This window comes from Neofelis nebulosa, chromosome 8 (genome assembly GCF_028018385.1).
Source record: "Neofelis nebulosa isolate mNeoNeb1 chromosome 8, mNeoNeb1.pri, whole genome shotgun sequence".
Classification (NCBI taxonomy): domain Eukaryota; kingdom Metazoa; phylum Chordata; class Mammalia; order Carnivora; family Felidae; genus Neofelis; species Neofelis nebulosa.
In genome coordinates this window covers 48,207,276-48,279,364 of record NC_080789.1, presented here as the reverse complement: position 1 = coordinate 48,279,364, position 72,089 = coordinate 48,207,276, and the positions used below count along the sequence as shown (strand labels likewise).

Sequence of the window (72,089 nt, the reverse complement as noted above, 5' to 3'; positions counted from 1 at the left end):
CCATCACAGCTTTGTTTGTATTAGCCAAAGTGGAAACACCTCAGTGCCAGTCAACAGAAGAATAGATAAGTAAGTTGTGGTATGTGCTTGAAATAAAATACTACATAGCAATTAAAAAAAGAGAGCAGACTTCTGTACATGCAACAACATGATGCATCTTGTAAATATTAAACTGACTGAAAGAAGCCAAATTTGAGAGAATACATACTATAGGCTTCCGCTAATACAAAGTTTAAGAACAGTCAACACTAGTCAATAATAATAGAAATGAGAATAGTGATTACCTCCCTGTGGTTCGGGGGTGCAAACTGGGAAGAAGGAAGAAGGAAAGTGATGGGAATTTTCTACATCTTGATCTGTGTAGGGGTGACATAAGTGTATGCGTGTACAATAATTCATCGAGCTGTGAACGTAGGATTGGTGCTTTCGGTGTATGTGTGTTACCCTCTATAAAAGTCCAAGAAAAAAAACCCACTGGGGGTTCTATTCCCAAGAAACTGTTGGGTAAGCAATGAACGTGTCCACTAGGGGCAGTCTGAGAACACAGGTTCCTGGTCTTCCTACACTATCTCATGGGCATTCCCCACTGAGCCTCCAAAAAGGCAGGGTTTCAGGAGCCCTCTCTCAGGACATCCACCTGGGAGGCTGGCTCGTGGAGTTGGAGCTCTGGGAGCTCAGAATTCTAGTGAATATTCCTCTGATTGTTACTTGGGTTGGTGCAGTGGTGTACAGAAGGACCGCAGAAGGATCGGACTGGATTTTTTCAAATTTAAACCAGTGCCTGAAATTCAATTTCATGAACATTGTGGGAGGCCTGAGTTTTTGCTGTCAGACCAATAAAGAGGCTAGATCTGGAGACATAACTATTTATGGTCAGCACAAACATGCACAAATCTCAGTTGATAACTGGGAGGCCTCCCTTTCTTCCCGCTGGTATCATCCTAAGACTACACTGAAATTTACAGTTCCTAAGGTTAGTACCCAGGAACATCTCCTCATGTTTTCCATTTGGCTAGAAGGCTTAATTTAAATAAAGCAGCAGGTAAAGACTCTGTGCTATCAAAATTATGCAAAGCCTGTTCAAAATTACTTCCTCCAAAATACAAAGCCATCTGTTTGTTAAACATTCCATTTAAACTTTATGCCTATTTCTTCCCTAAAATATGTCAGACTGAGGTTTTCTGGATTTATATTTTACACAAGATTCAAAACAGTTGAAAACACAAATACTCTACTATTACACCTAATGGAAAAAATGATCAAAAATAATATAATAGGTGAAGGGGATTAAGAGGACACTCATTGTGATGAGGACCAAGTAACGTATAGAATTGTTGAGTCATTATATTGCACACCTGAAACTAGTATAAGTTAATTATACTTCAATAAAAATATATATGTAATAGACTGTTGGAGACTTCAGGTTCTTGAAATTAAATGGGCATGACTTTAAAACTTAAATAAATGAATTATAGAGTTGATTTTCTTCCCCCGTTTGTCTTTAGCTTACCTCTCCTCTAGCTTTATTCCTTTACTCTAGGGAAAGATTCCTGAACACGTTACTAATTCCTCGTTACTGGTTCTTATACAAAAGCTGCATTTTAACATCTTAGCAAGAGTCAGTATTTGTCTTCTGACAGATCTATCTCCTGACGAACCAGATAACTATATTGAAGGGCCTAAAGCAAGCCTATATTCTTCCCCGTTCCCACACTTTCCTTTTATCTGCTCTTTGAATGATAGAAAACCATTGGGCGATCTGGCTGCATTCCCTCCCTGCTAGAGACATGAACTAGGAATGGCTTTCATGTTCAGCTTGCCATGAGAGCCTTATGCAGTTTTTTCTATGTCTGTGATGAGTGATTGGTAAAAGCTTCTTTGAAAATCTTCCATGCTAAGTCACTTTATCCACATTCTATGATTTAAAAAAAAAACAACTCAGACTTAAAATTTATTCACTTATTAAAGGCTCAGAAAGGGGTCCTTAAGAACATTCTTGTCTTGGTTAAAGGTACCCCCTTGGTGGACTTTGAAATGAAGAGGGTGTGGCAGATTACATTTTACAAAAATGGCTGCAACAATATTTTTGGTCCCACATGCTCTTCCAAACTCTGCCACTCCCCTAGCAATGTCTCCTGGGGTCTAAATCCCCTCCTCTTGAAACTGAGCAGACCTTTGTGCATGCCTCAATGAACAGAATGTAGTAGAAATGACAATACATGACCTACAAGGCTAGGTCAAAAAAGGTAATATGACTTCTATCTCGTTTTCTCTCTCTCTCTCTCCCTCTTCCTCCCTCTCTCTTTCCATCTCTGTCTTTATGAGCCACTGTGTAAGAAGTCCAGCTATCCTGGACCCATGCTGCTGGAGAAAACATGTGCAGAAACTAGACAGAGTTGCCCAAGGAGCCTAGCTGTTCAAGCCCCCAGCTAATCAAGTCTTCTCAAGCTGGTACCAGACATGTGAGTGAGCCTTCAGATGATTCCCAGCCCAAGTCACTGTCTGTAACTGCACAAGAAAAGCTGAACAAGAACTGCCTAGTTGAGCCCAGTCAACCCCCCATAACCATGAAAGATAATAGCAATGGCCATTGTTGTTTCAAAACACTAAGTTTTAAGATCATTTGCTAAGTAGCCATAGACATGGGCAGAGGGTAGCTAGTCATCAGTCTGAAAGTTTTGGTTAGATGCCTCAGTTTTTTGTTGTTGTTTGTTTTGTTTTGAGAGAGAGCACACACATGCATGTGGGCATGTGCGTGCACGGGTGGTGACTGTGGGGGGAGCGGTGTAGAGGGAGAGGGAGAGAGAATCTTAGAGAATCTTAAGCAGGCTCCACACCCAGTGCAGAGGCCAACATGGGGCTCCATCTCATGATCTTGAGATCATGGCCTAAGTCGAAATCAAGAGTCAGCCACAGGCGCCCCTAGATACCTCAGTTTTCATAAAAGCTTGTAAAAAATCTCATCTGATAACTATAGTATATGCTGCTAGTCTCAATGAACAACATAGAACAAGGAACTTTTAGGCCTTAAGAGAAGATGCAAACTTTAAGGATCTGCTCCCAACCCCTATGAAAGTTCTCGTTCAGAGAGGTGATTTTATCAACATTTATTTATTTTTGGGACAGAGAGAGACAGAGCATGAACGGGGGAGGGGCAGAGAGAGAGGGAGACACAGAATTGGAAACAGGCTCCAGGCTCTGAGCCATCAGCCCAGAGCCTGACGCGGGGCTCGAACTCACGGACCACGAGATCGTGACCTGGCTGAAGTCGGACGCCCAACCGACTGCGCCACCCAGGCGCCCCCAGAGAGGTGATTTTAATGGAGAATTGTTTGAAGGACTTGAAATCCTCTGGGTTTCCTAAACATAAATATTTTTTAAATTTAGCTAAAATTTTAGAAAGTTTCAGTCTTAACCCATATTTCCTTGGCCTACTACAGAATTACTTCCGTGAGATGTACTATAGGAGAAGCCTCAGGTTTCGTGCTATAAGACACAACTTTAGAAGAGCCCTATAGGGGCACCTGGGTGGCTCAGTTGGTTAAGCATCTGACTTCGGCTCAGATCATGATCTCAAGGTTTGTGGGTTTGAGCCCCGCATCAGGCTCTGTGCTGACAGCTGCTTTGGATTCTGTGTCGCCCTCTCTCTCTGCCCCCTCTCTACTCAATCTCTGTCTCTCAAAAATAAACATTGAAAAAAAATTAAAAAAGAAAAGTCCTATAGAATTTTCTGTAAGAATATCATTGAGGATACCCACTTATATCACTCAATGTCCCAGATATAAAGCTCCATACCAGAAATTTATTTTAGAGCTAAGTTCCAAGAAAACCTTGAGAAGCTAGAATTTTTTGCCTTTGTAGTCAAGAGAGTCATTTTTGGCCTTCATTTTTTAGTGGAAAACTCAAATCTGAATCTGTGGCTCAGATAATTATAAGGAGCTCTATTGCCTGCATAACTCATTCTACTCCACTGACTTGTATTTGCTTAATGCATGTTTCTAATGATGCTGGCTTTATTTATTATTTATACTTTCTATTTGATCATATGTATTTTTATAAGCTTTTCCAAACCCCTTGTGAAAGAAGACATAATAGAAATAAAGTAGAAGTAAATGAATATATAAGTAAATTACCCCTCAGAGACATCACCGGATTATAAACCTCCCACAGGCCTGGCTTAATGATTCATCCATTTACTTCACAAATATGGATTAAGCATCCACTAGGAGCCAGGCATTGTATTAGGGAGGGTCAGAGCTGAAAAGATTTTTTAAAAACCAGTCTTGGCCCTCAGGGAAATAGAATGCCTAAGGGATCCAGAAATTTGGGGCCCCAGTAGCAGCAGGCAGCAATTTCAAATAGTGACCTCTCTGGGGTTCATCATGAAGCCAGAGCTCCTAAGCTTTTTCACAAATGAGTCCAGGGGCTGGAGAAAGGGAGGGAGTGTTTTGGAAAAATAGATAATAAATGAACACTCACCTTGGGTTCCTGGCCAGGAACTTTGAGAGACTACCATCTCAAAAACTCCTTCCAGTTCTGGAGAAATGGTTGCAAACTTTTCTCCTCAGACCTGGATTGCCATTTCTACGCTGATTCGTTCATCCCAATGAGACCAACACTTGTAACTCCTGTTTATGACTCAGCAGCTGGTTGTACTTCTTTCCTAATTCTCTTCACTCCTACTCAGGTCATCAATCTTTGTACCAGGTGGGTAAACCTTTACACCTGTCTCTCAGGACAGACCAAGGGCCTCCAACTCTGCAAATTCCAGATTCTCCTGCCAAGGATGGCAATAAATGTGATCTGCCTCATCAACCTTAAATCTTCAGTTCGACCCCCCTCATCATTTCTGACAGCCTTTAGGTGAATGCCTCTATTTTGGTCTCTGTCCTTTCTTGCCAGCAGGGGGCTCTCTACTCTCATCTGCGGGAGTCCTACCACTTGGGATAGTTTGCTGTCTTTTTTTCTTTTTAATTTTTTTTAATGCTTATTTATTTTTTGAGAGAGAGAGAGAGAGACAGAGACAGAGAGAGAGACAGAGCACGAGCAGGGGAGGGTCAGAGAGAGAGAGAGGGAGACACAGAATCTGAAGCAGGCTCCAGACTCTGAGCTGTTGGCACAGAGCCTGGTGGGCTCCAACTTGTGAACCACCAGACCATGACCTGAGCTGAAGTTGGAAGCATAATGGACTGAACCACCAGGCGACCCTTTGCTGGCTTTTTCTAAGAGAGCTGTCTCTCCCCATCCCAACATTGGCAAACATTGGTTACTAATCCTATTACCATGGAATCTAGACTCCAAAGAAGATGCTTGATTTGCTAACACAAATATTTATAAATTCTTTATGGTTAAATAATAAATCCCTTCTGGCTTCTTGAAACTCCAGTTCTGGGTACTTCAAAATGAAAATAAGCCTGTATTTCTATAGGTCCTTATCTATGAAGTTTAAACAAACTATGGTACTCTGAGCTAAATTTAAAAGGTAAAATTTGCTTTTTTGAAATATTCATGTGCTGTCTTCCATTTACCTAATGAAAGATATATGACCTCAGCTAATTTCCCAAGCAAATTGCTTGTCAAAAAGTGTGAGTACTCTTTTTGGCAAATAGTCTTCATGGCTGCCATTTTTTTTTTTTCCTCAGTGGAAAGTAAAAAGGAAAAAAGATTCCCCCTTCTACATATAAAAAAATCATTTAGGGATGCCTTTAGTAATCGTCTGCATCATCGGCCACTGAGCACTCTTCGCTTAATGGTAACTTGAAGAGTCAGCTCCAGAATGAAACCACATTTAGGTGATGATGGCCCCATGACTTCAACACAAAACCTTGAAGGTTGAAGTCATCCCTCATCAATACGGAATATTTCATCCTGCTCTAACCTTCCCATTAACACCATCTACCCTCCTTTCCCTCCAAAATTATGGCAAAGAAATATCTACCTGTAAGAACCATTCATACCAGTTTGGCTGCTGTTCTGAAGAATACGGTTTGAAAAGACATTATTTTACATCCTCCTGTCCACCTGGTCGTATGTATTAAGTAAGTCTTAAAGCAATACCTCTCTGCTGTGCTTCTGCAGAGAATAACTAGGTCTGTCTCATAACCAAGGCACATTTTTTTTTAATTTTTTTTTAGCGTTTATTTATTTTTGAGACAGAGAGAGACAAAGCATGAACGGGGGAGGGGCAGAGAGAGAGGGAGACATAGAATTCAAAGCAGGCTCCAGGCTCCGAGCCATCAGCACAGAGCCCGACGCGGGGCTTGAACTCACAAACCGCGAGATCATGACCTGAGCCGAAGTCGGCCGCCCAACCGACTGAGCCACCCAGGCGCCCCAAGGCACATTTTTTTTCACATTTATTTATTTATTTATTTATTTATTTATTTATTTATTTATTTATTTATTTTTTGAGAGACAGAGGGAGACAGAGCACAAGTGGGGGAGAGGCAGAGAGGGAAGGAGACACAGAATCCGAAGCAGGCTCCAGGCTCTGAGCTGCCAGCACAGAGCCTGACGCGGGGCTCAAACCCACAAACCACGAGATCATGACCTGAGCCAAAGTCAGACACTCAGCCGACTGAGCCACCCAGGCGCCCCCTCAAGGCACATTTTATATACAACTCACTGCATTTCTCTACCCAGAACACATTCTTTCACAGAAGCTGGTTCCACATCTGCTATTAACTCCTACCTTTAAGCACCACTATTACCACTGTCCCCTGCCCACCCCCAGCCAACTGGTGGGTACCTGTAGAAGCCATTAAGAGAAGCTTGAAGGAAATTTACCTATCTGCCAAAAAGCAATATTTGTTTACTGCTAATGAACACCGAAGAAATGTGTTCAGGGGAGGACAGCATCTAGTTCGTTTTCTTATGCAAATATATCACCTGCTCAGCTAAAACTGAGATGACCAGCATCAGGGTTCCTCCAGGTCTTGAGAAACATTGACCTCCTGGCCTGCTCTTATCAGTAAGAATGCTTTGTATTGCAAGTAATGGAAAATGATTGAAATGATTTAAGATGATTTAAACATTTAAAATGATTTAAATGATTTAAGCAACGTGGGCAAATTGTTAAGCTCCTAACTCACGTAACTCAGAGGTCCAGAGTGATGGCTTTAAAAGAGGGTTGGCCCTGCAGTCCAAACCTTGTCACTAAGGACTAGGTTTCTCTCCATGTCTTCACTCAGTGTTGCCTTCTTTGTCCGTCTCTACACCGAGTCTCTACAGTAATTCTAGAATCCTCTCATGATAACAAAATGACTGCAGCAGTTCCAGCACATTCCATCACACTACACCGTCCAGGCAGATGCCAGTTGTTCCTGAAAAACTGAGAGGCTTTCCTAGAAATTGCAACAATCAGTAACCTATAAACTTTCCTTGGGTCTCCTCAGCTGTGACTAAAATACATGACCAACCCTGCACAAATAACATCTAGGAAATAAGATTAGAGCTGATGAAAGAAATCAAGATGAGGAATGGATCTGGGGGTAATGGAAACAGTGTCCATAAAAGCTTCCTGTACATGTGCATTTACTCCGTCTTCCATAACTCCCTATACTACAAGACACCAGTGAAAGAAACCTTTGCTCATCTGAACTGATGTAATTTTTCTGTTTTCAGCTCAGGTGACCACTCTCTCTGGGTTATCTCAGCCACTGCCAAGGCCTTAAATATCTTCCACGTGAGAGATGCCTCTCAGAGCAGTACCTTCAGGCCAGGAGCTATCTCCTGAATGTTAAAGAGGTACGTTCAATATGTTTTTACTCAAAAAACACTTGAAACTCTTTAAAAAAAAAAAAGAATCCTTATCTTTTAGAGATCCATGCTAAAATAGTTACGGAAGAAGTGATACGACATTTGGGATTTGTGTCAACGTCCTCCCGTGGAGAGAGGAGGAAATGTGGGTTGGGCTGAAACAAGATAGATGAAATGGTAGTTGTTGAAGCTAAAGGTGAGCATGCGTGAAATTATTATACTATTCTTTCTACTTTCAAGTATGTTTGATACTTTTTATAAGAACCTTCCCAGTGGTACCTCAAACTCAACATGCTTGTCAAAGTTAAGATATAGTTTCAGCCACACAAATAGAGACTGAAAATAATACTGGCCTACAGGAGAAAGGATTTTTCTCTTTCATGTAAAAGTCTGGTATATCACTCCATAGTGTCAGGGACCCAAGTTCCTTCTACTTCATTGCTCTATTATCTGTATGGTGTTCTTTTGGTCTCCATGATCTCAGGTGGCTCAATATCATCACCTTTTGAGCAGCAAGAAGGAAAAGAGGAAGGGAGTATGCCACTCCCTTTAGGAGCGAGACCCAGGGGGTGCCTGGGTGGCTCAGTTGGTTAAGCAGCCCACTCTTGATTTTGGCTCAGGTCATGATCTCACAGTTTCTGAGATTGAGCCCCAAGTTGGGCTCTGTGCTGACAGCATGGAGCCTACTTAGGATTCTCTTTCTCCCTCTCTCTCTGCCCCTCCTCCCACTTTCTCTCTCTCTCTCAAAATAAAATAAATAAACTTAAAAAAAAAGTGCAACCCAGAAGTCACAAACATCACTCCCCCTCAGATCCTATTGCCCAGGACTTAATCATATGAATAATTGTGCTGCAAGCAAGGCTGGGAAATATATTGTCTTTCTGGGTGGCCATGTGCCAAGCTAAAGACTTCTAATATGAAGAAGGAAGAGAAGACATATTGGGAAGCAACTAGCAGTCTCTGGCCCATTTTCCCCCCTGAGTCATCCAAATATCCATGTACACCCTTATTCCCACACATTTTTTTCCTCTCTGGGGAGAGAAACCACCAAAGTTCCATTCAGTTTCTGCTTCCAGCTCAAAGTTCACAATCTCTGGCTAATTCTCAGTCCTATTGGTAACATCCACATATAATTTCTCATGATCTGGTAACCTATAAACTAAAAAGACAAATCTGTCTTCCAACCTTCCTGTTATAAATTGCAGAGCAGGAAGGGGGTAACCAATATACACACAAACTTCCACAATCTATTTGAAAAAAGGGAAAATGGGAAGAAAACAGCAGCTTCTCATTCACAGCAGAGGGGCAATTGCAAAGACTCCCTGACCTGGTAGAGAAATAAGTGCCTAGGTTATCCCATCTGGCAGTTGGTATTCTTGATGTCTGGGGGTCGGGGGGTGAGGGCAGTGGAGACCTCTCTCCTGAACCCTTGTCCCTTCCTCTCTGTGATCCCAGATTTTGTCCTATGCGGGGTGGGGTGGTTCTTCTTGTCCATTTGTCTCCATGGCCACATCTGAACTAGACTTTGCAGAATGTGCCCTACATAGGGCTGCTTAGTTTTCTTTTTCTTTTCTTTTTTTTTTTTTAATAAATAAACTTATTTTTTTTAATTTTTTTTTTTTAACGTTTATTTCTTTTTGAGACAGAGAGCGACAGAGCATGAATGGGGGAAGGGCAGAGAGAGAGGGAGACATAGAATCGGAAGCAGGCTCCAGGCTCTGAGTCATCAGCCCAGAGCCCGACGCGGGGCTCAAACTCACGGACCGCGAGATCGTGACCTGAGCTGAATTCAGACGCTTAACCGACTGAGCCACCCAGGCGCCCCAGGGCTGCTTAGTTTTCAAAAGGAACTTCTGTGTACAGGCTTGGGGGCCTTTGTGCAGTAATTGAACAAAGGTTTCCTGTAGACATGTGTTTAAGTCTGAAGACTGACCTTTTATGGACAAGGCATGGAAATAGACTCTTCCCTAAAGCCTCAGAAGAAACCCTTGTTCTGCCAACACCCTGATTTTAGGCTAGTGAGACCCATTTTAGACTTCTGATCTCCAGAATGCTAAGATAACAAATTCGTGTTGTTTTAAGCCACTGGGTTTGTAGTAATTTGTTACAGCAGCCACAGGAACTACTACATGCACCTTCATGAAGCTGGGACACTACTTAACCTAAAGAAGACTATAAGCTCAAGAGGCAGGGCCGGGCATGTTGGTGACACCTCTCCTGACCCTGGGAACACACCCTCTTGTGCCATAGGGAGGTAAATGCAATAAAACCAGCGGGAACAGCCTCCAACCAGGTACGTGGACAGGACCAGACTGCACACTCTTCACCAGACCTTTCTTCTCCACTCTTCTATGTCTGGCTTTTCAATTCCTGGCACAATTCTGACTTCTAATACCTGTCTCTGCCCCTCGCCCTCAGTCCAAAGATCCAGAATGCTCTTCTGCAGCTCACTCAGCTCAGCTGTGTGCTTAGCCTGCTCCCTCAATGCCAGTGACATTTACAGTTTCAGGCAACAGATCTCCCCACCAGCCCAGCTGGTCCTTGTGACTTGGGGAGGCAGAGATTCAGGGAGAAACAATGTTGTAATGGGACAATCATGTTACCAAAGACTTTGCGTCAAATCACAAATTAGACCCATCAAATACCAAAAAGACACATAAGACACTGGAAAAGTCTGTGGCATCTTGTAATAAGCTGCTCAGGTCTTATAAAAGAGAAATAAATGTCCTATCTGCATAGAGTTCTTAAGAAGACTGACACTATGGAGAATATAATCAGCGCATTAAATTCATTGTTCATTATTAATTCATGTATTTGACTTACCCAGGGCAAATATGCTAATTATATACATATTAATAGTTAATTAGACATTCAATTAATGTCTTGCTGGTGACTTCCTTGTATTTATAATAACTTTGAGGGAAAATCTAGGGGATCCAAGTGTCATTAAAAATTCTTCTGGAGGGGCGCCTGGGTGGCGCAGTCGGTTAAGCGTCCGACATCAGCCAGGTCACGATCTCGCGGTCCGTGAGTTCGAGCCCCGCGTCAGGCTCTGGGCTGATGGCTCGGAGCCTGGAGCCTGTTTCCGATTCTGTGTCTCCCTCTCTCTCTGCCCCTCCCCCGTTCATGCTCTGTCTCTCTCTGTCCCAAAAATAAATAAAAAACGTTGAAAAAAAAATTTAAAAAAAAAAAAAAAAAAAAAAATTCTTCTGGAGAGGGGCGCCTGGGTGGCTCAGTCGGTTAATCGGCTGACTTCCGCTCAGGTCACGATCTCGCGGTCCGTGGGTTCGAGCCCCGCGTCGGGCTCTGTGCTGACAGCTCAGAGCCTGGAGCCTATTTCAGATTCTGTGTCTCCCTCTCTCTGACCCTCCCCCGTTCATGCTCTGTCTCTCTCTGTCTCAAAAATAAATAAACGTTAAAAAAAAATTAAAAAAAAAAATTCTTCTGGAGAGGCGTGGAATTGGTGGCTGCCACCTTTGGGTTGGGATGCACCACACTCTCGGTGGAGACCGGAGCCACGGCCAGTACGATGGTAGCAGTTGGACTGACCACTGTTGCTGCAGGAGCTGCAAGCCATTTTCTCTTACCAGCCGTGAAACTCCAAATGGAGCCTCAAAAAAAAAAAAAAGTTTTTCAAAGTCTACCAAAATCTGTCTTCAGTGGTGGCTATCACAGAGGTGGGTTTGAACCCAAAATGATAAAACGAGAAGCAGCATTAATACTAGATGTAAACCCTACCGCCAATAAAGGGAAAATAAGAGATGCTTATCAATGAATGAAGCTTTTAAATCACCCAGGCAAGGGAGGATCTCCTTATATGGCAGCCAAAATCAATGAAGCTAAAGATTTACTAGGTCAAGCTAAGAAATGAAGTACTTGTGTGATAAACTATAAGTTCTTGTTAGTTTACATATGTGAGTGCCAGCTTTTTATAATACAATGCCTCAAAGCTACAAATTTAAAAAAATTATTCTGAAAAATAAGTACTGTTGCAATATCTGTAAGTGAAACTTATAGTGTTGTGAGCAACTTATATATTCAACAAGAGAGCAATAGCTAATTTAGTTACCCACAGCTATAAAATATCATTTGATCATTCAAATTTATCTTTAGAAAGAAATCTTAGTAACATGCAAAGTTGCTTAATTTATAGAAGTGAGAAAAGCAAGATGGAAAATGATACATAGTATTGCTTCAACTTTATGAAAATATGCACTGAGAAATAGGGTAAAGTCACACAAGGATAATATATATGCATGAAAGTGATACACAAGAATATTTGATATAAAAAGACATTTACATTATATCATCGGGCAAAAATGGGGGCACACATCATGACACCATTTTTTAAATGTATTTATTACTTTTATTTGTATTTTATTTAAAAACTTATTTATTTATTTATTTATTTGGAGAGAGAGAGAGAGAGAGAGAGCACAAGGGGGGGTGAGGGGCAGAGAGAAGGAGAGACAGAATCCCAGGCAGGCCCCACGCCATCAACGCAGAGCCTGATGTGGGGCTCAAACTCATAAACGGTGAGATCGTGACCTGAGCCAAGACCAAGAGTCAGATGCTTAACGGACTGCACCACCCAAGTGCCCCTATGTTTATTTTTAAGAGACAGAGAGAGAGAGAGAGAGAAAGCGCACGCACACACCAATGGGGGAGGGGCAGAGAGAGAGGAAAAGAGAGAATCCCAAGAAGGCTTTGCACTGTCTGCACAGAGCCCAATGTGAGGCTCAAACCCCTGAACCATGAGATTGTGACCTGACCTGAAATCGAGAGTCAGGTGCTTAACCGACTGAGCCTCCCAGGAACCCCATCATGACACCATTCTTTAAAACAAAAATGTATATTTCTGCATGTGCATCAAAATCTCTGGAAAGATACACATGAAATGGTAATAGGATTATCTCTAGTTATAATGCTAATTTTTATTTTCCCCTTTTTACTTTTAAGCATTGTCTAAATTTTTCTATAATTATCATATATCAATTTCCTATGGCATATAAAAAAATACACAGTCACTTCCAGTCAGGGAGAGAAGCAAAGGAAAATATTCAAAGAAAATACCCAATATGCAAATAGCAGTTGCCTCTACACAGTTATTTTTTCTTTTACCTGTTATTATTATTATTATTATTATTATTATTATTATTATTATTTTTACCCTTTACTTTTTTACTCATTTCAACATTACTTTAAAGAAGATACATTGTTAGGTACAAACTTCCGGTTATGAGTAAGTACTGAAGATGTAATGTACAACATGATGACTATACTTAACACTGCCGTATGGTATATTTGCAAGTTGTTAAGAGAGTAGATCCTAAGAGTTCTTGTCACAAGAAACAAATACTTCTTCTCTTTTATTAGTATCTATATGAGATGATGAATGTTAACTAAATTTATTGTGGTAATTCTTTCACGATATATAGAAGTCAAGGTATTATGCTGTCCACCTTAAACTTATACAATGCTGCATGTCAATTGTATCTCAATAAAACTGGTAAAAAAAAAAGACATTGCTACCATTATTTTTATTAATGGCTAAATTCTCTTAAATTCTTTGATCTGATATTAATATAACTATGCCAACTTTTTTCTGCTATGTGCTTGTCACACTTTTTGGTATCCCTTTATTTTTAATCTCTCTGTGAGTCTTTGTTTAGGTGTATCTCCTATGCGTTCTCAAAATCATATTGACTCTGATAATCTAGGTCTTTTAACTGATGAGTGTAGTTTGATATACAATGGTTGTGTCCTGATGTAAACTGTCCCAATATAAACTACTATCTTAATTTGTGTTTTCTTTTTATACTTCTGTTTTTCTTTCTTTCCTCCTTTCCTGGCTCCTGTTAGATTAGCAAAAGCTTTCCATCTCCCCACTACCTTCTTCTCCCTGGTGTGAAGGCTATACATTGTTTTTCTGATTTTGGAGGCTACCTTTAATTTTTTTTAATAACATATTTAACATATATAACAATTTACTTTTTTTCTCTGATAGAGTCTGAAGTTATTCAATAGTTCTATCATACTCCAGAACAGAACCTTAGCATGGGCTATTTCTATTTTTGCGTCTTTATCATGCAGGCTTTTCCCCACATGGCTATTTCCTCATGGTTGCAATATGATTGCCATAACTCCATTAGGTATCAAGTTTACATTCAAGGCAGAAAAAAAGGAGAGGAAGAGAAAGGTCTTATCTATCCTATATGTTAAGAGAGCAAAAATTTTCCCATATTCTACCAGCTAAATTTCAACTAAGTTGTATTGCTATCCAACTCATGATGCTATCTTAGCTGCAAAGGAAGCTGGGAAAACTAGGGCAACAAAGTGTTTGCCCATAGATCAGGATTCTATTCTTACTTTAGGCAAAAGTTGAAAATGGCTCTTAAAGAGGGAAGGAGATGCATCCATTACACCATGATCTAGAGCAAGTCACTTTCCTACACTGTAAAATTAGCACATTGGATTAGATTATCTCTGTTGATTATTTGTAGGGGTGACGGTCTGGATCAGGATAGTAATAGCAGCATAGAAAGTATTTAAGAAATATTTAAAGGAAAATTCAACAAGTCTGAGATTGAATGAACCTAGGCTTTTCAACAATTCGCACTGTTTCATTTTCTGTCCACACCATCTAGTAAACCCCTATATCTCAGTTCCAACTGCTTTTACTTGTTTATTCAAAGATTTGTGGGGTGGCACTGTTTTACCACCAACCTGTTTAGGATTAGGTTTCCTCTTTTGTAAAAAAAAAAAAAAGGGGGGGGGACTTGGATTCTGTATCCCTTGACCTCAAGGAATTCACAGTAAAAGTGTGATATAAGGATTTATCATCATTATCATCACTACTACCGTCATGACCACCTATGTTCTCTTTCTTCAGGCCTGCTTCTTCCAAGGTCGATCTTAACACTGTTGGAGCCTAGTGGAGAGACAGTTTGTAACTCAACCCTAGGTATTTCTGTTCCTGGATCCATGTAATTGGGGTTGTTGTGGATTTTTTTTAATGTTTATTTATTTTTGAGAGAGTGTACATGCGTGCATTCAAGCAGGGGAGGGAGGAAACAGAAGATCCCCAAGCGGGCTATGTACTGACAGCAGAGAGCCCAATGTGGGGCTCAAACTCGTGAACTGTGAGATCATGACCTGAGCAGTTGGGTTTGTTTCTTGCTGAAGGAAGACAGCCTACAGAATAAGGAGTGAGTGGCAGAATTAATTTCATTTTGGGAGGGTCTAGGAAAATGAGATGGAGTTGGGGATACAATAGCTTGATAGTCAGAACCCATGCTCCATAATAGCTTACCTAGTTATTAGAGGTAAATGAGATGAAACATTTCTTCTTGACTCTGAGTGAAGAAGAGGCATTTTAAGAAACTGGGGCGCCTGGGTGGCGCAGTCGGTTAAGCGTCCGACTTCAGCCAGGTCACGATCTCGCGGTCCGTGAGTTCGAGCCCCGCGTCAGGCTCTGGGCTGATGGCTCGGAGCCTGGAGCCTGTTTCCGATTCTGTGTCTCCCTCTCTCTCTGCCCCTCCCCCGTTCATGCTCTCTCTCTGTCCCAAAAAAATAAATAAATAAAAAATGTTGAAAAAAAAAAATTTAAAAAAAAAAAAAAAAGAAACTGGTTATGCTCACCACTGAACAATTTAATCACTGAATTGGCCATGTGGAAAGCTTACCCAGAGTTGACTAATACAGTTAAATCTCATCACTTTTGACCCAGAATTTACAACAAGGCTGGTTCTGAAGTAAGACTGGCCTGAAGTTCCTGCTCTTCAATAAGGTGGATTACAGCTTTTTGATACCATAAGTGAACATACGTGGGAAGCAACATTTGCTTATTTCTATACTTTCTTTTTTAATGTTTTATTTTTGAGAGAGTGCGCAAGTGGGATAGGGGCAGAGAGAGAGGGAGACAGAGGATCTGAAGCAGGCTCTGCACTGATAGCAGCAAGCCCAATATGGGGCTCAAACCCACGAACCACGAGATCATGACCTGAGCAGAAGTTCGACACTTAACTGACTGAGCCACCCAGCCGCCCCTCATTTCTATACTTTGTGTGCTAGATACCCTCCTTTGCTTCTCCAGATCTACTTTCCACCCTTTCTACCCTGCTGTCTGCTCCAGTGGGTGACCTTTTTTGACCATACCAATGGTACCTCTTACTCTCTGACTTCCAGTTGGGTTCAACCAGTGGGAGGCCCTACCAAATCTAAGGTCAAGGGAGATGTAATGTCAGGACTTATTTTCCAGACTCTCCCCTGTATGCCTGAAGGCTACAGCTGATTCAGGCAGCCTTCACCAACAGCTACAGATCTCCCTGTCTGAGTTTGAGTAACTGATTGTTCCCTTTATCCCTTCGGGCTTACCCTACAGTGCTTCATCATCTTCCATTAGTTTCTCTCAACCTTGTCCAAACTGTCATAAATGGTTATTCCATCACATCCTACTCCATTTCCCCATTGTGTGTGCCATCTCTTTCCTGCCAGGTTCTGACTGACACATATTCCCAGAGATTCCAACGTGATATCTGTACTCTAAGGATTACCAGCTCACCCATCTCTCACACTGTACTTATACTTTCTAATTTGAGTTGATGTATATAAAGTATATATCTCAGGGACTGGCACATAATACTATGTGCACAGTAATTGCTGGATTCTTTCCATTCTTCTATTTTAGGTGGATATTATTATCTCTATTTTTTGCAACAGGTCCCATTGAAGTTCAATAACTCTTGCCCAAAATGACACAATTGAGTCTCAACTGAAAGAAATGGGTCTCAAACCAAGATCTGTCACGTTACACCTTACCATGCCACTTCTCACTACTCACTTCTCACTTCTCACTTTTCACGATAGTGAAATCTTATTTACATTTGTATCATTCATTCCTACCTATTACAGTGGCCGCCTTGCAGCAGTTGCATTAAAAATACTTGTTGGTGGGGCGCCTGGGTGGCTCAGTCGGTTAAGCGTCCGACTTTGGTTCAGGTCACGATCTCGCGGTATGTGAGTTCGAGCCCCGCGTCGGGCTCTGTGCTGACTGCTCAGAGCCTGGAGCCTGTTTCAGATTCTGTGTCTCCCTCTCTCTCTGACCCTCCCCCATTCATGCTCTGTCTCTCTCTGTCTCAAAAATAAATAAACGTTAAAAAAAAAATAAAAAAAAATACTTGTTGGATAGTAGAATGAATAAATTTTGTCATCACTTATACATTTATTTAGCTATTGTAGAAGTTGTAGGAAAAAAACCTGTATGATTACTAATTTTAAGTCCCATTAGCTCCATAAAAAGTGGTTTTTGATGTTGAAAAATACTTTCACTCATATTAATGTTATTGTATTTTGCTCAAGTCCAGCTCTTAATATGGATTTTACATTCATTTCACTTTCAGTAATTTCCGGAAATAAATCATTCAAAACACAAAGACTAATGCATTTTACAAAGCACAAAAGAAAGACCACTTGTATCAAACAATACACTTTAAAACCATGGTGAGAAATGTCTGTTTTTAAAACACATTTTCACACAAGTGCTAAAAAAAGTAGTTCATGGCAAACTACAACGTAGCCTTCATATGTTTTTATTTTTTTTAAGTTTATTTATTTTTGAGAAACAGAGAAAGAGAGGAGAGAGAGAGAGAGAGAGAGAGAGAATGCACCAGCAGGGGAGGGGAAGAGAGAGAAGGACAGAGAGAATTCCAAGCAGGTTCGTCTCTGTCAGTGCAGAGCCCGATCCGGGGCTCGAACTCACGAACTGTGAGCTCATGACCTGAGCTGAAACCAAGAGTCAGATGCTTAACCAATTGAGCCACCCAGGTGCCCCAATGTGTTTCTTTTTCTTTTTTTTTTTTAACGTTTTATTTATTTTTGAGACAGGGAGAGACAGAGCATGAACAGGGGAGGGTCAGAGAGAGGGAGACACAGAATCTGAAACAGGCTCCAGCTGTCAGCTGTGCTGACAGCTCAGAGCCCGACGCGGGGCTCGAACTCACGGACCGAGAGATCATGACCTGAGCTGAAGTCAGATGCTTAACCAACTGAGCCACCCAGGCGCCCCTGTTTCTATTTTTCAATCAGGTATGTGACTCGTTATTATTACAAGTTTCTAAATGTTGGGGCACCTGGGTGGCTTAGTCAGTTAAATGTCTGATTCTTGGTTCAGCTCAGGTCATGATCACACAGTTCATGAGATTGAGTCCTGTGTCAGGCTGCACTGACAGAGCAGAGCCTGCTTGGGATTCTCTCTCTCTCTCTCTCTCTCTCTCGCTCTCTCGCTCTCTCTCCCTCTGCCTCTCCCTTGCTCTCATGTGTGTGCTCTCTTTCTCTCAAAAGAAATAAACATTTAATAAAATTTGTAAAAAATGTCACGCTCCTTCCTGAGTGCAAGGTATGGCTATACTGCATAAAAAAATCTTAATTCTATGCTTTTCTATGTTTTAACATTTTATTTTTTTTAAGTAAGTGCTCTGCCCAACGTGGGGTTTGAACTCATGACCCTAAGATCAAGAGTCCCTTCTCTACCAACTGAGCCAGCCAGGTGCCCCTATGCTTTTCTATTTAAAAATGAAGTTGAAATTTCTTCTTGATTATAAGGTGAATAAATACAGGTGGTAGCAATATTAAAAACACACAAAAAATGTATGAATTAGAAACTAAAAATATTCATAATCCCACTGCCCAAAAATATTAACATTAGAACATGTTTCTACGCAATAGAATATAGACAAAAGTCTATATATAGCTGAGGTGAACTTTTTTTAGGTCAGTAGCTGATCACCCTGGCAGGGTGCACCTGACCATGTGCTGTAAGTTTTATTTTGCAGTTCTGGACTTTGAACCTTGAGGGAATGCACAAAAGAACACTTAGATTTGGTTATGAGGCGACTGCAGGTGATCCAAAGGTGTGGCAGTCTAGCAATGAGCTAAGCAACCATCAATGGTGGGGTTCAGCAGAGTGACAGCAACTGTCTAGTGGCAAAAATGCCAGCAGTAGCTTCCGAGGCAGTTGATCTCTGTAGCGTGATCCTGACTTGATTTTGCCATCTTTGGTTTCTGCCTGTTTTCCAAACGTGGTTCTCAGGCCTTCAGTCAATTGTATGAGTTCACGGATATCCTCAGAATACATTTCCTTATTGTTTAGGTCAATTTGAGTTTTGTTTCTCTTACTTGAAGCCAAATGCGTTCTAAATGATATGTTAGTGTGACTCTATGAATTTGCCAATGTTAGACCATTTATGAACTATAAAACCTACACCTTGATATGGTTCAGTCTAACAAAATTTGGTAATAGGAAATGCAGTGCTTGAAGTGTGGAACTGGGGGCGCTTGGCTGGCTCAGTTATAGAGCACGCGACTCTTGACCTCAGGGTTATGAGAGCAAGCCTCACGTCAAGCATGGAGCCTTCTTAATTAACAAAAAAATGTGGAACTCCCTGATTCAAGGAGGGACAAGCAGAGAGTGTGATGCCTCACTTCTCTGGGGTTGAAATAAGTCTTTCTTATTCAGCATCGCAATTGGTTTAACCAATTGTTTCTAGAGTGTGCAAATATATGTATAGGCATATGGAAAGATAGAGCATAGTATTCTATTTTTTTGTTTAAAAAGTTGAAAAATTAAGGTTAACTAATACTTATTACATGAATTGACCCTAGTGTCCTCACTCAGTTCATATGTCAAATGATTTCAAGTTACTAAGGTATGTGGCAGGCATAAATCTAGGCTTTCTGGGGATTGATATACCCATATTTTGAAAGCTTTCTTAAAGAAAAATAACAAAAAATTATGAATACAAAATAAGGTATGAAAGCAAATTGTTATCGAGGACAAAAGACACAGGGATTTCAATTTCATGTGATTTTCTCATTAAGAGAATATATGGTGAGTTGATAATTCTAAATGCCTCATTATTTAGTGTATTCCTGTCAGGAGAGACTTCCATTTTGACTAGGCATTAATGAGAACCAAATCTTTCACATGTAATTTTGCATGTCTCTTTAGACTAATTTTCTAAAGAATAATACCTGACTTCATACATTTCAAACTTTGTTTCTCTTCCACTACCCACATACTTCTAGTGCCTAGCACAACTGGACACACTCAGATCACAATATGACCTCTGGCTTTGCATTTTCACGTCACAGAAGCTGGATGAGTTGGCATAGTGGCAGTAAAAATGTTTCTGGAAAGCATTCCTATGTCAGGATGGTTACCAATAACTTATACATAAATATTTTCCATTAAATCCAAATTAAATGTAATCCCCCTCATTCAGCTTCTCATTAGATCCAAAAAGATGGCTGCTGCCACACCACACACACCTATCCAACACAAAGTGGGGGATGTATGACAGAGAGGAGAGAGGAGTGGAAAGGAATGATGGCCTTAAACAAGTTATGGAAAGAGCCCATGAATGAGAGGGACTTTGAACCATTAACTTTTTTTGCTTCTCACATAATTGCCCCTATTGGGGGCAGTCCTGAGGAAAGAGGGGGACAATGCAGAGGATTCTTTTTATTATTATTACTTTTAATGTTTATTCATTTTTGAGAGAGATAAAGAGAGAGACTGAGCACAAGTGGGGGAGGGGCAGAGAGAGAGAGGGAGACGAAGAATTTGAAGCACGCTCCAGGCTCTGAGCTGTCAGCACAGAGCCTGATGCAGGGCGCGAACCCATGAACTGTGAGATCATGACCTGAGCTGAAGTTAGATGCTTAACCAACTGAGTCACCCAGGCGCCCCTGATACAGAAGATTCTAAAGGGATTCCTTCACACAGGCACTTACTACACTTCATGTGTAGTGTATTACGATACTGTTTATGAGAGCCCAGCTATATTGACTTACAGATTACACTTTCTCACTTTAAATTAACCATCACAGGGGCGCTTGGGTGGCGCAGTCGGTTAAGCGTCCGACTTCAGCCAGGTCACGATCTCGCGGTCCGTGAGTTCGAGCCCCGCGTCAGGCTCTGGGCTGATGGCTCAGAGCCTGGAGCCTGCTTCCGATTCTGTGTCTCCCTCTCTCTCTGCCCCTCCCCCATTCATGCTATGTCTCTCTCTGTCCCAAAAATAAATAAAAAACGTTGAAAAAAAATAAATTAATTAACCATCACAAAATGCCCGAGTCTTTTTTTTTAGAAGTATGTCAGATTGATTGATTGATTGATTGATTGATTGATTTAGTGCAAGTGAGCAAGGGGCAGAGAAAAAGAATCCCAGGAGGAGCAGAGGGAGAAAGAGAGAGAAAGAAAGAGAGGGGGAGAGAGAAGCAGGACTCATGCTCGCTCAATGTGGGACTCGAACTCACAAACCATGAGATCATGACCTGAGCTGAAGCCAGATGTTTAACAACTGAGCCACCCAGGCACCCAAAGTGCCTGAGTCTTAAAAAGGAGATTCTAAGAAACTATGGCTCATAGTTAATACTAATAATGAAAGTGATAGACAAGAAAGTGTCTGAGCCAACACCTATGTATTTCTAGTATAAATTCTTGTCAGTCCCATAAGGGATGAAAATAAGGATGATGTAATCAGATTTGACAAGAGCAGGACCAAAAATTTCAAGACTATTTGAAATATGGATTTATATCCACTAATGATAAAATGAGGCATTTTATGATATCATTATAATGATATCATAGCCAGACATTTAAAAAATCTTTATTTCATCCTTCAAAATGATATATTTTATGTGTGTTCATGGTATTAAAATGTTAACATGAAATAATATTTGCATTTATGTATACTATGGCTGCATTTTTTAAGTGTTAGGGGTATAGGGGCACCTAAGTGGCTCAATCAGGTGAGCATCCGACTCTTGATTTTGGCTCAGGTCATGATCTCACAGGTTGTGGGACTGAGCCCTACAGAGGGCTCTTTGCTGATGCTGAGGAGCCTGTTCAGTATTCTCTCTCTCTCTGCCCCTCCCGGGTCATGCTCTCTCTCTTTCTCTCTCAAAATAAATAAACTAAAAAAAAAAAAAAAAAAAAGTATTTGTTAAAAAATAATAATAATAAAATAAAATGCCAGGGATATTTTTTAAAAGTTTGGGGAGCATAGGGCTAAACTATGACCTGTAGTATGTTAGAATCAAACTCACGTTCCTACAGAGATTACGGCATTGACTGACTTGAATGAAGTAATCAAAATGATGGGGCGCCTGGGTGGCGCAGTCGGTTAAACGTCCGACTTCAGCCAGGTCACGATCTCGCGGTCCGTGAGTTCGAGCCCCGCGTCAGGCTCTGGGCCGATGGCTCGGAGCCTGGAGCCTGTTTCCGATTCTGTGTCTCCCTCTCTCTCTGCCCCTCCCCCGTTCAGGCTCTGTCTCTCTCTGTCCCAAAAATAAATAAAAAACATTGAAAAAAAAAATTTCAAAATGACAATATGTGTTAGTATTTATGTATTTGGATTTGCCTTCTCCAACCATAAGGTCTTTGTCTATGTGTTGTCATCCAACAGGTGGAATGTGTTAGACCACCTTTGGGGTATCACATTAATTCAAAGCAATCATCTTTCACTGATAATTCTCCACCTTTTCCTAATTCACAGAGTAGATTTTGTAAGCTACGTCTTACTCTGTGACTCCACCCACTTAGACAAACTTGATTGGACTAAAAGTAGACTCTTATAAAACCTGAGCTAATCAGTTGCTTTCTCTTTAGATTTCGTAATTGATACTAAGACAGATAGCTATTTTCTTGAATGGTGCTTATTTGAACGCTGGAACTGAGGTTGCCATTGCTGCATACACGTGTGTATGGAAAAGGACGGAAAGTTCTGTATAGAGAAGAAACAGATGTACAGAAACCTTAGAACATTAGTTACCTCCTTTCCAACCTCTTTGTTACTCTTTGAAAATATCTTGATTTTATATTGTTTATATTGTTGGAGTGATATGATTGTGGGAAGGGAGGGTAACAGACAAAGAACATGGACAGCCTCTAGAAGATGGAAAAGGCAAAAAAATGTATTTGCCTCCAGAGCTCCCAGAAGGAACGCAGACCTGCCAACACCTTGATTTTGGCCCAGTGAGATCCATTTTGGACTTCTGATCTCGAGAACTATAAGATAAGGAATTTTTATAGTTTCAAGCTACTACATTTCTGGTAATACCATTATCAAATTCCTCTCAAGGCACTCTGGACTTTGAATTCTGTATAAATTTGAATAATAGCATTTCAAAACTGAGAGGGACCTTCATTGGGGGACTTGAGGTAAAGAACTTGCCTAAGGTTACCTGGCTGGTCAGTAATGTCGGGATGAGAACCCAAGTCTCCAATCTTTCATCTATGTACACTGATGACTATAAAATGTCTAACAAAGAGGTTGGTATATAAAAGTACTCAATAAGTGGTAGAGTTTTTGCTTATTGTTTTCATTATTATTATGCATTTTCTTTTGTAATCTACAATAATATTTCATTTCTTGAACATTGCTAAGTAAGCAGGTATCCTGTAACAACCCGTTAAAATCATCAAAAAGGCTAACCAGGGAGTGAGTGAGGAATTAGCTGGTCAAGAAGTAGAAGAGGATAAGGCCTACACATTCAGAGAGCTTATGCACTTCAGATTCCAAAAGAGATGGCTGCAAGGTTGAGCTGCACTCTTGACATGCACGGAAACACAATATGGAACTTAGGAACTGTTAGTGACTCTGGTACACCATATTTTGAGGTGGTCTTCAGAAGGACAGCACCCTGCGAGGTAAAGAAGGACCAAACTATATCCGTCCCCATAAGGTTCCAAAGTCTAATATAAAAAATCTTAAAAGCAGCCGCCAGGGGTGGGGGCGGGAGAGGGGGCAGAAACCAATGCCCTTCAAAGAAACAGTCTCAATGGCAGTTGACTTTTTGTAGGCAACAGCAGAAGTCAGGCCCTGGAATAATTTTTAAGTGTACTGAAAGAACCTAAACCGCTTCTGTCATCACATCTCCCCTACCCACCTCCCTCTTTCACTTATAAGGACCCTTGTGGTTACTTTGAACCTACCAGGAAATCAAGGATAATCCCAGATCCTTAATGTAATCGTACCTGTGAAGTTCCTTTTCCAACGTAAAGTAATATATTCACAGGTTCCGGGCATTGGGATGTGGACATCTATGATGGGCCATTATTATCCTTACCCTATTACTAATGTAAAAAAAGGTCTCACCCTTTATCATGAGTAGCTCTTTCCTTCTATAAAGCCCCATGGAAAAAAGAAAATCAGTATTTTCAAGAAGAGGATAGGGCATTTTGCATATTACCTCATTTAAAACACCATCAACTTTCAACCTTGGTGAGATAAATATTATTACCTGGAGTTTACAGATTCTGCGATTGACCATGAAAGAGATTAGGTAACTTGACTGAGGTCATCTAGCTGGTAAAACTGTCTGACTAGTAATTGTATCCACAGCACCAGATTGGTCTATCAGACTCCAACTAAGCTTTTTCCACCATACCAAGTAGAGGTGGAATGTATACTGTTTGGCTTACCATTGCGTGAAAGGTTTCTGTATCTTAGCAAGCACACTCTAATTTGGTGGGCTTCGAACTGGGTGAAAAAGAAATAAAGAATGGAGTAAGGTTTCAAACTGGAGAGACATCTTCGACTAAAGTATTTATGACAAAAGCTCTTTGGGTATTGACCACGTGATCACGTTTAAATCACTTACTTTGTATTTGGCCTCAGTTCCCACATTTGTAAGATGAGATGCTTGGACCTAATGACACCTTTTCCAGTTCCCTTCTCGCTCAGACATTCTATGGTTCTAAGACAGAAGCCACTTTCTTCAAGATGCCTCCACGTTTTGGGGGGGGGGGTGGTCTCTAGAATGACCGCATTCAAGTTAGAAAACCAACTGCGATCTAAGGAGGAAAAAACGGCGGGCAAAGAGCGGGGAAAGAGGAGATGAAAGGAGCCGGTGACAGGAGATAGAGATGCAAACATAAACAGCATGCAAAAAAACCTAAGTGGCTTGCAAATTACTCAAGATAACAATCCGCGGGAATCCAACGTTTACTAGGCAAATAAAACTGCGGGTCTCTGAGGATGCAGGGTTAAGAACGCTGTTTTCACTCTCAAGGCGCTCACAGAATGCTGGGTTACACTTCGTATTTAATCGTGGACATAAAACTTCCACCTCTCTAGAAGCCTTGGCCGTGAGAATTGTAAGAAAAACTGAGAAATGACAATATTACAAAACGGTGGAGTGTGCTAGAGGCAACGTGAAAACACAGTCTCTGGGAACAGCTGGGACGTGCCCCCAAACCCCAGGCCTAACACACAAAAGAAGCCGCGTCTGCCCGCAGGGACGCAGGCTTTTACTCCGCGCTGCCGAGCGGGCGGGCTGCAGAGGCGACCGCCGCCCCCGACCGCCCCCGGTCGCCCCCGCCTCGTCCCTCGGGCCTCGGAAGTGACGCAGCGCGCCCCGCCCCCGCCGCTAGATCCGCTGCTGCTGCCGCGGCGGGCAGACCTGCAGGAGGCGGCGGCGGCCTCGGCCGAGGGAAGATGGCGGACGGTGTGGACCACATAGACATTTACGCGGATGTAGGCGAAGAGTTCAACCAGGTACGTGAGGGCCCGGGCCCACGCCGCCGAAGCGGGCGGCGCTGCGGTCCGGACGCTGACCCTGGGCTCGCCGTGGGCTGTGAGCCGGCGCGGCTGCAGACCGTGCGCCCTTGCCTCTTGTGGGCCGCGCCGTCCGATCCCGGCTCTGCGCCCCCCTCGCCCCTCGTTCTACCGCATCGTTTCGCGGGCCGCGGGCGCTGCGGCCCGCCACGGGGCCCGGAGCGCGGACGCGGGCCGCCGTGCAGCCGCCGCCGGCCCCTCCCTCGCCGCCGCCACCAGCTCCATTGTTGGCGGCGGCCGGCGGGCGCTTCCCGCCGCGCTAGGCCCGGGCGGTGGGGCCGCGTGTGCGCGGCGGAGAGAACGGGCCGCCGCCGCGCCCCCTCCCCCGCCGCGGGGTCGAGGAAGAAGCCCGGCGGGGCGCGCGCCGGCCGCCGCCTCTTCCCCGGCCCTGCAGCTCGGGCTCCGATTCCTCTCGTCGCTCCATTTTGTCTCCCCGGCCGCGCACGGTCGCCTCATGGAAGGCCGCATTCATGGCCCTTTGTATCCCGCGCGCCCAGTTTCCTGGGCTCCTGCTCGAGTTTGCGACAGGTTTCGGCGTGGCGCCTTCCTCCTCCTCCCTTCACACTTTCTGAAGGCGGCTTAGGTGTGGGCACGTTTGCAACAAGTCGTCGTTTGACTTTTGGACCATCGAGCGTGTTTAAAAATCGGTGCGTGGGCCGTGCTTCGGTGGTTCAGGTCTTGCAGTGCCGTTGAGGCCCAGTTGTTCTTGGCTTTGTGATGAAAATACGTGTGAAGATAGGTGGCCTGAACCAAAAGGAAGACTTGGAAGCGTAGTGGTTGGATGGAAAAATAAGATGGTTGCTCACCAAGAGATAAGAGGAGTTGCTAAAATGAAGAACGTTCAGCCGAAATTCTTTAGTACGGTGTAAAAATAAAGGGTTGTAAATAAGACCCGATTTTCAAAAAGCAAAATGTTAGATGTCTTCCCAGGGATTTGCTTTACGTTTTGAAAGGTAGGAGAAAGTGAGAATGCAAGGTTTTTCCGGTATCTCACAAGCCACAGTTGACTAGAAGAACTAGCCGCGGAGCTGTGATGTCTGATGTTGGGCATCTTTGCAAAAGATCTCGTTTGTTACTAGAGTAGTGACGTGTAAGCTCTAAACCTGCTGTTCACATCTTTGCTGCCTTTATGTAGTAACACATTTTTAAAAATTAAATTGTGCCTAACTGTAGTGCACCTAAAAGCTTGTATTTTTATGTTTTCCAGGTCTGTAAGAGAAGCTTAATACAGTGCTATTGGTTAATGTGTTTTTCTTTTTTGTTTTTTTTTTCCCTCCTACATTAGAGACTTATTTTTTTTTAATGCTTATTTATCTTTGAATGAGAGAGAGAGAGGGAATGAGAGAATATCCCATGCAGGCTCCCTGCTGTCAGCACAGAGCCAGATGCGGGGCTGGAACTCAGGAACCTGAGACCATGACCTGAGCCTAAATCGGAGGCTTAAGGACTGAGTCACACAAAAGCCCCTACATTGTTTGTGACTAGGGGCTGAAGAGTATTTAAAAGATAGGGAAAGCTAGAAATCCTTACTGTTCTTGTTTTCACTAATGACTTTGTGCCCCAGGTTTAAGTATTAGAAAAAAAATTTTTTTTTTCAAGTAGCTTTAAATGTGTGCTACTCCCTTAAAAACTGGTTAGTGTAATCAAACGTTACGTTTTAAATTCTTCGTGCCTTTTATTGTGTTTATATTTTGGACATGTGATGCCTGAGTTGTGTCAGTGACAAATTAGAAAATTATCTTGAGTGCTACAGTCAGATTCTAATGCTTTTAAGGTCAGTAGACACAAGATCTCTAGGAAGTTTCTTTTTATTTATCAAATGGGCATAACATTCCATCTAAAAGAGGGCCATACCCACAAGTAAAGGAACAATTAAATGTTCAAGATTTCTTCATTAGCTTTTCCTACAAGAAAATACATTTGCTTTGCCTTTTTCCTTATGATAAAAGAAGAATTTGGGTACAATTTTAGAAACAACTTTCTTCAGGACCTCTCCATGAGGGTTTTTTGTTTTTTGTTTTTTTTTTAGGCTGTCACATACTTAATTTGGGATGGGCATTTCTCTAATACATATAGCTGGAAGGAGTGATAGATACTTGTTTATCCCTGTGCAGTAACTAGTGCTGACTGAGCAGGAGGTAAGAAGAGATTAAAATTGTGTGGCCCTGATGAGGAACTATTTGTAGGGTTCTCTTAAAAATGTAGCTTTTTGTTGATTTGAACTTCTAGCATTTTATTTCACACATAGTTGTATAATTTTACCAGTAAATTTTTATACAGTACTTTTGAATACATTAATGGGATTAAACAGAGGCTTTGTTTTTGTTATTATTTTGCATAGCGTTGGCCTTTGTTATCTCTTGCTTGCTGTGGTAATTCTTGCACAAAAAGATGGTTGGTCGTTTTCAAGGTTAATCCTCTTTTTGAAAATGTTACTGTCGTTGAAATATTTTTCTGAAATTTGATCAGAATTAGATGTAATACAGAATTATTCCTGATTGCTTTTTCACTTTATTGTGAGCTGGCAACCTTCTTTCTACTGGTTGCTAAAGTAAATTATGACTCTTATTATAGCTGAGTAAAGTGTTTTACTAAGTATAATCAATCTTGACTTATTTTGGCTTCTAAACTGCTGTAAACCTTCAAAAAAACTTTATTCTTCATGTGAGGTGCAGTTTTAATTGCATTTGTATACTTTAAAATTCTCTGTACTCTATTTTCCATTTTCTTCTGTTTGAAGTGATACTTATGAATCCTTTTTCAGGTGTATTTTATGAAGCTTTCTTTCATATTTCAAAAAATAGGAGACATCCAAGTGTCTTAGAAGAAACTTCAATTTGGGGATGGGGTTGAGAATAAGTTTAGTGAGACTATCGAGTTCCTTTCTTCACCAGATGAATTTAAGAATGGAAAATAAAGTTGGAGAAAGGGAGAAGGCACAAGGGACTTTGCTATTTTATGGGTGCTCTTTAGTTCTTAAATTGAAGGTCTTTGGATGTAACCAAATTGAGAACAGTTGCTCCAGTGGAAAGAGAATTTGAACTACTTCCAAACCTCTACATTACTTGATCTGGAGTTGAGAAGAAAGCAGTTCTGTTTCAGTCTCTATAGTATATGTCAGTCCAGTTTGAACTGGGATTTGTGTTCTAATGTGGTAGTTACTAGCCTACTATTTAATATAATTATAGACTTTTTTATTTTGACCAAGACTAAATAAATTTTTAAACTCGGTTGTTCAAAATACATTTCTTGATTATTTGTTATATGCCAACAAGGAGGGTTACAAAGTTCAGTAATCTCTACCCTTAGAATGCTCTGTAGTGGGGGTGAGGGACTCTACATAATTATAACACTCTGGCAGGTCTTGTATTGTAAAACTCACTCCTTTATGTGTATCTTTATCTATAGCTTGTTTGTTGGTGGGGGGGGGGTAAAAAAATTCTAGAAACCTCAGGAAAGTTTACACTGTATACATTGAAGTGTGTGTTTTGCTTGTTTGGAGATCAAAACCTCAGTATAGAATTTAGTTACTGATCTGTTTGCCGGTAGATCACTGATAGCAGTGCTTATTTAGTAATCTGACCACCCAGCTTTAAAATGAAAATGTATATAGGTTGTGGCTAGGGAAAAATTCGTGTAGAAGTTAAGGACCTAGACATGCTCGTAAGTCAACTTGCCTTCATTCATGAATCATTATACTTTATATTTAATCATTGTGTATCTGCTTTAGCCAGTTTAGCCCATTTTGAAAAATAAGTTTATTGGACAAATGTCAGTGAAATCTTGTCTCTGATAAATTTATGTTTAATAGAATATCCTCAGATAAAACTGTGGTTGAGAATGAGGTAGGTAGAGATTGAGAAACCATGGGAGAAATATTAGGGGAACTAGAACTCTTAGTTTTATTATTTATCAGTGTAGTTTATCTTTATTTAAAAAATTTTTTTTAATGTTTATTTTTGAGAGAGAGGGACAGAGGATGTGCAGGGGAGGGGCGGGGAGGGGGGTGTGTGGGGACACAGAATCTGAAGCAGGCTCCAGGCTCTGAGCTGTCAGCACAGAGCCCCGACCCGGGGCTCGAACCCATGAGCCTTCGAGCTGTGAGATCATGACCTGAGCTGAAGTCGGCCACCCAACCAACAGAGCCATCCAGGCGCCCCATTTTATCAGTGTAGCTTTATCAGCTGCCTGTGAACTGTCCACTTTGTGGTTTATGTGGCATATTTTTAGTACCAGGGTGGCTTCCTTACTGTTAGTTGAGCTTTTTACAGGGATTACAGACGAATTTTCAGATCTCCTCATACCGTAAGTAGATAAAAATCAGATGATGTATTTTTTATAAAGATAAATATGTATTAGATTATCTGCTGTTGGATTTTGCATGCTAGTATTTTTCTTCCGTGGTATGGGATACATTTTGTAAATACGAACTGTAAACCTCTCCCTCCTTTATATTTCTCCAAATGGAAATGACTATTAAATTCCTTCCTTTTTGTTTTTGTTTTTTTAATAGAGGGGCTTTGAAATAAGTGGCTCTTACTGTACCATGACTGGTATTTATATAATGCAGGAAAGGTATTATTACAATTTCGGATCACCAAAGGCCATGTTGGGCTTATTAGGGAGAATGAAGAGTGTAATACTGTTATTCCATGGTCATCCCAGTAATAGTATATACAGTATATACATAAAATTAAAATTTTATGGGAGGTGATAAGGAAAGTATGTCTAAAGATAAGTCTTCGGAAGGAAGAAGATGGTGGTAATGAAAAAGTTAAGAAACATTGCCTTTAAAAAGGACCTAATAGAATTTTCGTTATTTTACTATCCATGTTATTTTAATGTTTTCACTGATGTGGCAACAGCTACTTGTATATCACGTAGACTATAATCTTGAAGTATAAAATCTTGAAAGGATGCCTTGCCTTTATAATGCTTGCAGTAATTTAGAATGTAGGAAATGGAAAAAAATCACTTGGATTTTTTAACAAATCCGAAGAACTTTTATTTTACTGGAAGTTATATATAATGTGCAGCTCTGTTAGTAGATTAATTAGTATGAAAAATAGATAAAGACTGGGCAGTGTTTGGCATCTGAAATATTTCGAGGGGTTGTGTTGATTTGGGTTGGTTGGTTGGTTGGTTGGTTTTTGAATGCCATTAAAACTCGCTAAAGGTAATAATTTGAAAAGATTCTTTCCATAGTGGAACTTGACACTGTTGACCATTTCTCTATGACAAAGTAGAAGCTATTTTTTTTTCAGTAGACATTCAGAGCTCACCTTTTTTTATATGACCTGTGATATTATGTTGCATAGTTACAGAATATGCATGCCCCCCCCCTTTTAAAGTGGGAACAGAAAGTAGATGTGGTGTTATCTTTTTTTATAATGAGGATAGATGTGATATGCTGAAGCTGAAGGAAGATTACTGACATTAAAAGAGTATATGCTGAGTTGCATTTTTAGTAATGGTAGCAAATGTATTTAGATTCATTAATACTTTTTCACCGCATTCAAATGCATACTGTTGGGGCTAGAAGTACAGGCTGTGGCCTTGAAACAAAGTGAAGCTAACTATTCCACGTGGATATCAAACCCCAGGACCCTGATCTCAATTAGCATCATACTTCAACCAATTGGAAGCAGTCCAACTACCAGACAAAATGGCTGATCCTAAATATTGATAGAATCATATCAATATGGAAAATTGGTTGGTGTCCACATAGCAATTGGTGGATGGACAAAAATAGTAAGTGATTGTGATTCACCAGGTCAGTGTAGCTGCGATTATGCTTATAAATTATTGTCTACTTAAGTGTGTGTACATTTTCCAAGATTTACAACTAATGAAAAATCAAATAATGTGTTAACCTATTTCATAACCCTTTAAATAATCCTTGCATTCTTTTTGACTCTCCCTCAGACCATATATTGTGACTATAGTTTCTGCTAAGGAGGATGGAAACACAGCTCCCTTTGAATAATAATAGTAATAATAATAATTCCATTTGATAAAGTACAGAACCGGATTGCAGGAGTTTAAAATGCCCACTACCCCTTGTGGGAATCTTTTTAGTATCTTAAGTGTATGGAACCACTGCTGCCACCAAGCTGCCTGAAGCTTCAGCTACACTGAAACTTGATAACAAAAATTCATCCTCTTTTTTTCTAATTTTCACTGTCACTGCAATTGGAACATGTTACTTTAAGAAAAACTCAGTTAAGAAAGATTATTTTGATATTGCTGTACAAACAAAATAAAATTATGGCATAATTTAGTGACTTGTGGTCTTAGTTTCTGCCCATTGCTAAAGATGGCTTTGTTGTTTAACTTACCTTGAGATCTTGGATTCTTTATTAAGTAAGTCTTAGAGACATTGTGCCTCATAACAAAATGTTATGTAAAGATGCTGTTATATAATTAGTAAATTGGTTAACTCGGTTATGCAGAAGGTTACCTGAAGATGACTTTGTAAATTTCAGATCCCTTTGACTGTGCGTATAATTGGTATTTCCCCTTTTAGGTTTTTTTTTCTTTTTCTTTTTCTTTTTCTTTTTCTTTTTCTTTTTCTTTTTCTTTTTTCTTTTTCTTTTTCTTTTTCTTTTTCTTTTTCTTTTTCTTTTTCTTTTTTCTTTAAAAAAAAATCTTAATTCTGATGCCCTTCTGAATAACAAAACAGCTATTGAGCTCTGTTCCCATGGGGCCTATGATAACAATATTTTGTTGATCTGTTTACAGTCATATTACAAATCCTGTCTGTGGGTCATTCTCTATTCTTGTAATAGTCCTTAAAACTATTAGAACTATTAGCTTCTCATTATGTGCTGTTTATATAACATTTCATCCTTAATAAGTTATATTAATGAGAGCATATAGCTTATGTAGCTTATATCTGAACTCAAGTTTGTTGTTTTATAATTGTAATTGCTTCTCTTTTTATTATCTCAAATATTCTACCTCATAAGAAAGATAAAATAGTTCACATTGATTTAGATACTTAGTGATGGAAAGGAAGGAAGATAATAGTTTTTCTTCGGATTCTGGCTAGTCAAGCCTGTGGCCTTTACTAAAGGCAATTTAAGTGGCGATGAGTGTTCTGCCAATGTCTGCATTTCATTTTTCTTGTACTTACTTAGGGTAGAACCTGCCTTTTTCCTTTTCTGCTATTTACATATGTTTTTTTTTTTTTTTTTGTTCCTTTTTTTTCTTACCATTTAGGCTTGTAAGGGGCATTCTGTTGGTGACACTCAATGGCAGAGCTTTACTAGATCCTTGTTCATATCACTTTTCTCTTGCTAATTGACTAGATATCTTTTGCTAAATTGACTGCAGATCTAAGAAGTCTAGTAAGCATTAACTCTTTATTGACTGAGAATAATGGAACTATCACTAGATACTAATTTGAGTAGTCTTACTCATTTTATTTATAGTTTCTCTTTTCCTGTTGATTTGTTATGATTTTGGAATAATTTAGGTACCCACATTTCTTCATCTCTTCCTGTTGGCTTAGCTCAGTGTGCTTTTTTCTAAAACAAACATCTTTCACAGAGTTGAAAAACAAGATTCTGAGTATCATAGAAAATAATAGTTGTATTTTTCTGCAGTTAAAGATTTATAATGGATTTAAGTTTGTTTGTGATATTTTTGTATTGTTTTTTAAAGTCCATCTATTTGCATTTATGTATTGTTATTTCTACTTTCAGAATATTGTACTTCCAAGAAAAGTTTTATATTGTTACTGTATTTTGTCTACGTATTCTTTTCCCTGAGGAACGTTATTTCCTGTATTATAACATATATCAGTGGGAAAATAGCATTTATTGTGTAAAAATTCACTTTAGAGGCACCATTCAAGATTACATCTATGGCCTAAAGATTTGTACAGAGATCTTTGGGGCTTTATTTTCTACTGGATTTTTAAAACAAAATAGTTGAATGAATTTGTATTCTTATTATTTAGTGGTAGTCTGACTGTTGTATAATCTAGGGCATTATTTCTGTGTCTCAGGAAGCTGAATATGGTGGGCATGATCAGATAGATTTGTATGATGATGTCATCTCTCCATCTGCAAATAATGGAGATGCCCCAGAAGACCGTGATTACATGGATACTCTCCCACCAACTGTTGGTGATGATGTGGGTAAAGGAGCAGCACCAAATGTTGTCTATACGTATACTGGAAAGAGAATTGCATTGTATATTGGAAATCTGACATGGGTAAGTAAACTTAATGTATGAATTAAATTTATTGGTAGTTGGTTTTGAATTGTTCACGTAGTTAATCTGTTCCATTTTTATAAAATAAAAATTTGTAGGGGAGCGTGGGTGATGGCATTGAGGAGGGCACCTGTTGGGATGAGCACTGGGTGTTGTATGGAAACCAATTTGACAATAAATTTCATAGTATTTTAAAAAATACTAATAGATAAAATAAAATAAAATAAATTGTTGATTTGTTGCTCTATATACTTGTTTATGCAGTGAGGAGGGAAATACAAATATGTTTAGAACGTTATAAATTTTGTGGGTTTTTTGGTGTTTGTTTTTTTTATTAAAAAATTTTTTTAATATTTATTTTTTGAGGGAGAGAGTAGGAGCGGGGTAGAGGGAGAGAAGGGGACAGAGGATCTGAAGCAGGCTCTGTGCTGACAGCAGAGAACCTGATGCAGGGCTCAAACTCATAAACTATGAGATCATGATCTGGGCCAAAGGCAGATTCTTATCTGACTGAGCCACCCGGGGGTCCCTATTTTTTTTTTTTTTTTTTTTTAATATTTATTTATTTTTAGGAGAATGCAGGCCGGGGTGGGGCACAGAGAGAGGGACAGAGGATCTGAAGTGGGCTCTGCACTTAGAATCTGACAGCAGTGAGCCTGATGTGGGGCTCAAACTCACAAACCACGAGATCGTGACCTGAGCCGAAGTGATGCCCAACTGACTAAGCCACCCAGGTGCCCCTAGAACATTATAAATTTTAGATCTAGTTTTGAATTTTGTGGTCATTCAACTTGTTTTGGTAGAGATTCCAGTTAAATATAGTTCAGTTGTCTTGAGTTTAAATGTAATATTCTATTACTACTATACTTACAGTATCCTAGTTTTAGAAAGAAGAATACTCACATAAGGTCTGAAACCAGGATTCAGAACTGTAGGGAAAAGCACAGTACGACCCTGGTTTTTAAAAGCTTTCATTATTAGGGTCTCCTGGTTGGCTCAGTTGGAAGAGCGTGCGACTCTTGATTTTGGGGTTGTGAGTTTGAGCCCCATGTTGAGTGGAGAGATTACTTTAAAAAAAAAGTTTTCAGCATCTAATTTATATTTCAGGCTTGTTGAGTTTCTTTCCTGCTTTTAATGTTTATTTATTTTTGAGAGAGAGCGTGCGTGTGTGCGTGAGCAGGGGAGGGGCAGAGAAAGAGGGAGACAGAGAATCTGAAAACAGGCTCCAGCCTCTGAGCTGTCAGCACAGAGCCCAACATGGGACTCATACTTGGGAATGGTGAGATCATGACCTGAACCAGCCAGGCTCCCCTCATCTCTCTTAGAAACATTTACTGCATAATTTGAAAGTTCAAAAATCGTCTATAAATTAACATTTGTCACCCTTCTTAAGTAGCATTTTATTTTTAAATGTTCACATTTTTAAAAAACAAACCCATCTCCATAATCATTCAGTCTGAGCAATTTTATAATATTGGAGGCTGTAGCAGTGTAGTTGTGAGGAGTGTGATTGCTAAATAAAACTGAATCTTAGCTCCTCCATTTATTACTTTTGTGATCTTAGACAAGCCTTTTAACTTTTGCACCATGTGTGAAATGGGAATACTAACAGGACTTAATATAGGGTTGTTTTAAGAGTTAAATATCTGATATAAAGTACATGATAGGTACTCAATACATGTGCCCTTTTTTTTTTTTTTTTTTTTTTTTAAATCTTATACTCAAACATAAGGTGGACTTTGTTTCCCAAAGTAATTTTCCTTTAGGGAGAGAAGTGATAAGTGAGATTGGTTTTATTAAAAATGTAATGTCATAGCAGTTTGAAGTTGGGAGAGACCAGAAATTCTTTAAAAGTAAAAAAAGTCTTTTTTATCTCTAAGGATATATACCTTCTAATTTCTGAAACTTATCAAAGGATGAAGTTAATGTCCTCAGGTGCTTTTGTGTCATTTAAAAATTGGAGACCAACTGGCAAAATTGCACTTAGATTTGCACTGTTAATGGTCTTTTGTTTGTTCTGAGTTTACCCTTAAAAACTAAATTGAAACAATAAACATCTTGGTTATATTTCGATGGTTAATGAGGGGGAAATATCTTGCAGTGGACAACAGATGAAGACTTAACTGAAGCAGTTCATTCTTTGGGAGTAAATGATATTTTGGAGATAAAATTTTTTGAAAACCGGGCAAATGGCCAGTCAAAAGGGTAAGAATCTTGTTTTCATTTTTTTTCCTAATACGTTAGAAACTAGAGATTGTAATTTTGGTAGTAGCTATTCTTAATGTTAACCATTCACACGCTTTATTATCCACATTGGCAGAGGGTTCTTGGGCAGAGATATGTACTGATTTTACTTACCTTGTGATCTAGGTCACTAAAACTAGTGAAACTGGAAGTGTGGACAGATTAGGTCTATTTAATTTTCCTGAGTTTTCTCTGTGGTTGAAACGATTTTTGAAATGACGGTTTGAAGAAGCATTATTATCCTGTGATTAAGGGATGGAGAAAGATGGGCAACTGGAAAATAATGTAACGTAAATGTTTTGCTCAATTTTTTAAACTATTAAATTATATGAATGAGATAGGATCATTATAGGAATATTATAAAAAACAGATACCCAGAAGTAGGAAAATAAAAAGCTACAAGCTCACCATCCATAGATAATCACTCTTAACATTTTAGTGAATATACTTGCAGGTTTTTTTTCCTTGTGCTTATATTTTTAGTGGAAAAAGAAGGAACAGGATTACAATTCACAGGTTTTAGAACATGTTTGGTAAAATGAGTTAAACGTACTTATCCATAAATGCACATCCTCTCTAATGTCTTAATTCTTTCCATCATACCTTGTGTGTTACAGTAATTATTTTACCTGGCCCAAGCCATTATTATCTCTTACTCGAACTTTTGTAATAGCCTCCTACCTGTGTTCTTGCTTTCACCCCAAATCCCCTATGGCTTATGCTATTAAAAAATGTAAATATTGGAAAAAAGTGCCATCAATATTTGCCTTTTCAGATCTTCTAATGGCTCTCTATCACTAAGAGTAAAAGCCAGAATCTTAACTGTGGCCCTGTAAGGTACTATATGATCTGTTTCCCCACCACCTGCCTGACCTTATTCCTACCACTGTTCACCTTCCTTATGCTGTTTCAGCAATGTTTGTCTGTGCTGTTCCTCAAAAACACTCCTGCTTAGGAGTTTTACACCAGTTGTTTCTTATTTTTGGTTTGTTATATCCCCCAAATATCCACATGGATCTCTTTCTTTCTTTTTTTTTTAATATGTTTGTTTACTTATTTTGAGAAAGAATCCAAAGCAGGCTCCACACTCAGTGCAGAGCCCGACGCAGGACTCAGTCTCAAGACCATGAGATCATGACCTGAACTGAAATCAAGGTCAGATGCTTAACCAACTGAGCCACCCAGGCACCCCTCTTTCACTTCATTAAGGACTCTCCTGAAAGAATTCCCTTCCCTCATCACCCTATGCAAAATGTTAGCTTCTGCTCATATCACTATAGGGTAGGAGCAGATAAAATAGAAATTTTATCCCCAGTTTATTTCCTTTCTTTATTTTTCTTTATTATAGTATATTTTACTTATTTGTCTTGTCTCCAATTAGATTGTAAGCTCCACAAGAGGAAGGATTTTGTTTTGTTCACTCTTGTATCCCTAGCCCTGGATTGTGCCTGGCATGTAGGAGTTGGTGCTCAATACATATTTGTTAAATTAATAAATTCATTAAATTGTAAAAATATCCAATCTGATGATTTTTAGTATATTTAGTTATCACTAATTCCAGAACATTTCATGACCCTCAGAAGAAATCCCATACCCATTAACAATTTGTCTCTATGAGTTTGCTTATTCTGAATATTTTCTATAAATAGAATAATATAATATGTGGTCCTTTGTGACTTCTTTCACTTAGCATAATGTTTTCAAGATTCAGCCATGTCTCAGCATGTATCAGTACTTAATTCTTTTTATGGCTAAATACTATTCCATTATATGGTTATATCACATTTTTATTCCATCCATCATCTGATGGGCATTGAGGTTGTTTCCATGTTTGCTTTTGTGAATAATGCCCCGTGAATATTCTTGTACCAGTTTTATATGAACATATGTATTCCAATTCTGGTAGGTGTATATATATACCAGTAGTGGAATTATTGGATTATATGTTAACTGTATATATATATTATATATACGTATATATGTATTATATAAGTATGTATGTAAGTATATATATAAATACACATAAATATATATATATCTTTAATTTTTTTAATGTTTATTTTATTTTTGAGAGAGACAGAACATGAGCAGGGGAGGGGCAGAGAGAGAGAGAGGGAGACACAGAATCTGAAGCAGGCTCCAAGCTGTCAGCACAGAGCCAGACACGGGGCTCGAACTCACGAACTGTGAGATTGTGACCTGAGCCAAAGTCGACGCTTAACCAACTAAGCCACCCAGGCACCCCTATGTTAAGTCTATATTTAGCCTTTGAAGGAATTGTCAGATTATTTGTCAAAGTGACCGTACCATTTTATATTCCCGTCAGTAATGTATGAAATTTTCAGTTTCTCTACATCTTCAACAGCACTGTTTATCTTATTGATTATAGCCATCCTAGTGGGTATGAAATGGCATCTCATTGTGGTTTTTGACTGACATTACCCTTCTGGTCAGTGATGTTGAGCATGTTTGCACAGTGGCATTATTCATAATAACCAAGAAATGGAAACAACCCAAATGTCCATCAACTAATGAATGGATTTTTTTAAATGTGTTGTATCCATATCGTGAAATATTATTCAACCATAAAAAGACATTGAGTAATGATGCATACTACAACATGCATAAATTTTAAAGCCATTATGTTAAGTGAAAGAAGCTATTCATAAAGGACCACATATTGTATAATTTCATGTATATGAAATGTTCAAAATCGGTAAATTCATAGAGATAAAAGTGAATTAGTGCTTTCCTAAAGTTGGGGGTTGGGAGGAAATGGAGTCACAGCTAATGAGTATGCGCTTTCATTTTGAGATGATGAAAACGCTCTAAAATTGTGGTGATCTAATTTTGTGATTAGATCTAATTTGTGGTGATCTAATTGTGTGATTCAGAGTTCTAAAACTCTGAATATACACTTATTGTACACTTTAATTGAGTGAATTGTATGGTAGGTTGTTATTTTGAAAAAGCTATATATAGTTTTACCTTAAAAAAAATTTTCATTTTTCTTAAAGGTAAATTCATACTATTTCCTTTTTAATAACAGTAGCTTTGTTAATCCCTCCTCACTTTCTGTCTTTGCCCCTTTAAACATCTTTTAGGTTTGCCCTTGTTGGTGTTGGATCTGAAGCATCCTCAAAAAAGTTAATGGATCTGTTGCCTAAAAGAGAACTTCATGGTCAGAATCCTGTTGTAACTCCATGCAATAAACAGTTCCTGAGTCAATTTGAAATGCAGTCCAGGAAAAGTAAGCAATCCCTCAGAGGCCTTTATTAAAAGATGTGCATTTTTAGCCAATGTTGCTAGCATTTGTTAGATGTTACACTAGAGAAGTCATTTTAATGTTTAGTTCATTGGAGAATCCATTTTAGAAAGTTTATCCCTTAAATTTGATTTGATTACTGGTTTATGGCTATGGTCCTATATACTGGAAACTTATTCCCATTTTTCTCTAGATGTCACAGACCCAATATTATACAACAGTGTGCAAGTTCTATAGCTCTGCCAGTCTTGTCCTGTCATTCCCATCCTAGAGAAAGGAAGAAACTACATTCTAATCTTTAGATTGAAGGGAAGTTATGTGGATGTGTGTTACGGTGGGGGAGAAACCACTGGTAACCAGAAAATATTCATTGATTTTCTGCTTGGCACCAAGATCTTTCACCACTTGGTAAAGTGAATATAGAAAAGATTGGCCATTAACAACACTTAGAAATGCTCTCACTTAAAGAGATAAGGTGGATAATCGTGTAATTAACAAATTCAAGTGGCTGTTTTTCTTTTAATGTTTTAGCAGTTAAGACTTAACTGAAGAATATGATACGAAATTTAAATAATCTGTGCTTACTGAAATTCAGATTTCTGTTGGAGAATTTTAGTCTTGGCTGCTGCTGAGTTTTGGTATTTTGAAAGTAACTCATATTTACCCACTGGAAATACATTTAACTCTGGATATTTTGAGACTTCAAAAGAACTTAAATAGATGTGAATGTTTCCATCCAGTACTTCTCATGTAGTTTGGACAGGCCCAAGACATCTGCAAGTTAGTATATAGCATATGTGAACTTTGAAGTAGAGTTATTTCTAAATAACAGTGGTTACATTTCAGAGGACTATTTTAATAAATGCTATTTATGAGTATTTGGATATTTACAGCTACACAATCAGGACAAATGTCTGGGGAAGGTAAAGCTGGTCCTCCAGGAGGCAGTTCACGTGCAGCATTTCCACAAGGTGGTAGAGGACGGGGCCGTTTTCCAGGGGCTGTTCCCGGTGGGGACAGATTTCCTGGACCAACAGGACCAGGAGGGCCACCCCCACCTTTTCCAGGTAAAATTTTTCTTAAATTACCATGGATAAAATGTGTCTACCTTAATACCTCTTTTCCTTTTCTCTCTTTTTCAAGTAATGCATTATTAATGTGACTTACTCTCCTTGTTATGCTATTTTTGGAATCCAGGAAATTTGATCAAGCATCTTGTTAAAGGAACTCGGCCTTTGTTCCTGGAAACTAGGATTCCATGGCATATGGGGCACAGCATAGAGGAAATACCCATTTTTGGCCTAAAAGGTCTTTATTTTTCTCCAAACTTGCTTGACTTATATATAGAATATTTACATCCGTCTTATTTTCTTACCTCTTAAAAAATCCTTTCAAGACCATTTTTCCTTGTTTCACTTTCTAGCTTGGCATCAGAGTAGAATATAAGGTGGGTGATTTCACTGTAAGAAGTGTGTGTACACTGAAAGATGGAAACTATCTCTAAGCATTGTAATGTTTATTAACGTTTTTTGTTTCAATAATTTTTCTTAAGCATAAATTGAGCTGGTTAAAATTGTAAAGATGTACTTCACTTTCATAGTTGTTAGTGTAGCATTTACCATATGGGTTTCATTTAAAGAGAAAGAATCTTGGTCTATGAGTTGTGTTTTAAAAGTATAATCTTGGCATTAAGGTTAAAATACCTTATTGAAGTGGTTTTTTTCTCTCTCCTTCTCTCTCCTCTATTCTATAGCTGGACAGACTCCACCACGTCCACCCTTAGGTCCTCCAGGCCCACCTGGTCCACCAGGTCCTCCACCTCCTGGTCAGGTTCTGCCTCCTCCTCTAGCTGGGCCTCCTAATCGAGGAGATCGCCCACCACCACCAGTTCTTTTTCCTGGACAACCTTTTGGGCAGCCTCCATTGGGTCCGCTTCCTCCTGGCCCTCCACCTCCAGTTCCGGGCTACGGCCCCCCTCCTGGTCCACCACCTCCACAACAGGGACCACCTCCACCTCCAGGCCCCTTTCCACCTCGCCCACCTGGCCCTCTTGGGCCACCCCTTACACTTGCTCCTCCTCCGCATCTTCCTGGACCACCTCCAGGTGCCCCACCACCAGCTCCACATGTGAACCCGGCTTTCTTTCCTCCACCGACTAACAGCGGCATGCCTACATCAGATAGCCGGGGTCCACCACCAACAGATCCATATGGCCGCCCTCCACCGTATGATAGGGGTGACTATGGGCCTCCTGGCAGGTAAGTCAGTATGTATCTATGACAGTAGACTTGGTGTGTTATTTGATCGGTAAAAAATACTCTACGTTTCATCGCCGAGGTTTGTTTTTGTTTTTGTTTTTTAATTATGGGCTTTTCCCCAGATATTTAATTTTCTGTATTGTTTGCTCTTCTTAGAAGAGGCAGTATCATATGATGAAAACATACTAAACAGCGTTGGGAATAATCCCCTTCCACCACTTACATAGATGTGTGATTTAGAGCAAGTCACTAATTCATGGAGATTCCTTTCCATTATTTCTTAAGTTAAAAGAGGTTAATAAAGATAATAATAAAGATAATTTAAGTGAGCAAATGGGATCCTCAAGCTACTTTTAAGATTTTAAAGTGAATCTCATTTACCTTTGATGATACTACTCAGAGCACTAAAGTTTCCTTCTTCGTTTTAGGAATTCGATCAGTTTGTTGGATAGGTACTATTGATTATCTCGTTGCTGATCTGGAGTCCCGACTATCAAATTACTAACTTTTAATTGAAATGGAAACATTAAATGATACACAAGTATATTTGGGTAGACAAACACTTGTAAAACACAGTTGTGGAAATTAAAGTAATTAATGGTGATCCTTGGAGAAGAGCTAGGTGAAAACCATTCTTTCTTTTTCTTTTTTTTTTTTTTTTTTTTTGAAACCATTATTGAAGTAAATGATCTCTTAGCCCCCTTCCAAAGTAATTTAAAAACTATCCATACTCAAAACATAATTTAGAGAGCTATATTTATAATCTCTAAGAGCCATTTGAATTTGCCCTCTTTAATTACTTCTGAGTTTGTCATTTGATTTTATATTTTTTAACTATCACTGTTAAACTACTTTGTACTTTATTTTGTCTGAAAATATCCTGAAGGAATGGATTTGAGAATCTGCCTAATTCCATGCAGTTGCACAGGCACATGGCAATAAATTTGATGTTGTAAACAAAGCACATTAACCATTATCTGTTCATAGAGGTTGCATCTTTATGACTGCCAAAAATGGCTCTGTTTTCTTTAGAAAATAACTACTGGGCTAGTATAACTTCTTCTGTTCACTTTAATTCCAGTTAGTGACTTCATATTAAGTGTTCACCTTTAGAGGACAGGCATGGGTTAGGTGACTTGGTTTGACTATAAAATTTGAGTTTCGTATCTTTTTCCTAACATAATAGAATTTTGATAGTATTGGGTTTTCAAGAATTGGAGAGTGATGGTTATTTATGACTAATTTTTTATTGAAAATTGGAGAAAACTCTTACATGGGATTTCTTTTTTTAAGAGGGATAGAATGGGCACAAGTCACAACATTTAGTTGAAATTATACATGGATTTTGAACAACTTATAATTTGGTCAGGATGTCTATAAAGTTTTGGGAATGAGAGTAATACCTTAAAAGCATGTAAAAAGTTAGATTAGCTGTTTCCTCATTGCATTGGAATGAACTGCTGCTGCTTCCCTCAACTCAGTGTCCTATCTTGTAACTAGTAACTAAGATGGAAGAACGCTTACCTTTTCCTGTACTGTACATGTACAGTTTTTTTTTTTTTTGAAGTATAGTCGACATGTAAGTACATGTACAGTTTTCAAAGTTGTCCAGCAGCTTTAGAAAGTTTTGGCATTTAATTCACTTTTTTCCAACAAATGTTTACACTTACTATCTTTTATTTGCCAGATACTCTTCTGGGGATTCAGTGGCAAACAAGATGATCTAAGATCTTGTCCCCGCCTGAAGTTCTTTTAATTAATCAGACATTTGTTATCCTTCTATTGTGAGTTGGGCCCTGTGCCTAGAGGATCCAAACAGAAATGTAACCAAATTCCTTGATTGTGTAGGGCTGTAGTTTTTGCTGTCAACATTTAAATGTATGTATATATAAATAAAAGAGCTAATAATGTGTAACTACCTTATGTTATAACATTCAGGACCGTTTATTATGTATGTTTTTGTATGACTGAAAAATATTATAGATCTATAAATACATTATCCCTGATCTCCAGAAAGACAGGGTTTCCAAGCTGCTACTTTATTTCAGCTGAAAGGTAGTGTTGTAGAATTTTGCTTAGACTTGCTCCCTTTGTAAGGTAAATAGCATGCTTCAGTCTGGAAAAGTAACTACTAGCTCTAAGACACTTGTCACAAGCAACTAGTATGAATTGTTTTATACTGTTAAAACTAACTGAAAAATGTGTTGAGTGCAACTTAAGGTTCATTTTTATTTTAAAGGGAAATGGATACTGCAAGAACGCCATTGAGTGAAGCTGAGTTTGAAGAAATCATGAATAGAAATAGGGCAATCTCAAGCAGTGCTATTTCAAGAGCTGTGTCTGATGCCAGTGCTGGTTTGTATATTTCTTCCTATATTAATATTTCTTATGTATGTTACTAGGAATGACCTAAAACTATGTGCAATCTTGAGGACTGGTAATTTATATTTAGTATTTATGTTCGTATTTCCAAATCATTACCTGTATTTATTTAAAAGAAATTGAGGGAAGTGATATGTCACAGTGCAGTGAATAAACCCATAATTTTAAATTCTTATATATGGATTTAAATTTTAGTCCTGACATGTAATGTGTTGGGGACCTTAAGGCAACTGATTCTCATATTTACAAATTAATAACCTGTGCTTCACATGTCTGTAATAATAAACAAACTGTGCTAATTTTACTAACATAAAAGCTTTTTACAAATGGTGAAGCCCTTAAAAAAGAAATGAAGAGGTCTTCTGTAGTTACTTTAGTGTTCTTCTTTTATAAAATGCTTTATCACTTTTATCCCAAATGATTTGGGGGTATTTTGGAAACAAAATTTATTTCATTTCAACCCCTCTCCTTTGCCTCATAGGTGATTATGGGAGTGCTATTGAGACATTGGTAACTGCAATTTCTTTAATTAAACAATCCAAAGTATCTGCTGATGATCGCTGCAAAGTTCTTATTAGCTCTTTGCAAGATTGCCTTCATGGAATTGAATCCAAGTCTTATGGTTCTGGATCAAGGTAAAACTTTCCTGCGTCATGTCTATTTAAAACTATTATGTTACAAATAGAAAAAATACCGTGTTTGAAACTTTAAAATAGGACTTTGATTTTACTTATTACTGTTCGTATAGCAGCTAGAGTTAGATTTTCTTTTGTTTTGAATATTGAATCAAATGTCAGGTGTTTGCTTTTAAAACCCTTCAAAAGGGGCGTTGGGGTGGCTCAGTTGGTCATGTGTCCAACTTTAGCTCAGATCATGATCTCATGGTTCATGGGTTTGAACCCCAGTTCGGGCTATCTGCTGACAGCTCAGAGCCTGGAACCTGCTTTGGATTCTGTCTCCCTTTTCTCTCTCCCCTTCCCCAGCTTGTGTTTTGTTTCTCTCTCAAAAATAAATAAACATTAAAAAAAATAAAACCCTTCAAGAAGTTTTGGTTACTCTTAGAATAAGACTGTGAACATTCAGGCACTGTGTGATTCCTGCCTGTCTTCGAAGCCTCATTGTGTACTTTACTCCTTGCTCACTATTCTGTAGTCACAATGGTCTCCCTTCTCTTTTCCTTGATACATTAGCTCTTTACCACGTCACTGTTCTATACCGTTTTTTTTTTCCCCAAGTTTATTTATTTATTTATTTAGAGAGAGCATGCATGAGTGGGGGAGGGGCAGCGAGGGGGAGAGAGAATCCCAAGCAGGCCCTGCACTACCAGTGTTGAGCCAGGCTCAGGGTTCAAACCCACGAACTGTGAGATCATGACTTGAGCCAAAAATCAAGAGTCAGACACTTAACCCACTGAGCCACTCAGGCACCCCACACTTTCTATACTTGATATTCCTTCTGCTGGGAGCCCTTTTTCCTCACTCTTCACAAAGCTGACTTCTTATCCTTCATGCCTCAACTCAGTCTAACTTCCAGGAGAGATCTTCTCCAGGTTACTCTGTCATGTTGTTCTTTTTATTTCTTTTATAGTACTTACGGTAATCTATTTTTTATTGCACATTTCTCTTCTCTAGAACATATGTTGGAAAAGGGAAGGGCCTTACCTGTCCTGTTCACTACAGTATTTCTAATGACTAAACAGTGTTTGGTACAAGATGGGTGCTAAATAAATACTTCTTGAACAAGGAAGTTAATGAATGATCTGTTCGTATTTTTAATTAGGTAATTCCTTTTTTTAGCGGTGCAGCTAACCTTGAAATTTTGCATATATTTGAAAGGTAGATCTTTAATCGTGATGTAATATTCATAGGTCTGTCTTTAGTGTACTCCAGTGTTAGAGTCTTCATTAAGATAAGAGAAGGGGAAAAAAAAAAAAGATAAGGGAAGGGAGCTTGTCTTTGTCATGATACCCAACTTCTTAATTACTACCTTCATGACCCAGTGTAAGTAAGGATCTTTGTATCTGAACAAATGTGTCATAGCTAAAGTCCATATCTTACCTAGTCTTCTTTTTAATTTTTTAAGTCCTAAGTAAGAATTGCTTTCTTGATCAAGGAGCTTAGCATCTAATAATGTTTGCTAAGTCTAGCTGTCTATTACAAAAATACAAAATAGATGGTTCGACTTACAGGCAGTTGGATTTCCTTATTGTGAATTTCAGAACTTAGCAGAATTTCTAAAAGTATTTTAGGAAACATACTTTGATTAAATTACCTCGTTTTTATTCTGTTGTTTTTTTTTTCCGAAGGTAGCTCATAAAACGTTTCTTTTTAATAACAATGTGAATTATTTCCCAGTCTTTTCTAGTGGTCATAAGTACTAAGTTTTGAATTCTGTTTCCCACCATGCCTTCCAGCCGCCTCCACCCCTGAAGCAAACATATGTATTATTAGAAAGTTTCTGGGGCACCTTGGTGGCTCAGTCAGTTAAGTGTTTGACTCTTGATTTCGGCACAGGTCATGATTGCACAGTTTGAGTTCAAGCCCCACATCAGGCTCTGTGCTGACAGTGCGGAGCCTGCTTGGAATTCTCTCTCCCTCTCTCTGCCCCTCCTCACTTGCACTTTCTTTCTCTCTCAAAATAAATAAATAAAAACTTAAAATATTAAAAAAAATTTCTTAGTGGAGTAGCACTCATGGTAAATCATATTTGGGTTAGTTATAAGTCTAAAATTGATACTACATATAGGTTTAGGTAACCTGTTAATGGGTGGTAATTTTATATACTTATCTCATTGTGTATTGAATAGTTTCATGAATTTTATGCCTAAAAAAACTATCTTCTATGCAGTCTTCAGTTTGAAACAAGTTGTCCTTTGAAGTTGTTTTCTCCCTTTACCTTTCTGTGTTACTTCAGTAAACACTACATGTCTAATGCAGGCTATTAGATGTAATAGATGATAAGATGTATTGCCCTGGTGTGTCTGGATCCCAACTTGGGGGTGAATATTTTTAAAATTGAAATTTCTGTTTGTGTGTGTGTGTGGGGGGGGGGGGGGGGTTGTTGGTTTGTTTTTGGGAGAGGGAGAGAGAATCTTAAGCAGGCTCCATGCTCAGCACGGAGGCTGACATGGGGCTTGATCCCACTATTGTGAGATCATGACCTAAGCCAAAATCAAGAGTCTGTTGCTTAACCAACTGACCCACCCAGGCACTCCAAAAATGGGATTTCTCATTCATGCTTACAGGTGAGTCAGTAAGTCATTATTGGAAGTTCAGGATATCCTAAGTCTAAACTAGATTTACAAGGAATTTTTTGCTTTAGGTAGTAAATACTGCTATCCACTTACAGAGAGCATTAATCCAGTAATTTCTTTTAGAAGACGTGAACGATCAAGAGAGAGGGACCATAGTAGATCACGAGAAAAGAGTCGGCGTCATAAATCCCGTAGTAGAGATCGTCATGATGATTATTATAGAGAGAGAAGCAGAGAACGAGAGAGACACCGGGACCGGGACCGAGACCGGGACCGAGAACGTGACCGAGAACGCGAGTATCGTCATCGTTAGAAGGTGGGTATTTCTTGTTCCTGTTATATGTAGCATATGTGTTGTTAACAGTAATTATAACTCCAAGGCTATTGTTTATACAGTATATACCTACATTTTAAATGGTCCAACTACTTGTTCTGAATTTAATCTTCTGGAAACCTCTCAGAGAAATGACAGGTAAGTAATGACAGGTAAAAAAAAAATTTGACCTTTTACCCTTGAATATTGCTGAATTCAAACTTTTAGATTGTTAATGGCCTTGCTTTAGCAAGAAAATAATCAAGAGGACTCATGTCTACTTCTAAAATCTAAAAATGGGAATTGTCATAATTACATACATAGTTTGCATGTAATTTGAAATATAAAATACAAGGAGTTAATCCATACACACACACACACACACACACACACACACACACACACACACACACAATGTGCTTGGGCTTTTAAATTGAAAGTTTCTCTCCTTGAACTAACTCTATCCCTAAAACTTTTGAAGAAAACCTAACACTATAATAGTTTATAATACAGAAGGATGATTTCTTAGCATTGAAAGCGCTTTTGTACTTAAAAAAGTATTCCTTAGAAAAGACATTTTTCCTGGCATATAGTTTTTGTTTTAAAATAAAAAAAACCATATCCTTTAATTTGCAAAGAAGATACGAAACTTAATTAAAACGGGTTCAGGGTACTCCATATCTAAGAATTTTAAATTGTATCAAATCATGCATCCCAGGTTAGAATAACCTTGAAATAATTTTCTTTGATGTTTCATTCATAAATCATAATCATTGTCTTTTTTTCTGTATTTTAAAACTATTTCTTGTGTACATTTTTCATAAAGTGGGAAGTTGTCTGTTTATACTTCATTTTCACGTGTAATTTTATTTTTATATTTGTGAACAGCATTTATTCATGTGAAAAGTAGGGGCAAGGCACTATAAGGTTTGTGCATGTGACACAGTTTATTCTGTAAACAAAAACTTTTTCTTTATGTGTTGGTGGCATATCCAAATTAAATTAGGCGAAAACAAACCCCTTATAGGTAACTGCACTTTACACAATTATTTTCCATAGTCATGGGAAACACTGAAAATTTTCTCATGCAGTTGTTAGTATTTACATTGTTATGGGGAGAATCAAAGACTAAAAGTGTATGTAATTCTGTGACAATAGCATTTTCTTTAATAGATATATTTTAGCAAACGAGATTCTTTTTAAATAATACAATTTATAAAATAAGCATGTAAGTCTTTATGGTTTGTAAGCTATTACATTATTTACAGATTAAGGGCTTTATGAAGTGAAAAGACCAGTTTAAATACTTTTCTAGCATTTTGAGTATGCATCTTGAATATTTATCAAAACTTTAATTTTAAAATAGTTTTCCATGTATGGTATTATAGAACTTAATAAAATCTCGAAACATTTCTTTAATAGCCAAAGCATCTTTCACTTTTAAAACTGAGCTTATTGAAATTAATACTGCTTTTGGATGTAAGGATTAAGTGTTGTGTCATGTAAGTCTAAACACTAAATTTTAAAAATGTAGTTTTTTTTTCCCCTTGGCCGGAATAGATCTTAATACCATCTTATGAAAAAATTCTCAGTCCATCTGTTGCTTAAGGTGAATTATAGCCAATTTATTACTTGAAATGCTTAATTGTATCAACCATTTCACTTATAGTAAGATACAGTTTCTACAAAGAAGTTATGCTTTTACTTAGACTTTGTTAGTTCTCAACAAGCTTCTAATTCCTGAAGGCATGATAAGCAAAACTTGCATACATCTTTAGTCTTCTCCAAGATTGGATGTGCCCATCAAGGACTTCTGAACCAGATTAGACTCAAAGTTAGTTTCTTCCTGGTTTTAGTTAAACTAGCATAGTCAGCCAAGTAAACTCCTTGAAAAGTCCATTGTTAATTTTAAATACTTTGAATTAACTAACATTACATTCCAGTAATGGGCACACCTAACTATACCATGGCTTGAGTTTCATTACATTCAGACATTAACTATGAATTCCTAACTTGCAAACTATTGTTGACATTTTTCTTAATCACTGATGTGTACCATACCAGAATTCCCATGTTTTGTTTGTACATTAATCAGAATTGAGTTGTAATATTGTTATGTGCCTTCATCCAAGCAAAATTTTACATAAGCATTTCTAGAGCAAAAAATTCTGTTATCCTGGATTACTGTACCTTTATTACCAAACAGTATTTATTGCGGATGTAGTTGTGAATCACAGGGGTGGGGTCTAGGATTAAATATATTCAAGTGAAAAACTTTTAAACAAACAAACCTGCACATTTAATTATTACCATAATAGGGTCTGTTGACCTTTTTAGAAGTTTTAAAATATGAGTCCTTTTGAGCTTTCATGTAAATCTTAAACGGACTAAATGGAATACAAGTAACTTGGAAGCTAACGTGAATGTCAGTAAGCAAGCGTGTATATAAATAAAACAGTAATGTAATTTATTATTAAATTGATGAATGGCTATGAAAGGGCAAGTTCTTAATTTAACTGGAAACTTAATGATGTTGGTAAGCTGTTATTGTCTGTCCCATCTTAATTTTTTTTTGTGTTTGAATTGTTGGTAATGTTAATTGCATTCTCATTTAAAATATGTATTAATTTTTCTGAAAGCATTCAGTATCTAAGTTCAAGTAGGTGATATTTTAATGGGAATATCAGTATTGTAAATTTTCAGTATGTAAATATACTGTATTTCATATTCTGTAATTTCTGCCTCTATTCTCAGACCACTCTGAGCAAAACACAAGTAGTTCAGTGTTTTAAGATTGTACACTTCTTATAGAAATAATTTTACTTTCATGGTTGAGTTATTTTCTTTTAGATTGCATTCCTCTTATTACTTGTTTGGAAAAATGCCACACAGCAAATTTCTGTTGATGATTCAGTTTTTCTTTGTGTACAAAGAGTGATGAATCCAGATTATTTTTTAAAATAGTCTTTATTCATGCTTTTCCTCCCATGAGGTTTTACATATTTTCAAATCTATATCCATTTCTTTGATAAAAATTTAAAGCATCTTGTATGAGATATGAATTAAATAACCACATTTTTGGTAAGATTGCCTTTTTTCCCATATATATATTATGATTTAAGGTTGTGTTGTTTATTGCACAAGATTTAGGGTGCTTCGCAGTCTTTAATTGATAGTTTCTCATTAATTGGGGGAGAAGCCAAAAGATAAAAAGTTTTTTCTTACATGCTAAGATGTTTCATGTCTTTAAGATGTAGTGTTACTTAGAGGCTAATGTGAAAATTAAGTTATCTTTAATTATCTAATGAATGATACTGGTGGAAATGATATTTAAAAATTATTTCTGCAACTCTTAGGTCATCTGAGATCTGCCTCATATTGTCCAACCTTGTGTTTGTGTTTTCCCGTATATCCTAACTGTTCTGCTTCATCTGGATATGCTAGTTCTCTCTTCTTTTGCTCTGAGTTTCCTTGCTTTTAGTATTTGCAGTATGTTACTACATGGCTATCTTAATTGAAGTGATAGAGGGTAGGAAGTAATCCCTTGAATGGATGTGTAGTGTGGTTTTTGCTCATTGTGGTTTAAGAATAGGTTTTGTTTACAAATGATTAATGTTCCCTGTTAAAAGAAAATTCAATGCCAATGTGAGTCACCTTGCTCTCACCTTCATCTCAATGTGAAATATACTACCATTGTTGTAGTTTGTAAACTAGATCATTTTGAATAAGTAATGTTTTGAATGAATTTTAGTTAGCATTGTTTAAAGAAAACCTAATAACCAAAAAGGGGGACGTGTGCCATATATGGTATCCAAATTTACTAATTTGCCTTCTGTGGTAGCTTGTTTTTATCCTCAGAGGAAATTCTAAATCACATAAACAGCTTAATTTGAAAAAATTTGTTTGTGAAATTTGGGGGGCAAAGATGAGTTTTCTTTGTGGCGAAGTTTATTTCCATAGTGAACTGCCTAGAGCAACAATCCTGTATGTTTTATATATAGTGTAATGAAAGACTTTAGTTAAAATGAGGTAAGTACTATGTCCACAGGTAGAAAGAAGGAAATACCAAATGTTGTGGTAGTAAGGGAGTTTTTGTAAATATCTCCAATAAGCAGAATTTCACATAATATGTTTTAGCACAAGAAGAATTTTATATTCAGATACTTCGTATTTCTTTTGCCCACTCCTTCCCTATTCCTCGCATTAAGGAGAAGTTTTCAGAAGAGAAAAGTGAATTTTATTTCACTGAGTTAATAGAATCACATCTCTAAAATTGTAGTAGAATTCTATTTAGTTAATTCTTTTCATTCAATATTAATGTGAAAATCTATGAAAGATCTGTGTCAAGTATGTATTTTAATCTTACTACAAAGGTGAATTTGCCACAAGTTTAGGAATACTGATGCTAACAAATTTTCCTAGATAAGTTTCTAACAGAAATGCTCATAATTTGAGTTGTTAGTATTGGCTTTATTTTACATTATCTCGTTATACAGGTGCTTCTCTGAATTGAGATTTTACTTAGCGCTTAACTTTATATACTTCATTAAAGAGCTGTAGATTCCATTTGTCTTCTTAATTTCTTATCAACTGTTTACATAGATCTTCCTTTTATAACTGATAGCTAAAACTAGTAATTGTGTGGCTTTGATATTAACATATCTGACTAAATGGTATTCTGAAAACATGAGCATTGAATGTATTTGTCACTCTTTTTTGATATCTTTGTTCATGTAGATGTCCTAGAAATTTGAGAGTATAATATGGGATTGGATTATTGGAAATGGGTTGTATTGCCTTCAAATTTGCTTCCGTTTGAGTTTGTAAAATTTGTATTTCCAAATGGATAAATGTAAAGTGTTTAGAAATAGAAATAAAAACTGTCAGACTATCCCCCAGATTTTATGTCTGTATGGTGAAAACGAGAGACTTATTAATAGTAAAGGTCTACCTATGAAGTATAATCAAGCAAAAGATGAGTGCATTTGTCCTGCATAAAGATGTATGTTACAATTTCATGAACAGGGTTCTCTACATAAAATGTAGTAAAATTCTCCTTTGGAGTGATTAATAAGATAAAGTTGCAGTGTATGCCATATGTTTTTTGGAAGAATTGGGTATTTTTGTTTTGCTCACTGTGACTTTAAATAATTTTCCCCTCTTAATGACCAGATCTCTCTTCTATATCTCTCACATCACAACAAAAAGGGTAGGGAGATAACATACTTTGGTAGTAAGATTTATGAATTTCAGAGTAGTGCATCTTTTCAGGTTAGAACATACTTCTTATCTTTTCTTTAATACTTTAATACCAGGGGTTTTTTTATGCATTGCAAGGCATAAAAATAAAACCTATAAAAGCTGCCTTTCTAGATTTTTTTTTTCATGAAATAATTCTACCTAAAGTTTCATCAACATAAAATAAAGGTATAATAAAAGGTAACATTAGCAATGGTTTAAATATCTCGTTGAAAAATATGGGCAAATAGAAATTATTTAAAAGAGAAAGTCCAGAATTATAACATCTAGTGGTTGTTTTTTTCTTTTGCAGTTGTAAAATTTAGGTTTTCACTCCTAGGCAATGTGAATGCATATGTATATTGATGCTCTTAAGATGGTTGCCGCCTAGTTGGGGAGGAAAGGACATAAAATAAAACATTTATAGTTGTGACAGTATTAATTACTCTTAATTATAGAGCAGAAAGTATTTTCCAATTACTTTTATGGCAAGAATATCACTAAATATTGTGCCCTTTTACCTTTTACTACATCATCTTGCTGAAATGCTCTCTTGGAATTTATATTTTAAATACCTCGTGTTTCAGTGATCACTTACATGCAAGTTAATTGAATGCTGCTTTTGTGAACCTCTACCTGAAGTTTGCTATTTATGTATTCTTGAAATTTCAGTTTATCAAATTTATTGGTTTTTTTTTTCTTTATGTGAGTTTTCAATGAAATTTATCATTGTAGATTCTTATTTAGTGTGTTTTGGGTTAGCTTATCTAAATACGTTAGGTAACTTTACATTAGAGTGAAAGTAAAGTTAATGTTTTAAATTTGTATCACGTCTGAAGATTTGTACGTGGATGTCATATTTATTTAAATGTGCATATTGAGCTATATATTTATAAATTTTATCTATAAATTTTGTAACATGGAACAGTTTGATTTATAATTTGCAGAAGTTCCTGTATGCTGTCAAATAAATACAACTAATTTGTAAAATAATTTATTGCATTTTATATTCAGTTCACATTTAATTGTTAATGAGTTATATAGAATTGATATGTGGGTGAATGAAAAATATTTACATTAAAATCATTCGAGCATTTCCATTTATTTTTGTAGTATGCATACTTTAGAAAATGACTTATAAATGTTTCCATCATCACAGAAACAGCAGCTGCTATACTTTCCTTTCTGTTTCAGTCATTAAATTAATAAGGCAGTAATAACTAAGAAGAATGAAATGAGAATGTGTCCGTTTTAATCGTCACATAAATTGGGAGCATTTCTCCACCATGAAGGCAGCTACTGTTTCAGTTAACTTTTATTGTGTTAGAATACGTAACAGTGAAGTAGATGCACGACTTGTGTATGTATAGTTAAGCCAGCGTTTTTCTGTGTATTATGGGGAATAGCAAAATCTACATCACAAATTTTGACACATTACAGCTGAAGGAAGAGGAACACCTTCCAAGACAAAACAGTCTTCATGGGGGAAAAATGACGCTTGTCCAGCAGTTTGCTTCTTGTGATTGAACTGAACCTGTAAGGATTCATGGATAAAATGAACAGGAATAGATCTGAATAAAGCAAATCTGCATAAATGGTAACCAGTAGCTCTACTTTTATTTTTTATGTTGCTTAACTGTTTTATTTGAAGGAAACCTGTGTGATTTAAAAAAAAGTTATAGCTTTTGCAACTTTATTACTGGTTATATACATTTGGCCATTCTAATGTGCAAGCAATTGGAAAAAACGTCAAGTAAATGCTTGTTTTTGTAGTAGTTTGTTCTTGTTAAAAATGTTCATATGATAATGTCTGTAAACAGCACCACTTTGATTACAATAGATGTAGTGTTGTAATAAACTGTTCAATGGGGCTGATGTGTAAAGCTGTTCAAGTTATTTGATGTTTACACCTCAGGGAAAGTCTTGTGTTCAGCAATATCTAAAGATAATGTTACTATGACATTTATACTGTCCTTTAAAAAAGCATTGCAATAGCGGTTTTGGATATGCACCAATCTAATCTTGCGTTCAGTGAATTAAACATACTAATTAAGTGTCTCTTGCCCTTGATTTTGATATTAGAATAGGTGAATTACATGGATATTTAATATTTCTATATTCTGCTTTTCTAGCTGTTTTTACCTAGTTAGCTTGTGATTTTGCTGAATGGTATGTAAACTTGTAAAGTCTCACAGACATAGCAATCCAGTCGATGTGTTAGGGGTCAAAAAAATTTTTGTGGTTTTAACATTTTAGTAAAAACCCATACATGATTTGCTACAGTAATGCAGCTTAATTACAACACAGATGTACTGAAATGCTTAATTGTAAACTGCTAGCATTGAAGAAATATTTTGACAATTCTGATTTGATGCGGCAGTTATTTGCTGTTTTATATTAATAGTGCTTATGGTTTATTTTTGAAGCCATGAGCAATGTAAATACAGCCGTGCAGCAGACAAATGTGAGTAAGGAGAGCATTTAGTTTTATTTTCTGGTTACTATAGATTTTGGAAGGACGTGATGCTTACTGATCTCGAGTTGTATTCTCCTGTATGTGTAATGGGTGATTATAGGTGTACCCTGTCACCACAGTTTAAGGAATCTTGTGTGTGTTCATGCAGCCTTTTGATTCATGCTAGAGTTACTTAATCAAAGATTTTTTTCAAATCTGCCTTGCATATAGGCCCACATTAAAAGCACTTGGCTAGCATGTGTTCTTAATTGCAAAATTAGCATAGGCAGAGTGTCAACTTGATGAGACACTTGTATAGGAAGGTCATTCCGAATCATTACTTCAGAAATTTGAGTTGGATTCCTAAGCAAGTTAATTTGTTTTTAATGTTTTTAAGATCTGATTATCTGAGAGATCTGGTAATACACATTGGTTATTTAAAAAGATAGCCAAATTTCAGGACAGTGCTTAAAGTATTTAGGTACCCTAGATATGATGTCATGTGCAACTTGTAGAAGCCCTCCAGAGATTTGCACTGCAGTTCTTCACGTTCATTTTGTCCACTATCACACTAGTTCTCACAAAATTACCCGTATTATTGCTAGTTTTATTTTAAAACATTTTGTGATTGGAGTATTTGTGCATGAGATCACTGGCATTCATCAGAACTGTTTGCTCTCAGATTCTTCAAGTGTTCTATCTTGTTGGAAATGCAGTTGCCTTTTTAACATTATTTGAGTTGTATCAAAATCAGTTTTCTTGTTTTGTGCATAGGTGTTGTTTTGTCATTCCTTAGCTTTATTATATTTTCATTACAATGCCCTAATGTGAAGAAGTGTGGACATAAGTATATTACAAGGGAAATTAGTTAATAGTAAGCTTAAAAGGTAAGTAAATGTCCATGAGAATAAGATACTCTCTGAGTTTTTAAATGGAATTATAAAAATCTAACCGCTTGAACTTGAGATGAAACTGGAAATTTTGTACTAATTAAATCCTTCATTTACCTTTTCATTTTTTATCAGTGGAACCCTTTAATTGCTCATTCTGTTTCACTCTTCTCCCTACGTGGCTGATCTCATTACATGACTTTTGTTGCAGACAATGTGAGTGTATTAGAATTGTTTGCTGCTAGTCCCATTGTTTTTAAATGATGTCAGAAGGAAACAACTTTGGTTTGGCCCATTAATTTTTAGTCTTTTTCTACCTGGTAACACATGAATGTATAGCAGTAAAGGTGAAAATTGCAAGCCTTGTTTTATTCTTCATATCCCTTCTGTTGTCTGGGCTAATGTTACTCAAAAACTCTTTCTTTCTTTCTTTTTTTTTTTTTTTTTTTTAACATGTAAAAACAATCCAAAGAGATAAATCATTACATACATCACCAAAAAAAAAAAAAAAAAAAAAAAAAAAGACAGAGAGAAAGAGAGTTTCAGAGACCTTTTCATTTCTTAATAATAATTGTAGTGAATATGAAAACAGACTTGAGTTTAACTTTGAACCATAGGCATTTTTTAGTGCTATGCAGTGACATTCCTTTCAGCCAGTAAAGTTATGAATGACTGATGCAGCACCTCCGTGGTATTGCTTCTGAAGCAACACTCAATCGAATGTGCTGCTTTTAGTTAAAGGACATACATTTTGGAAAGGATATTCCATTGTAAATTTGGAAGTGTTTATTTTGTCAGTTTTCATAACCAAGATTTGGAGTAAGTTGCAGTGGCTGTTGATCATAGTTTAGCCCATTTAATGGCCCCTTTCCGTAGAATATTCTTAAGCAGTTAACTACAATTTGAAGTTCACAGATAACTTATGGATTGTAGCTTAAGGTATTATTTTCATTTAATTCTCCTGTGGAGAATATTGCTTTGTTTTTTACTAGTTTAAGGTCAGTTCTTAAAACAAACACAGGATTTTAATGAATGTTGTATAACATTTTATAGTGGAAGGGGGAAATTGTTGGAAGGGTAAAGACGTCTCTTTCCCTCATGTATTTAAATGTGCCAATAACCTAAATACATACTGTTTTATACAATGAAATGCTACTTACTACGAAACATTCTGTTGGAGTGCTCTCAACATTTTGGTTTTCATACCTGAATGGTCATTGCATTTTTCTGTATTTTATAAGGTGACTCCAATTTTGTGTTTTAAGCTTCAGCCTGTTATTTTAAGAGGAAGTTTATGTTTTGATTCTTTACTGAGAATACAGTATTGAGAGTCTTACTGTTTTACAGATAACTGCCTTTTAAATTTTATTCATTAAGTTCATTTGCATCCCATAGCTGTCTGTAAATGTTTCCTGCAGTTGTATGTACTCAAATGCACGCTTATCCATTGTACATATTAGACATTTTTTGTGCTAAAGTATATTAAGTGGGATTTTTGTAGCAAAGCATTCTATTTTTCTGTTCTTACTCTGTGTGTGTGTTGTTTTTTTTACATTAACCTTCAGTTTAAACACTGGAGTATTTATTTCATTTTTTAGCAACTTGACTCTTAGAAGCCTTAGACTAATTTTTAATAAATATTCAACCAAAAATTATAAATTTAAGATGTGGCCTTACATACAGCATTCCTTGTGTTTGTAATGTGAGATTTTTGATTAGAGAAATCAAAAGATTCTGGATTAAAGTTTCATTGTAAGTTGAAATAGAAAATGTGTTAAAATGTCTAGGCTTCTGGGAGGAAGTTCTTTTACTCTTCTTTCTTGGCATTAGAAAGAAGCAATATGGATTTTTATGAATATTCAGGCAATTGTATCCAGTTTCGATTGATTTAGGTTTGTCTTAACCGATGTTCTTTAAAATTTCAGGTTGTTGGCATTCACTCTGAGTATGCAGCTATTGTGGTTTTTGTATGGGACATACAAACACTTGGTTAGGTATAGACAGATTTTAATGTTTTAAAGACTTCTTGCTATATTAACATATTGTAATAGGAGTCTTTTAAAATATTAGATAGAATTTAACTGAAGTCACACAAATCTTGAAATGGTATTAGCAGATAGTAAATACTACAGAAAGTTTTTCATGTGGGAGCATCCTAAAACTCTGCCATGGGTGTAAATGTTTGCATTAATTTCATAATTGGACAGACCCTGCATTTAGTAAAAACATTTCGTTTTGAAGATGTGGTGTTTTTTTGTTTTTTTTTTTGTCACACTGTTACTGCATAACACTTCTCAGCATTCTGTAAGTTATATTATTTTAAAACACAATGGTGAATTCATGTTTATTTTTTTACTTTGAAAATTGTAGTACTCAGGTGGTATTTAATGAGAAAGGATCCTTGGGGTAAATCATAATGTATTCTAAGGAATGCATCTATAACATTGATGACTTTAGCCTTAAAAAAAGGTCTATTCTTACTCTTCTTCCTCTTCATCCCATGGTATATTAGCAAAGTAGTTTACAGCCTTGTACAGCCTTATATAGTTGTTTTACAATTTTTAATGGAAAGCCCTTAACAAAAAAATTGTATCATATTCCCAGTATCCATGAATTAACTGAAATCACGGTTTGTAAATAATTTGTCTAATACCAGAAGGCCAAAGAAAGTCTTAAAATTTTAGCTATTGACTCTGGTGACTTCACAATAAGATTTCTGTGCAAAAGGTAAGGTGATATTTGATCAAATAGACATCTTTTTGGTGTCCATGAGAACTAGACTTCCATATTAGCTTCTATTAAAAAGCTCATTCCATTTTATTAAAATGTTTGTAATTGCAATTTTGTGTTTAATGTTTATTTTCTGTCTTTTCTTTCTTTAGCATTTAGGTGACTGTTCAGCAGTTTGCTATATGGCCATTGTTGGCCTTAAACTGCGCTAGTAACAAGCATGGTATTTATCTTGTATTAAAAATAAAACACGGTTTTGATAATACTTTACAGTTTGTCCTTTTGTTTGATTCATAATTTAGCCATTGTGTCTGGTTTGAATAATTCATATTTTTTGGCAATACACAGTATGACAGAAGTTGGACTCTCATCTGTATTTTGTCTTTAAGCCAGCCTCCTAGTTGGTGGTTATTTTCTTCTGTATTGACATTTTGATGGTCTCTAAAGCAGATGATTAGGATCCTAAAATTAGGATTTAGAAACCTAAAACAGTTCTAAGCTGTTTTATTCTCAAACCTAAGATTCAGATAACGTTTGTCTAGTTTTAGGGGATTATTGACCTTCCTAGACTCGAGTCAAGTAAAAATGTTTCTAGATCACAGCAAAAATATTTTACCAGCTAGCTTGGAGACAATATAGAGTACTTTTAAACAGTAACAAATTGTGATTTCAGTAAGGATTTGTATGCCAGGTATTAGGCCCCAGGTTAGAAAACCTGCATGCGTCAAAGTATGTTGAAGGTAGTAAGTCTATAAACAGTCCTAGCCATATGAGGAAATAAGTTACCATTACTAGGATCCATTTCCATGCCCCCATTAAAACTGTTTCGGGTTTTGTTAGTTTCCCTATTACTCTGTTACATGTTTACATTTTGAAGAAGATTGCATTCATTGATCATCCTTTCATTCAGTTGAGACTCTTGCAGAGAGTATTTGACTGAAAGAAAGATTGTTAGGAACATTTTTTAACCCAGTGCCACATAAGACTCCGTAGGAGTCAGTCAAGGCTTGATTTAGTGAAAGGTGGACTTGTGGCCTTTCTTTTTTTTTTTTTTTTTTTTTTTAAGAACGAGCACGGGAGCAGGGGAGGGTGGGGGAGAGTATTTAAGTGGGCTCCACACTAAGCGTGGAACCTGACATGGGGTTTGATCAACCACGACTGTGAGATCATGACCTGAACCAAAACTAAGAGTCAGACATTCAACCGATTGACCCACCCAGGCGCCCCAGATGGACCTTTTCTTTTAAAGGATTTGTAGACAGAATTTTCCCAATCTAGTTTTATTACCTAACCATTACCATGAAACAAGAAATGTTAGAAGTGGTTTCCAGTGCTTCTTGTTTCCATCTTGTCTCCCTTTTATATTTCACTAACAGAGCGGTTGGATTTTTATATCAGTTCCCATCAACTGCTGTTGTCAGTGCCAGATAAGGGATATATACATTATATATCTTACCTTTCAGAAATCTGTATTTAGCTTTATACGAAAACTTTAGAAAGTAGGGTTTACTTCCTTAATGTTAACACGGAGACCTGAAGAACGAATAAGACTTGGTGAAGGGGGAAAGGAGATCCCTTCTGGTCCAAGAGGTTTGCACAAAAGGGCTTTTGGCAGGAGGGAGCAGATTAGTAGGAATTGGAGGAATGCCAGATTGGCGCAAGTGGGAAGTGAGAATCATTAGCTTGTGTATGGGTTTCAGGAAAAAGGCAAGAGCCAAGACGATGGGGTTAAATCACAGTAAAGATTGCCCTCTTCCCCCCCCCCCCCCCCCCCCCCCCCCCGCTCAGTTGGTTGAGCATCCAACATTGGTTCAGGTCATGATCTCGCTGTTTGTGGGTTTGAGCCCTGCATCAGGCTCTGTGCTGACAGCTAGGAGCCTGGAGCCTGCTTCATGTTCTGTGTCTCCCCCCCCTCTCTCTGCCCCTCCCCCACTCTCACTCAGTCTCTCTCTCAAAAATAAACATTAAAAAATTAAAAAAAAGAAAAGATTGCCCCCCCCCCAATGATGTGGAATCGTTGAAGTTTGAAGTGTCCTGTCACTAGCATTTCAAAACTTTTTTTGGCTATAAAATTAAATCAGTAAAAGAATAGATCAGGTAAACCAGTGAAGCCATTACAGCAATCTTCAACTACAGGGAGATAGGATAATAGAAGTAGAGAAAAGTTGATTTAGTGAAAGACTTAGGAAACTGAATTGATATACTTAGTGGATGTTTAGATAGGAGGTGAGAAAAATGACTTTGACAGCTTATGTAATGCTGTGTCATTGCCCAAGTCAGGAAGTTTTGGAAAAAGATGTGGAGATAGTATGAATTTAGTGCCTTTTGAGATCCAAGAAATAGCAAGAGTAATTTGTTACATGGTTTTGGAGTTTTGAAGACATGGGTTAAAGCCATAACTTTGCAGTAAGTTAAATAGAGAAGAAACCATCGAAATGGGATGAGTCTGATACAACTTCAGGTTTCTGGTTTAGGAAATGATGCTCATTGAGATCAGCAGTAGGAGAGGAAGTAGCTAATTTTTGTTGTTGTTAAATTTAAGCTCTGTACCCAGCACGGGGCTGCAGTCATGACCCTGTGATCAAGAGTCCTGTGCAGTATCAACTAGGCCCACCAGGCGCCCAGAGGAAGTAGCTTTGGATTAGAAGAGAAACATTCCTTCCTCAGGAGGGAAGATAACAGATAAAAATAGGGGCGCCTGGATGGCTCAGTCAGTTAAGTGTCCTACTTTGGCTCAGGTCATGATCTCACGGTTCATGGGTTTGGGCCTCATGTCAGGCTATGTGCTTCGGATTCTGTGTCTCTCTCTCTCTCTGCCCTTCCCGTGCTTGTGCTCTGTCTCTCTCAAAAATAAACATTAAAACACACAGAAGTTTGGGGGCTATGTAAGTAGGTGGTATAGATTTTAAGACCTGTCTAGTGACTTCAAAACAGTTGAGGACATTGTGCAAGGGTTTGTGGTTTAAGTTTGGGAGAATAAACTGATGTTGATAGGTTTGTTGGGACTTAGTCTAGCTGAGAGTAGGTTCCATTTTTGTGGTGGCAGTCCACTTAATAACACATTCAGTCACCCATAAGGTAGGTAGTTGGGTCAAGCTCTGGGATGGGAAAGGCATTAATAATAGTTTTTATCACTTTTCTGTTTAATGGTTGTCAACCCAGCTACAGAATAGAGTTACCCTCTTGATGGTTGGTTGGTTGGTTGGTTGGTTTGATAGGGGGAAAGGTGCCATCAGCATTTTTAGAAATGGCTCTAGTACCTATTCTCTTAGTTTATTAAATCACCGTAAAAGATAGTATTCTTTTTCAAGTGAGCCAGTAGGCTCTGAAGAGTTACCTGACTGCTAGCAGAATGGTGAGTCGAAGTTGGGATGTTTATGATTTTTCGGTCATTTGCTGAATGCTATCAAACTATGCCCCAGCTCTGCCATTAGTGCTAATTTAAAAAGCTTTATTGATACCTGAACTGTAAACATTTAGGAACATACTTCTTTAGGGGCTCCTGGGTGGCTCAGTCAGTTAAGTGTCTGACTTTCTTGATCTCAGCTCAGGTCTTAATCTCAGGGTTGTGAGTTTAAACCCTGTCTGTGTTGGGCTCCACACTGGGCATAGAGCATGGAGCCTACTTTAAATATATATTTATATATATTAAATATTTATGTATGTGTATAATTTGGGCATCGACTAAGAAATTGAGCTTCACCCCAGTGCAGTAGAGAAACTTTGGTACCATTGTGTATCACTTTAGTTTTTTTTATCCCCCAAACTGACTAAGTCATTTTACATTATTGCCTCGTCAGATTTCCACAGGTAGGGGATGGGTTGGGTGGGGAATCACCTTAAATGAAAATACAAACTAAAGAATTTTCCTAATCATCGAATCTAAGAATGTGCTCAATTTTCTAGAAGGTGATTTGCAGAATGTGAAGGCTAGAGCTAATTATTACTGAATTTAGTGATCGCTGGTTTTCAGTTAGTAGTATATCCATTGTAAACACTTGTCTGTTGCAGTTATTTTTATGCAACTCAAATTATTCCAGGATTTGTAAACTTTAAGCTCTTTCATATTTCACATTACTTGTGAAAATGCTATGTGTATCTGTGCCCACTGGGAGACTGCCTACCTATAAGCTTCCATAGCAGTCTGGTATATGCTGCCCTGGGCTTTCTAAATGATCTGAGTATGTGAATGGACACTAAAGGGAGGATGGTGATGGAAGGAGCAACTTCTCATCTCCGTTGAGGATACCTGGTAGTGATCCTACCTAGAGTTACCTTCTACCAGTTGTTACCCCTGCTTACACAAATACTGAGAACATGCCCTTTTATCAGAAGTTGATCTGTTAGCATAAATAAGCAAATAAAGCTGGGAGTCATAAATGGAGACTTTCATTTAAATTTTATTACTCCCTACATTCTTCCTAGTCTCTTGCTGTTTTTCTTCCCTAGACGTTTAATTGGGGGTACTCCGAGGATGTTTAGCCTCCCTGATGTCTCCTGGCTTTGGGTATTAGTATGCTGTCAATTTCTAAATTTAGATTTCCAATTCAAACTTCAAACCTTTTCCCCAAACTGTCTACTAGACACCTTCAATATCTAATAGGCATGTCCAGCAACATGCCAAAACTGAACTCTCCACCACTCCCCCACCATCTGCTAAGCCCTCAGTCTTTCTCAACAGCTAACACCCAATACCATCATTTTCATTGCATAGGTGCAAACTTTGAAATCAGTGTTCTACCTTACATCCAGTATATCAGGAGATCTTTTTGTCTATAGTCAGAAAATACCAAGAATCTGACCACTTACCACTTCCACTGCTTTCGTCATTTGCCTGTATCACTTCAGTAATTCCAAGAGGCCTCCCCGCTTTCTGTTCTTGCTTCCGTACAATCTTTTCTCAGCACAAATGTCGATTTTTTATCGTGTCTCCAAGATCTACAGTGTCTCCGTTTTTATCAGGAAAGCTCCAGTCTTTATATAAAGTTTCTCCACGATTTGACCCCTGATACCTCTCTGACCAGATCTCCCAATACTACTCTGTACTCCCTGCTCATTGCATCCCAGCCACTTTGGCCTCATTTTTTCAGATAGGCCAGACATGCTTCTGCCTCTCAGCCTTTTTGCAGGGGCCATTTCCCCTGCCTGGAATGCTTTGGATATCTGCAAAACAGTGTCATCTTAATGAGGTTTATTTTCACCTTTCTATTAAAGAACAGAGACCTGATAACTCTTTTACTCTGCTTTATTTTCCCAAGCATTTATTAACATATGTTCCCTAACACAATACATGGTATGTTTGTTCATTAGAATATAGAAGCCCACGAAAGCAGAAATCCTCATTTTAGTTCCAAGTTCTTAGATCAGCGTGTGGCACATAGATGTTTAATAAATGTTTGAATGAATTAATGTCTCAAGTGTAGGTCTACCACATTACCTTGTTAGCCAAAGCCTAAATAGGTATCCCCCAGTTTGCAAAAGTTTGCATTTATGCTGCTTCACTGTTGTGAAAGACCTACATTAGTGCCTGTTTTTGCTAACCTAAGGAAATCTGAAGATTTTTGCTTTGATGAAAAAAGGCAAAAGGTGAAAATAGTGTTGAGCGTTTGTTTTACAAGCCATTAAAGAGGCTGCATGCACCCTGAGCCGCTGAGTGGTACTGCAAAGCTCCTTCCCGGGGAACTACGCTCCACAGCGAACTGCCAATGCTTTGAACTGTGAGCATCTGTGCTTCATCTTGATTTATTTTGTACATCCTCTAGTAAAACGTGTCCTAAGCCTGAGGTTATCTTTTGGGCCTGGGAATGCTCAAAAAGTTTCCCATATAAATTAAAGGTAATTCCTTCACTTTATGCCATCTTACCTCTATTTTTGGTTAGCGGGGAAACCGGTAATACTAGTTGTAAGAGCTGATTCAGCAGCATCTTTCAAATTGTAGGACAGTTTTTAAAATCTCATTTTAGCCATTTTCGAAGTGTACATTTCAGTGATAGTAAGTACACTCACAAAGTGTAGCTGTGACCACTATCCATTCCCAGAACTGTTCCATCATCCCAAGCAAACAGTGTACCCATTACACGAAAACTCCTCGTTCCTGCTTCATTCCAGCCCCTGACAACCTCTACTATATTTTCTGTCTATGAATTTGCCTATTTTAGGTTCCTCACATAAGTGGAGTCATACACTATGTGGTCCTGTGTGACGGGCGTATTTCACTTAATGTTTTTTCAAAGTTTATCCATGTTGTATCGCATGTATCAGAATTTCATCACTTTCTATGGCTGAATGATCCATTGTATGTATATGCCACATTTTATTTATCCATTCACTTGTCGATGGACGTTGGGTTTTTTCCACCTTTTGGCTACGATGGATATTGGTGTACAAGAATCTGAACCCCAAAACTTCCACACTAGCTGCACCATTTATAGTCCTACCATCAATACATGAGAATTTCAGTTTCTCCACATCCTGGCCAACAGTTATTTTTTGTTTTTCTGATAATAGCCATCTTAATGGGTATGAAGTGGTGTGTCTTTGTCAACTGCAGTTTTTAAAGTGACTCATCTTGGGGCGCCTGGGTGGCGCAGTCGGTTAAGCGGCCGACTTCAGCCAGGTCACGATCTCGCGGTCCGTGAGTTCGAGCCCCGCGTCGGGCTCTGGGCTGATGGCTCGGAGCCTGGAGCCTGTTTCCGCTTCTGTGCCTCCCTCTCTCTCTGCCCCTCCCCCGTTCATGCTCTGTCTCTCTCTGTCCCAAAAATAAATAAAAAACGTTGAAAAAAAAATTAAAAAAAAAATAAAATAAAAAAAATAAAGTGACTCATCTTTATTGAGTCTTCCCAAATTTTAAACTTAGTTTTCATTGAACCAATTCTATTTGCACTCAACATTTCATTGGTTTATATAATACAAGGTCATGAAGTCACAGGAAAAAGTATTAATTGACATAGTCTAAACACGAACACAACTGATCCATAGTAAACCTATAATTAGTAAGAGCAGAAATTCTCCAGTGCCTGACTGGCTCAGTCAGAAGAACGTGTTACTCTTCATCTCGGAGTCATGAGTTTGAGCCCCACATTGGGTATAGAGATTACTAAAAAAATAAAGTTAAAAAGTAGTTGGTTTTGGACATCTATGTTCTGTGAATAAGTCTTTTATAGAGACAATGTATAGGTGGGTTATATGGGGCCACTTGAGTGTTTTCACAGTATCAACATTTTCTTATTAATTGGTCTAAAAGTGTAATCTATAGACTACCGATGTCAGCATCACCTGAATAGGGAACTTGTTCCAAATCTGAATCAGGCCCCACCCCAGACTTAGGGAATCAGAATCTGCATTTGGACAAGATGCCTAAGTGACTTATGCACAGTAATGATCAATAAATTGGGTTTTTAAACTTTTAATGCCTGGCTGCCTGATATTTCAACTTACAGTTTTAATCGGTTCTTGTGGTTGGATATTCAGGTTATTTCCCTTGATTTTTTACTAGTATGAAGGATATGGCAGTGACTCTCCTAAGTAAATCTAAATGTGAATCTCTGTTTTCCAGAAAGTCGTTTATTAGAATTCTTGATTCAATGAATATGAACATTTGAGGTTTTTTGACACATGAAGTTGCCCTCTGATCACCTTCACTCCATCTGTATATGAAAAATCATATTTCTCCAGATACTTTTCAATAATGGTTGCTTTGAAAATATATACCCATTTTGGAAGTGAAAACTGATGTCTTATTTTTAAGTGTTTGATTTTTACAGTGACTTTAAATGTTTAAGTTTTAAACTTAAAAATATTTTAAAAGGTTAGTGTGCTGCCATCTAGTGATAGCTTTATATAAGGAAAGAATAAGTCATAATTCAGTAATTCCATTTTATACTTGAATACATTTGTATGCATTCAGACCCAAATACAACCAATAAAGGGCAGACACAAGAACTGAGAGATCCAAGCCAAGTTCCAGTATCCAAAAGAGAGCTAAACGATTCTTTTCTGATCCAATATTCCTGTTAAGTTACAGAACTACAGTCAAACCAAAATGAAGTCATAAAAATAATACCCTTATTTTTCCTGTGGAATCGACTGAAACCTTTTTTACTTGCCTTTTTAGACAGAAAAAAATTTTTTAATTTATTTTTCAGAGACAGGGAGAGGCAGACAGGCTTTGAAGCGGGCTCTGTGCTGACAGAGCCTGATGTGGGTCTCGAACTCACAAATTGTGAGATTATGACCTGATCAAAGTCAGACACTTAACCAGCTGAGCCACCCAGGTACCCAATACTGAAAATATGAATTTGCCCAATGCACACAATACGTCATTTGAAGGAAAGGTATTTTGTACTTAACAAGTTTTGTAATTCTATACATAGACCATTAATTAGAGAATATATTTAACATTTCTTTGAAGAAGTATATAGTATCCTAATGTTATTCTGAATAGAATTCTCATGGTAGGTATAAGAGTGGGCTTAATTTTATTTAGTTATTTAACACTGTATTTTGTTTTTAACCCTAGGTGAAAGCCTATCTTTTTTAGCATTTGAATGCCAACTCTGTACCAAGTATGGGATTCAGGAATGGGCCCATTCTTCCTGTTTTTGGGAGCCAGGAAATAGAATAATTTCTACTCAATGAATACTCAAAATTATTGCAGTGTGCAAAATACCTTGAGCATACAAAGAAAGAAAGCAATGGGCTGTCTGGAAGAAAAGAGTTGATGAAACTAATACATGCTGGCCACTTTCCCATGTGTTATTTCATTTAGGTGTTGAAACAATCTTATTGGAGTACTTCATTTCACAGGGAAACAAATTTAGAAAGATCCAGTAGCAGCAAAGTAAAGTAATCCACTTTACTATGGAATCAGAAGAGCCACCCTAGAGAATGTGATAGTGGGTCTTCCTAGTGGCCATTGTTTACAGATGATAGGAGATAATATAGACTAATGAAAAATTACAGACTAATGAAACACCAATGATAAATTATTAGAATTAATAGATTAGCAAGCTCTGTGAACACAAAATCAATATAGAAATTAGATATAAAGTAGCTAGTATTAAATTTAATAAAAGATGTGCAAGTCCTCTTTGGAGAAAGTTTTAAACCATTATTGGAAAACATTACTATAGCTCCAACTTAATGGACATACCATGTTCATGAACAAAAAGTATAAATAGAGCAGTTCCTCCAAATTGATCTAGCATTAATGCAAATTCAATGAAAATTCCAAGAGATATCTTTTTGTCATTGAACTTGACAGTCTGTTTCTAGACTTTATGTGGAAGTTAAAGGCAAATGATAAACAAGAATGAGATAGGTGAAGATGCCCTGTCAGTCAAGAATTGTAAGATAGTGTAGTAAGTCTTAGAGCAGGAATACATAAACTATGGAACAGTATAGAGAGACCAAAACCACAAATATATAAACTGGATTTTTAGAGTGGAAACTACTATGGACTATACTGAGAAAAACTAGATTTTTACCTAATGCTATACATAAATGTGAGTTCTAAGTGGATTAAATGTGGACTGAATGGGAGAGGCAAGCTAGAAAATGTAGGAAAATATAAGAAACTGTAGGAAATAATTTCATGACCTTGAATTAGAGAAGAATTTCTTAGGGCAAAGTATAAATCAAAGGGAAAGATTGATGAAGGTGAATACGTGAAGTACATCTCGTTAGAAGATACCACAAAGATAGTGCAAAGAGAAGCTCCAGTCTGGAAAAGGAACTATCAAGAATATAAAATAAATACCATTAAAAACAATTAGGAAAAAAAAGGCGTGTGCATGGCTCAGTTGGTTAAGTATTAACTTGGTTAACTTGGGCTCAGGTCATGATCTCATGGTTTGTGAGTTCGAGCCCCACATCAGACTCTCTGCTGATAGCTCGGGACCTGGAGCCTCCTTCATATTCTGTGTCTCCCTCCCTCTCTCTGCCCCTACCCAACTCACACGCTGTGTCTCTCAAAAATAAACATTAAAAAAATTTTTTTTTTAATTTATTTATTTTTGAGATAGACCGTAAGAGGGGGAGAGAGAGAATCTCAAGGAGGCTCCACGCTGTCTGCATAGAGCCCAACGTGAGCTTGAACCCACGAATCATGAGAACCTGAGCCAAAACCAAGAGTTGGACACTTAACCGACTGAGCCACCCAGGTGCCCCCCCCCCCATATTTTAAGAATATAAAATAAATACCAGATCTATAAGAATGACAGAAACCCAACAGGAAAATGGGCAACAGACATGAACTGACATTTCACAGAATGTCCCATAAGTATATGAAATGATGTATTAACTTCACTAGTAATCTAAAAAATGCATATTAAGATTATAGGTGTCCTTGCAAAAAAAATTTTTTTTAACATTTATTTATTTTTGAGAGAGGGACAGAGCTGGGGAGGGGCAGAGAGAGAGAAGGAGACAGAATCTGAAGCAGGAGCCAGGCTCTGAGCTGTCAGCACAGAGCCCGATGTCAGGCTCGAACCCACGAACCACGAGGTCATGATCTGAGCCAAAGTCAGACACTTAACTGACTGAGCCACTCAGGTGCCCCTATAGGTCCCATTTCATATATACAAAATTGACAAAAAAATATTTAATTGGTTCTAAGTATTGGCTAGGATATGAAGCAATAAAAAATAACTGCCGGAAGGGGTGCAAATTGGTATGACCACTTTGGAAACCAGTTTAACATTACTTTGTAAAGTAAATGTGCATATATACCCCAGGGAAATTTGTATCTTTGCACTAGGAGGCATTTACAAGAATGTTTTTTGCAACATTTTTAATAGCAAAAAACCTCGGAACAGCTCAGATGTCCACTGAATACACAAATAGGACATTTGTACAATGAAATACCCTGGCCTAAAAATACAAGAAATCTAGGTGCATGAAGGGACATTAAATGATTTTTAAAATTATGTTTACTGGAAGAAGCAAGTCACAGAAGAATCCACACAGTGTTCTTCCATTTATATAAAGTTCCCAGACAGGCAAAATTGTGAGTGAGTGAGTGAGTGAGTGAGTGAGTGAGTGAGTGTATTAGGGATTCCTATATTAAGGAAACAACAGAAAAGTAATACAAGGAAATCATTACTAATATTCAGCGTGGTAGTTCTGGGGGCAGGGAAATAGAGGAATACAATCAAGGGAAATATCTCAAGGGGTTCCTAAGGTGTCATATTTGTTCATCAGAATGGTTGCTTTGATATGTTCTATTTTAAAATTTCAGATAACATCAAAGGAGAGCCTAAGGTTTATATTATCAGAAGTGAGTCCATGACACCACTTTCCCTTGAAACAACCTTAAAATTCACATGGTACTTCACATACTACTGGGTAAAGGAAGCCAAATGCCTGGTCACCAGTGTCGAGGGTACTGGAGTGGGTGTTGGGAGAAGTACAGTTACCAATGATGGTCAGTAACAGGGTAAACATTTTGAACTGCCCTTGAGGCTACACAAAAGTGCATGTATTTGTTGTCTTGGATGTGATGCAATGATAAATAAATGTAATGTACTTAGATGTAGTCTCAACAGCCATCCTTCCCTCACTGAGCAGAATGTTTAGAATTTTATGCTTTCTAGAGCCACTCTGGTGAGCCTGTATCTCAGCCCAACTTGGACAATTCTCTGCCTGTGCCAATCCATTTCTGCTCTGCCTCCAGTTTTCCAAATACTGTTTTGAAAAATAGCTATTTGTGCTAACATCTCCCAAATCTTGGAATGTTGACCTTATTTGGAGTCTGCTTCCTAAAAAAAAAATTGGCTAAGATGGAAGTCTCAGAACCAGAGTCTTCATGGGACAGAATGGGCCCTACCTAGCACAGTGTTAGAAGCAACTACCATTAGGTGGCAGGCCAGGCTGGGTTAGGGAAACTAGTATTGGACGGTAGTGAATAGTGTCTTGCAATACTTGAAAGGCCTTAATTACCAATGGGTTCCGTGCATTCATTCTTAACAGGAATTACCAAGTTGCCAACTAGATGCCAGGCACCATTTAGAGCCAGACTAAAACAAAACAAAACAAAAAAACCTTCATCTCAAAACTAGTGAAGAGATGAGCAGTTAATTTTTCCATGAAGCAGTGGGATATTTTCATCAGTTTGGAGGGTTCCCAATCTACTATGACTGAGTTCTTGTTGATTATGGTTGAGATACCTTGGTTGAAGAAAATACAGCTCAGGAATTTCACTTTTCAGGTGTTTTTATATGTGTACTTTTCAAGGTTAGCTCCAGAAGAGGCTGTGCTTCAGTACTCAGGAAGTCTTAGAATAAGGATTAATGTGAGGTCAAATATGGTGTCTGAATCAGCACATTTTATGGTTAGCATCTCTAGGTAGGATTCATTTGTTCATAGAACAAATGTGCTGGCCACCCATGTAGGTGCTAGAAATGCAGCACTGAATGTAACTAACAGACAACATCCCTCTTGGAGTTCACTTTTGTTGAGGAAAGATAAGTTGGTGTTAGCATTATTAAGTGAAACAAAGTGTATTTTTGTAGGGGTTCATCAGGGAAGCCCCTTGCAAAGTGCAGTTTGGACAGAGATCTGAAGATAGAGAGGAAGTCAGTCAGGTAGAAGGTATCAAGGAGAAGACCATTGTAGCAGAGGAAATAATAAGTGCACATGCCCTGAAGGGTAACTGAGGAAGCAAAGGCTGGTAAAATGAGAAGAGAAGAGAATGATAGGAAATAGATTTAGGAAGGTATTTGGGGACTTGTGTAGGGCTCTATAGGGAATGATAAAAATTTTAGTTTTTACTCATGGTGTGACAGGAAACGTGGAAGAGTATGAGCAAAATAACAACATAATCTTACATTTTATCACTGATTGCTGTCTGAAGAATAGGCCGTTGGGAGCAACTGTGGAAGCAGGCTGACCGATTGGAACGATTTTGCATTAGTGTAGGTGAGAAATTATAGTGATTTAGACTGAGGTAATAGCAGTGGAGAAGCAGTAGATCTTGAGTATATTTTTAAGGTAGAGCCAGTTTCATTTGTTGATGGACAAGAAGTGAATGTGAGAGGAAAAAATCCAGAGATCTCTAAAGTTTTTGACCTAAGAAACAAACAAGATACAGAGTTGTCTTCTACTGAGATGAAGAAGACTAGAGGATGGGGGAACAGGAATCGAGAGGTAGAGTTTGAGGAAACTTAGCACTCTAAGTGGAGACATCAAGTAGTCATTTGGATATACTTATCTGGCATTCAGGGACAATGTTAGGGCCAGAGATACAATTGTGAGAGATTTCAGTGTCTGAATGGTATTTAAAGCAGTGGGGCCAGGTGAGATCACCAAGAGGGTGATGATGGCTGAAGAGAAAAGGTGAGCAGACTGAACTATAGGGTGCTTCTATGGCTAGAAATAGAGAAAATGGGATGATGCAACATGGAATACTAAGAGGGGGCAGCCTGTGAGGTGAGAGAGCCAAAAAAAGGAAGGGTGGGAAGGGGAGCG

The 72,089-nt window shown here is 37.9% G+C and overlaps 1 protein-coding gene across 5 annotated transcripts; it reads left to right on the top strand.

The window, feature by feature from the left end:
- The first annotated feature begins 25,180 nt into the window (after positions 1 to 25,180).
- On the top strand, positions 25,181 to 58,890 carry CPSF6 (cleavage and polyadenylation specific factor 6). 5 transcript variants are annotated; one of them, XM_058742053.1, is made up of 11 exons: positions 25,181 to 25,316; positions 33,388 to 33,597; positions 35,699 to 35,802; positions 38,946 to 39,091; positions 40,000 to 40,173; positions 40,304 to 40,414; positions 40,860 to 41,364; positions 43,604 to 43,719; positions 44,228 to 44,381; positions 47,126 to 47,315; positions 53,991 to 58,890. In XM_058742053.1, the coding sequence occupies exons 1-10, from the start codon at positions 25,257 to 25,259 to the stop codon at positions 47,310 to 47,312; spliced, it is 1,767 nt and encodes a 588-aa protein (XP_058598036.1). In that variant the 5' UTR covers positions 25,181 to 25,256; the 3' UTR covers positions 47,313 to 47,315; positions 53,991 to 58,890. The 5 variants fall into 5 exon arrangements, with proteins under 5 accessions (XP_058598036.1, XP_058598035.1, XP_058598038.1 ...); XM_058742052.1 differs by having other exon boundaries at positions 47,123 to 47,315; XM_058742057.1 differs by lacking the exon at positions 25,181 to 25,316 and adding an exon at positions 26,003 to 26,023 and having other exon boundaries at positions 47,123 to 47,315.
- Positions 58,891 to 72,089: the final 13,199 nt, after the last annotated feature.

Excerpts from the sequence above, each read along its gene's own strand:
- CPSF6 (XM_058742052.1), top strand. The coding sequence starts at position 25,257 with ATGGCGGACGGTGTGGACCACATAGACATTTACGCGGATGTAGGCGAA. Across the intron at positions 40,174-40,303 it reads GCCACCCCCACCTTTTCCAG|GAAATTTGATCAAGCATCTT; the intron begins GTAAAATTTTTC and ends TTTGGAATCCAG. Across the intron at positions 40,415-40,859 it reads ACCCATTTTTGGCCTAAAAG|CTGGACAGACTCCACCACGT; the intron begins GTCTTTATTTTT and ends TCTATTCTATAG.